Source organism: Alexandromys fortis, unplaced genomic scaffold (assembly GCF_014885135.2).
Source record: "Alexandromys fortis isolate MF-2015 unplaced genomic scaffold, M_Fortis_MF-2015_v1.1 scaffold_138, whole genome shotgun sequence".
In the NCBI taxonomy this organism is placed as follows: Eukaryota; Metazoa; Chordata; class Mammalia; order Rodentia; family Cricetidae; genus Alexandromys; species Alexandromys fortis.
The window spans coordinates 1506096-1576564 of record NW_026068034.1 but is presented as its reverse complement, the minus strand read 5'-3'; the positions used below and the strand labels follow the sequence as shown (position 1 = coordinate 1576564).

Genomic DNA, 70469 nt, shown 5'->3' with positions numbered 1-70469 from the left:
AGGACATGGATGATGGGCGCTAAGCAAACACACAGGAAGCTACTAATAAATCACGCTGTGCTGAAAAGGGAAATGCAGACTGCCTCAGATGCAGCTCAGCAGGCTCAAAAGGCTCCTTTGAAGAAATGTCACCTAAGGAAGCCCCGAAGGATGAGCAGTAGTCAGGCTGAGGGTGGATGAAGGCTAACCTACACATGGCAGCAGCATGAACCAAGGTCTGGGAGGAGCAACCCCAGAAGCAGCTGGCAGGGATGTAGCATGGGGAGTTGGGGATGGGGGTGGCCAGGCAGACAGGCAGTCAAGTGCAGGCCACACAGGGCCTCACAGGTTTGAGCTCTTCAGGCAAAGGTAAGTCAGCAATGGGTTTCAGCAGGGAAATGACAAGATTCCTTCTCAGCTTTTTACTTTTTATTGTGTGTGAGTGTCTTGGCCTGTATGCATGTATGTCTGTATACCACCTGTGTGCTTGGAAGTCACACAGACCAAAAGAGGGTGTGGTGTCAGATCCCCTGGAACTGGAGGTCTAGATGATTGTGAGTTACCACAGGGGTGCTGGGAACTGAACACAGTTCTTCTGTAATAGCAATAAAATGTTCTTAACACTGAACCATCTCTCTGACCCCTCCTTCTCACCTGTTAAAGACCACTCCACCACCTGTAAGAATGGGCTGATGCAACACCTGGAGAGCAGGCCCTGCCCCTCACCAGGAAAGCATAATGGAGTCAGCCCTGTTAATGCAGACTGTAAGCACAGGAGAGCTGTCTGCACTTCACACCTGGTGGACCAACCCTATAGCTGCCCAGGCACAGACCCAAGGACATGACTTGGTCCGCCCCATCATCCCCCCAATCTGTAATCTGCTGGAGCACAAGAAAGGATCTGACCTATAGACCCAAAGCTGAGGATCCCCACGACACAGGGCAACAACAGGGTATCCAAGAGGAGCCCTAGAGAGGGCCCAGTATCGATAGTGTAGTAGAAACCAGAGGCTTTCATTGAATCAGACCAATGACTCTTTGAAATGAACACTTGCAAATAAAGATACATGGACAAAGGGGTTCACAGCGAGACTCACTGTGTCACACTGCAGCTTCCATGATGAGATTAAGTTCTCCCCTTTTCTTAAATTTTGTTTTATTTGGGGGGATTAGTTGGTATTGATGGAGATAATGGGGAAATAAATAGGATCAAGATACATGATGTAAAAGACACATAGAATAAACAAAGAATAAAGATTTGTAACATAAAAAGAAGACTGAGCGAAAGCAGAAGTCATTAGAACAGTGAATTGTGGCTTGATTGGGGTGATGGCAAGGAGGTGGAACCAACCTAGTCCCACAAGACCCTACTGATTTCCATTTACACCTACATCTAGCACACCTCTGTCCTGAATTCCGGGTGGACAGAACCTTCTGGACATCCCAGGCACAGCTCAAAGTCAGGGTATTCCCCAAATAAACTCATCCTCCACTCACCATGTGGAGCTCCCCCACCCTCCAGACCTAGAGCAAGGTAAAACCCGCTGCTGTAAGGACGGCCTCTGCCAGACCTCCAGAGGCCCCAAGGCCATTTGCCTGTATCTCTTAACTTCTCCTTGTTTGTTCCTCTTCTGTTTGCACCTCCATAACAGGAGCAGTATGGTCCCCTGCCTCTCTCACTCTAGCTGTTCTCTCTGCAACTGAACCTCCACACCACAGCTGTGTTGCATGTGAAGTACATCTTAAAATGCTGCCAGGACTGGGCGTGGTGGGGTACCCTGTACAATCAGAAATGCTGGGGCAGGAAGTTCATGAGTCTAGGTCAGTTGGGGTTAGACAGTGCGTATGAGGCCAGCCAGGATACATAATGAGACACTGTCTCAATACCAAAATCCTATTGCTTTCATCAACAACAATATATACATATACATACATGCATATCTCCACTCATCACCTGGGGTGAGGTGGCGTGCCATGACATGCATAGGGAGGTGAGAAGACAAATTGTGGGAGTTGGATCTCTTCATGTGGGTCCTGGGGACCAAACTCGGGTCATCAGCCTTGACGGAAAACATCTTTGCTTCCTAAGCCATCTCACCAGCCTTTGTTTTTTCTAAAAGTACACTCATTTATTTTTATGTACAATGGTGGGTGTGTGGAGGTCAGAGAACAGCTTATGAGAGTTTAGTTCTCTACTTCCACATGGGTCCTAGAGTTGAGCTCAGGTGGTCAGGGCTGAGCCATCTTGCTGGCCCTATTGCCTTCCTCTAAGCGGGGTCTGGATACAACAGGTCCCTCCCTACCCTTTTATGCCTCAGCTTTCCAGCTGGCCCCAGCACCTTGCGCCCCTACTCATACCATGCTCTCTCCTGAAAGCAGACTGCACTGCTCTCACGTCTGCTGGAACATGCCCTTTCCATTCCTGGTCAATTCCTACCCAGCCGTCAAGGGTTTTCTCAGACGGCCCTCAGGTGCCAAGTCTCAGCGGACGCTGACACCTCTACACTGGGCTGGCTAATCCTTTCCGAGTGGCATGGTGTTCTAGATGTGACTCCATTATTACAATGACAACTGTTTCTCCAGGTGGAGGATGGGGCTTTGCTAGGACTGAAAACCAAAACTAGCCCCACATTCTGCCTCCACAAACAAAATATTAATTTCAGTTCCCTTCAAAAAGGACCAGTCTGAAATGTGGTAGCTCCCACCTCCAATCCCAGCACCTGGGAGGCAGAGGCAGGCAGAGCTCTTTGAGTTTGAGGCCACCTGGTCTACATATTGAGTTCTAGGCAAGACAAAACTATGTAATAAGACCTTCTCTTTAGGAAAAAAAGGCAGAAAAAGCCTTCAGAAGAGCCCTGAATCTCAATCTCTGTTATTAGAAGTGGTCTTTCTCTGGGACGCCAAATGGAACCAAGAAAGAGAGAGAGGGAGAGGGAGGGAGAGGAGAGAGTGAGTGTGTGACTGATCAGAAGTGCCTTGTCTCAGCAGGGAGCCCACACATCAATCTGTGGCATTCGTCACAGCACCCCACTCCTCTGAGAACACAGGAGGAGTACAAACAGTTTTGCAGTCACGCTCTTCTCTGTCCCACCTCCATCCAACTTTGCCTGTTCCTCTTGCTCTGCCTCTGCTCTTCCCACACAGAGGTGAGTAAAACTCTTTCCCTTCCCTCGCAGCTCCAGGCCAGCAGCTTAATCCTTCCTCTTCCAAGCCCAACGTCTCACCTCTAATCACAGTGACTTCTCTAGTGAGCTCCCAAGTCCTGCTACGTTGGAGAGTTACCAACAGGCTGAGGTGCTGCCTGTACTGAGTGGATATCAGCTTAAAATATGTGGCCTAGGTAGCTAATATTTAGAGTGTAGGTTGTTCAGTAAGTCTTAAAGATGGTCCTTATATTTAGGCTGAAAAGTTATTTAGACATTTAAAATGATATTTACCTGTGTGTCATGACATGTGCAGAGGACAGAGGACAACTTGCAGGAGTGGTTTCTCTCCTTACACCATCTGAGGCCCTGGGGACTGAATTCAGGTCCGTGGATTTGGCAGCAAGTGCCTTTACCCACTGTGCCATCTTGCCAGCTCCTGAGAACTACTTAACGTAATATGAAAAAAACTAGGCATTGTGGCTTGTGCCCATAAGCTCTGCAACTGGGAGGCCAAGAATAGAGGAAAACTACTGCAAGTTGGAGGCCAGCCTGGGCTACAGAGCATATTCCAGGCCAGCCTCAGCTAAGAAGTGAGACCGTCTCAAATCAAACAAATAAAAAGTTAAAAAATAAGACAAAAAGATGAAGGCAGCTGCTCTGCTGATTAGAACTGAATGATCATTAGCTCTGCTTGCATCTTTGAAAGGGAAAGATGGGAAGCCTCTGCAGGCTAGGGAGCACCAGCTGCCTACCTGAGATCAGATGGTGCCAATTCATGACAGGGCAGTCAGAACTCTGAGACTTCGAGTCATGCCAGTTAAATACTCAAAACCTGGAAAGTCAACAAATACAATGGGAAACCTACAGTTCCAATTACTGGAACAATCACTTCTGACGTTCAGGGCACCCTGTTCACAGCTCCCACCAACTCCAAGCCTTCTAGAAAGCCGGCTTAGTAACCAGAAGCCAACAGCATCATAGAAAGACAGTAAACAGTGAGGGAAGGTTCCGAGAACTGGGAAAGCCTGGGTAACTCACTATGGGGTATAGCATTTACTGAATGAATACCACTGGAACTAAGCTGTGCCAGGCAGTGGTGGCGCACACCTTTAATCCCAGCACTTGGGAGGCAGAGGCAGGTGGATCTCTGTGAGTTCGAGGCCAGCCTGGTCTACAGAGAGAGTTCCAGAACAGGCTGCAAAAAACTACAGAAAACCCTGTCTCAAAAAACCAAAAGAAAAAAAAAAAAAAAAAGAACTGAGCTGTGCCCAGGCACCATCCACACTTGTGGAATTATCACTTCAAAAATCAAGGTATTTAAATAAAGTCTGGAGATGGTGTAACCTTCCAGTGTTGTCATCGCTACTATTCTTCCAGAGGACCTTAGTTCGATTCTTAGCATCCACATCGGACAACTCACTATAACTCCGGTCCAGGGGATCCAATGCCCTCTTTTGTCCTCAACAGGTATTGCATGCAGGCTCTGCATACACATAATTAGACAATAAAATAAAATCTTTAAAGACAAATGTATAAAAGGGTTCTCAGAGGTTTCACAGTGGGTGTGGCTCATCACTACCACAGAGGCTTGCTACTGACAATACCATGACTACTGCTAGCCTCTCTTTAGATAATTTTTTTTAGTCTTGGAGTTAGCATAACTCAGAGCCCCCTGCTACTGCTATTGGTCTCACTGTGTCCCACCTCTCGGTCTCCCTTTAGAGACTAAGCTGTTGGTAAACTCCATGTTGATTATACAGGAAGTTCTTTCCTATTGCTGCACCATGTGAGGTTTTTACCTTTAAGATGGTCCTGCCTCAAACCAGACAGTTCTGCTGTGACTGCTCATCTTTTCCCAAATCATGGCCTTTTCTTCCCACAAACGGTTCTATAACTGCATGCGTGTTACAGTTAATTATGCTACAATATGATAGAGACAGAAGCTGACCTAATGCCCCAGATGCCGTATTTTCTATATTCTAAATTTACTATTCCAGAATCTCATGGGGACTTTCAAAATACACTATCACCTCTGGTCATTTTCTCTTTTGGGGGGAGTTCAAGACAGGGTTTCTCTGTGTAGCCCTGGCTGTCCTAGGACTAGCTCTGTAGATCAGGCTGGCCTCAAACTCAAAGATCCACTTGCTTGTGCCTCCCTAGTGCTGGAATTAAAGGTGTGCAACACCATACCTGGCATTTTCTTTTCCTCAATAAGACGGAAAACATGAGGGAAAAAATTCAAAAGCCTTTACTAAAGTCAGAGGGCAGTAAAGATAAATAAGACGTCCAGCATATCGAAAACTTTCTTCCCAAGAAAATGTAGTCTTAGCTGGGAGGTGGTGGTAACGCACACCTTTAATCCCAGCACTTGGGAGGCAGAGGCAGGCAGGTCTCTGTGAGTTTGAGGCCAGCCTGGCCTGATCTACAAGAGCTAGTTCCATGACAGCCACCAAAGCTACAGAGAAATCTTGTCTGGAAAAAAAGAAAGAAAGAAAGAAAGAAAGAAAGAAAGGAAGGAAGGAAGGAAGGAAGGAAGGAAGGAAGGAAGAAAGAAAGGAAGAAAGAAAGGGGAGGCGGCGGTGGGGAAGAGACAGAAATCTTTAATAAATAAATAAATTAAAATAAAAAAGAAAGAAAGAAAGAGAAAGAAAGAAAGAAAGAAAGAAAGAAAGAGAAAGAAAGAAAGAAAGAAAGAAAGAAAGAAAGAAAGAAAGAAAGAAAGAAAGAAGAGAAAATGTAGTCTTTATGTCAGGAACTGCATCTGCCGCTGTGTGTACTCACCCACAGAAGCTCTCAGAGCACCTTAGCTCAGCTGAAGCTAAGCTCTGCCCTCACAGTCCTTCCTCTTCTCCAACCTTGACACTAAGCCCAGGACCATAAAAGTTCTAATCCTAAAACCATTCTGGGAAAACTTAGTCAACAAGTATTAAAGACACTTAATAAGTTTATTTGGTTTCTTTCCTTCTTTTTCTTTCTTCTCACGGGAAACTATTTATAAGGGGAAAAAAAGGTTTTTCCTAGCTCAGAACACGATGAGAACTAGCCTTGCTGCAGGCGAGAGCTGACTGTCGGAGCTCTCCTTCGCCACCGTGCCTTGACTCAGCCTTCCACTGTCGCTTCCTCTGAAGCCTCCTTGAACTCTCTCCAGGGCCACTCCATCTCCAGGCAGAATTAATCACTGCCTGCTCTAGTTCACCAAGGCATTAGACTGTAATTATTTGTTCATTCTTGCCCTCTCACCAGCCAGGCTGGGAGCTCACTTCATGAAGACAGACTCCTTTCCCATGCTGGGTGCCCGGCCAGGTACTAAGAATAGGAATGGGGGGATATGAATGCGGTGACTCAGAGACAAGAGAATCCAGTATTAGAAAGAGGTAGGTTCTTCCTCACAAGGATTCTTTGCTCATTTTTAAAATTTGATACAAGTAAAAGACACACCAATATGCATAAGATATCTTTTTGAATGCAGGAAAAACATGAATTTAGCAAAGTCCTCTACTGCCTTACACACAAGTCTCCAAACTGGAGGATTTTACTGTCTCCTCTTCTCACATTAGGTCTCTGACAGTGAAAAAATCAGAATGGACTCAGATGGCCCACAGATATTATCTCATATGGCAACTTGTACTTCAAATGGGGTTTGTAGTCACACAACAATGGACTTCAGGAGACAGTGGGAGACACAGATCCAGGATGAACAGAACTAGATCAGCTAGGGATTTTACTGTTGGGACTTCAGGAGTTCTAGGTGCCAAACTTTCACCTGCAGCAAACACCCGTGCCTGGCTTCAGGATCACACCCGAAGCCATCCCTTTTCCTCTGTGTACCAATGACTAACCCACATGGATGAGCTGGGACAGGACTCTGGCAATCACTGACTGAGAGCAAAGGCAGGACAACACAAAGCTAAACAGGGCACTGGTGACTCCGACCCAGGGAAGGTACTGAACGTGCCATCTCAACAGCACGTAGGTGCACACAGTCAGGGTAGGAAGTTCTGCCAGCCCACACAGGATGAGTAACTCTGTGTGGGACATGTCATCCGAGTGTGTGGTGATGGGAGCCGTTGGTGACTAAAGCCAAGTCAGACGAGTCTTCCAGGTCACTCTGCTGCACCTACTCCTACCTGTCCCCAGCTCCATGCCTGGCATCTTAGCACCATTACCAGTCTCTCTGCACTTTGGGTACACAGTCAATCTGCTCAGATCTCCTCAGTGTGTCTCACAGACTCCTCAGCCAAAATGTATCACTTGTATCTCTTCAGAACATCTCTTCCTTTAATCCATCCTCTGCGTCCTGAGTCACAATCCAAACCATAAACCCGAGCACCCTCCTCCTCTACCAACCTCTAAGAAGCCACTACATCCTGGCAATCTCAACTTGAGACAATCCTTTGAAGTGCCATTTCTTTCTCTCTCCATTCAAGCCCGTGTCGTCTTTCCTCCTTCAACTACAGCAAAGAAACTTGTGCATTAGGCAAACTGGAAAAAGACTATGGGTCCCCCAACAACCCTGACACGGAAAGTGTCCACTCTATGAAGCGTCTGTTTATTCATTTACTGTAGCCTGATCTTTCTAGAAAGTAATCTGGTTATGGCACACTGACTTCAACTTTACAGTAGCCCAGACGGCCGCCTGCTGCCAACAGGATAAACTAGCATGTACGGGTTCACCAACATCGGGCCAGTCATCCTCTGTGAACCTCTTGTTCTGCCACTACCTTATTTTTCTTGTTACTATGGCAAACTACCTGACAAAACAATTGAAGGAAGGAAAGGCTTATTTCACAGTTTGAGTCTGTCATGGGAGGAAGTCATGGCATCAGGAGGGTAAGGCAGTTTTGCATCCAAAAACAGGAAGACAGAAAGATGAATGCTGTTACTCTGACCTCCACACGGGAGCCATGACACAAACACACAACCACAGTAGATAAATGCAATAAAAAATGTAAAAAAAAAATGCATTCTAGCAACTAGACCATTTTTTTTAAATAAACTAACATGTTTTACTCTTTCACAAAAAGAAAAATTGCTGGGCAGTGGTGGCTTGCACCTTTAATTCCAGCACTCACGAGGCAGAGGCAGGTGGATCTCTGAGTCCAAAGCCAGCCTGGTCTACATAGAGAAACCCTGTCTCAAAAACAAAACCCCCCTCCAAAAAAAAAAAAAGTGCAAACCCTCTTCCACTTGCAGCTATCAACCCATGGCATGCTCGTCTAGGGAACATGTCAGCTATTAACCTACCCTCTGCAATTCTTCACCCCCATTCTCCTGGAATCTGGGATGAGCAGGCTTTCAAGTCTCCTCCTGAAACTGTTCAAGATCACCCAAATCTCCACTCAAACAGTATTATTCAATCCACATCCCCTCCCTTTAACTGCTCTGCTCGGTTTCCAGGATGTCACTGTCTTTCTTCCTCCTCCTCCCTCTGCGGCTTCTCTGCCCAGGACTCCTCATCTTCCTGACCTATTGAGGTCCTCAGGCCATAGGACTTCCCTTCACTACAGTCTTCTGGCTTAAATACCACCTATATGTCTAGCACTGCACTTCCACTCACAACTCAACTTCTACTTGGTTATCCAATAGCCACACAGCAAACCCAAAACATCCTTAAGACTCTTGAAAGCCAGGCGGTGGTGGTGCACATTTTTAATCCCAGCACTCAGGAAGCAGAGACAGGCGGATCTCTGTGAGTTTGAGGCCAGCCTGGTCTACAAGAGCAGTTCCAGGAAAAAACCCAACTCTTGAAACCACTAACACAATCTGTTCTTCCCAGACTTCTAAGACAAACTGAGCTGGGTGTGTTATTGCGTGACTGTAAATCCAGGTACTAGAAGGTCAGCTTGAGCTCCACAGGAGTTCAAGGCCTGCCTGAACTACAGAAGCAAGATTCTGATGGGGGAGAGGCGCACAACACAAAAACAAAACACACGGTCTGGGCTAGAGAAATGGCTTAGCAGTTAAGAGTACCTCCCAGAGGACCTGAATTTGGTTCCCACAACCCATGCAGGTGGCTCACACCTGTAACTCTCCAGCCTATGAGGGAACCTGCACATGCTCACACACAGAACAAAACTAAAAACAAAATAATCTTTAAAACATTTTTTTAAAAGGCTTGGATGGACTTCAGTGGCACAAAAAAAATAAGTATGCAAGCAAACACACATTTAAAAGAAAAATCCAAACTAAGTCTTCCAGGCTGTCCAAGTGAAAACGACTGAGGTCACCACTGACCTGCCCAACACTACACGGCTCAGCTATCACCAGGTCCAGCTGGCCTTACCTTAAAATGTAACCTTCACCTGGGCCCAACTTATCCTGTCACCATTGCAATGGCTTCCCGAACGACGTCTTCCACTTTCAATGCATTGGACAGGTGATGCCGTTGTCCCTCAACTCCTCAAACCACTGAACGACTTCCTGTCTCAGGGTAAAACCCACGATGGCTTCTGGGATCTACATACCCTGGTCATCCTTCATCTACGAACCCTCATCTCCCTCCACCGCTTTCCTCCGCCATCCCACTCCGGCCGAGATGGATTCCCTCCTCTTCTCCGCACACACCTTTCGATCCCCAGGTTTTCCTACTTGCGCTGCCTGGACTGAGGCTCCTTAACTACTCACACGGTTCTCTGTCTCACATCATCAATTACCAGCTGTAGAAAATAATCACCCTCAATCTCTCATCCTTGATCTTTCTTCATCTTCCTCATCACTACCTTCACTGTTCACCTTGCTCACTCTATAGTTCAATAGGGACCGACCCCTGTATCCCTCCCTCTTCAAATCCCACGAGTGGAGAATTTTTACATGCTCTGTTCATGGCTGTGTCCTCGGGCCAAGAACGGTGCGGGCACAGGGAAGATGGAAACAGGGTGGTTTGACGTATGGACAAAATGAGAAACACTATCTGCTGCAGGACTGTCTTCAGCACTCCATCCCTGCTGACTCCCATTACGGACCAGGTCTCTGTGCAGAGGCCAGCGCTCTCAGAATTCAGCAACATTAACTTGAACCATTTGGCTTCAATTTTTTTTTCTTTTTAATTTAAGATGCCGGACTACTTGTAACCAAAAATGTTATACATACTTCTAAGTTTAAAAAATGAGATCTTTCCAAAAGAAGCAAGCAAATGTCTGGGAGTTCGAGACCACCTTGGTTTAAATAGCAAGTTCCAAGCCAGCTAGGGCTACATAGTGACCGCCTCAAAATAAAATAAAACGACACCGTAATAATTCACAGCGCAGCTAACACGGGGGTACGGCAAAATAGTGAAGACGGGATCTGTTAAGAACTGAGTCTAAATAAACAATGGGTCATTTTGAAGTGTATGTCCCGAATACTGCGTGTGGCATACTAAAATTACCTTTAATTCTATGTAAACTGGGCATTTATTTTTATTCTTGCTAAATCTGGCAATCCTATTTTGGGAAAACAAATGGCACACTGTAGCGTCTATTTCTAGCGAAAGAAACACGCCAGTAAACCCGTACCATTCTGGGGCTATCTGCAGCTTGCGTGGCTTTTACGTCCCCATGGGTGAGTAGGTGGCCGGGTTCTGAGGCCCAATGTCCCCAAAATCAAAACCCACGGTGCACTGTGGGAGAAAAACCCTGACAAGCAGAAACAGCAGGTCGGGTGGTGGCAGCAGAAGGGGGTGAGTGGGCCGGACTGGGGCAGGATCTGAGCCCAGTTTCCTTTCCCAGCCTGCCAGTCACCTACTCGGCGGAGGCCAAGGCTCGAAAGCCACTTTCTGGCCCTTACCGATGTTGCCTTCGATGGCGAGCCTTCGGGGGCCGCCCCCGTCGTGCACGGCCCTGGCGCGTGGCGCGTCCATGAACGCGTTCAGAGCCAGGGAGCGGAAGGGCGCTCGGAGTCGACGCAGAAGGAAGCGACCTGCATCCATCCTAACCAAGCTCTGCGAGGCGGGCACTTCCGCCAAGGGCACTTCCTCCTGCCGTACCGCGCCTCTGACGTCAGAGGGCCGCCAGGCAGGAAGTGGCTGTTTTTAGCTTTTTGCTCTCTAAGAGGAGGGGCGTGGGTGGGTGGGGTGCGGAGAGGCCTACTGGGCCCGCTCTGATCACGTTGTTTGTGGGGACCCTGTGGCGCTGTCGCGGCCTTTCGGTGTAGCAGGGTTTGCTGACTGGTGGAGTTAAGGCGTTTATAGCCCTTTCGTCGTTGTTGTTTTAATTACATTGATGTTTGTATGCATGCATACACACACTCACATATATGTTTATTTGTTTCCTTGTTTGTAGTGTGTGCGGAGTTCAGAGGACAATTTGCAGGATTGATTCTCTGTTTTGTGGGTTCCTGGAATCGAACTAGGCTGTTAGGCTTGGTGTCAAGTGCCTTCGGAACCTTGGAATTTTAATAGACGAATCAAAATACATGGAGGGTTTGGGATATAGCTTAATTGTAAAGTATGTGCCTACCATGCACAAAGCCCTGGGTCAGATCCTCAACATCATAAAAACTGTAACAAAATCTTAAGTTACACTTATTTATTTTGATATTTTGAGACACGGTCTCATGTTGTGTAATTTGGTCTGATCCTCCCGCCACCCCCTCCCAAGTGGAGGGATTACATGTGTGCTCCACCATGCCAGCTTTGTATTATTTTGTTTATGTGGTGAGGGTACACGTGTGAGGGTTAGGACAACTTCTAGGAGCCTGTTCTTTCCTTCCACCATGCGTGGTTCTGAGGGTCAAACTCAGATTGTCAGTCTTTGCAGCTAGTGTTTTTACCCACTGAGCCATCTTACTGGCCCTAAGTGACTCCTTCCCCCAGAATTTGGGAAATTATTGCCTGAAGGAAGAAACTGGACATTTATGGAGGCTAACACCATCCAGTAACTTACACAAGTAATGCTTCTCATTCCATGTAATTGCAACATGACGTTGGGCCATTATTTTTACATTGATGATTCAGCTTTTATTCATTTCTTATTTTGACTTTGAAATAAGTAAAATGTTCACTCAAATCACTGAAGAATCTCATCAGGATAAAGTGTCGAATCTGTGATAGGCTTGGCTCCAAGGGAATGAACTATGGCATGGAGGAGAGAGGTGCAAAGGATTCAGAATATGATGTGCAGTGGGAAGAGAGGAGGCACTGGAGAGACAGACATTCTGGAACATAAAACCTCCAGTCCTACAGTGGGAAGAGAGCTGTGACCTGCAGAGAGCCAGGGAGAGATCTGAGCTGTGTCGACAGGAAGACTTGACTGACTTGTCCCCTGACTCCATACATATATACAAGTTGGCTAAACTCACATTTGTTTATCTATACTTTTTTTTTTAGTAGATTGAAGGCTGAGGGTGATGGTGGCAAGGTAGCTCAGTTGATACAGCATTTGCCTGGCATACACAAAACCTTGGGTTGGATCTCCAGCTCAAAAAATCCTAGTGTGATGTCATAAACCTGTAATCTTAGAACTTGAGAGGTAGAGGCAGGAGGATCAGAATTTCAAAGTCATTCTTGGCTACACAATTCATTTGAGACCATCTTGGGACACACAAGTCTGTCTCAAAAAGGGAGAGGGAGCTTGCAAGATGACTCACAGGTGCTTGCTACTAAGCTTGTCTGCCTGAGTGCAGTGGTCCTCAGGTCCCACATGGTGAAATGCAAAAACCAACTCCTGAAAGGTGTCCTATGACCTCTACATGTATGCCTCGGCACATGTATGTTCTCCCCACTAAATAAATAAAAACGAAATAAAAATATTAAAAATTTAAGTATGTATAAAATTTAGGATAATCTAGGTAGGGTGCTGATGGAGATTGGAGCTGCTAAATTCCACCCATTCCCACCGCCACACCAGTAGCCATCTCTGTGTGAAAATATCCTTTACATTTCTTTGCTTGAATAAATTCAGAGCTGGGAAATATTTACACACACACACCTCCCAAGTTTGAGAGGCTCTCTTTGTCCTCAGGGTTGTTGTGAAGTTCATTGAGGAACTTGTCTGCAGATATAGGTAAATATAGACATTTAAACTCCTAAAAATTAGAGTGTGTAAGAGTTGGTTTTACAAACTCATAAAAATGTACTTAGGACCAGGTAGTGGTGGCACACACCTTTAATCCCAGCACTCGGGAGGCAGAGGCAGGCGGATCTCTGTGAGTTCGAGGCCAGCCTGGTCTACAAAAGCGAGTTCCAGGACAGGCTGCAAAGCTACAGAGAAACCCTGTCTTGAAAAAACAAACAAACAAAAATGTACTGTGCGAAGACAGATATTATAGCTCATGTCTGTGATCCTAGTACTTGGGAGGAGAGTTGCAATTCAAGCCCTTCAATGTGAGGCCGAGGCCTTGCTCTAAAGAAATAAAGGGTTATTAAGATGCATCATCTTGGGATTGGAGAGATGGCTTAACAGGTTAAGAGTACTTGCTGTTCTTGCAGAGGACCTGGATTTGGTTCCCAGCAAACATGTTCTTTTTTTAAAGATTGAGTCTCACTATGTAGTTCAGGCTGTCCTTGAACTCAAGTGTTTCTCAGCCTTCTCAGTGTTTGGATTGTAGACATATGTTATCACGTCTTCTTTTTTATTTTGGATTTGTTATGTGAATTAATGAACAAAACCATTGTTTACCTAGTTGTCTTCCAGATATCCTGATGCCATTATTAGTAATATTTCTATCCTTTTTTATTATATGTATGCCATTCATAAAGTTAATCATGCTAGTTATGGTAACAGTAACAACCACAGTACCCTTGGAGGGAGAAGCGGGATAATCAGGAACTCGGGGTGTTTTCAGCTACAGAAGGAATTTGAGGTCAACCCTGGGCTACAGAAAACCTGGTATAATCTTTTTCTTTTTCAGTATCTCTTTGGTTCCAATTCTAAATTCCTAAGAGAAAGAACCTGTGGCCCAGGATCTCATGGAATGATATGGGAACTGAATACAATTACTTTTCTTATTGCTGTAGCGAGACACCCGACAGAAGCTCGCTAGAAACGAAAGGTTTGTTTTGGCTCTTGGTCGGGAGGATTTCAGTCCCCTAGAGTGGGGAGGAATGGCAGGAGCAAGTGGTTTAGACGGCAGGAGCTTTATAGTGGACGAGGAGGCAGAGAGCACAGGCAGAGCTGGGGGTAAAGCCAGGAGGGGGTCTAACCTTTAAAGGCCCACTCCTCCAGACAGGCCCTAGTTCAAAGGCCTGCAAAATAGTGTCCTAGGTTGGGGACAGATTAAAATCATTAGCCTGCGAGTGATTTTAGATTCTAGCCTCTACAAGGGGTGTGTGCCCTCTCTATGCCTAAGGAAGGGCAACTAGGGTCAATTAAACTAGTTTCTCCCCAGAGTGATTAGTTCCTACTGACTGATATCAATAGGGTCTTTTCATCCAGCTCAGGTGGATGAGGAAAGTTGAGGCTGTTGTCTAATGGCATTCGCTTCTGTTGACTTTGGAGAATGAACTCCTTCCTGCTCCTGGCTGTTGTGAGACAGGAGTTAATGCCTAGGGGCTGAGGCTGCCTGGCCAGAACTCTAACCAGGCAGCTTCCCTTCCCTCATTCCACTCTGCTAAGCATCTGTTGTATGTCAGGTTCCCTGCTTAGCTCTCTGAGTGCAGCTCCGAAGGATGGATTAGTTTTCAAGTGCTTACAAATGCTGCTGTCATAAATAAAGCTGACAGCACATTAAAGACCATACCATCATTCAAACGTGTGAGACAAATGTTCAAAAGGTGGCTTTCTTAGGCATCTATTTATTTAGCATGCAAGGGGTGTTTGCAGATTCATGTGCATACAGATATGTGTCCATGTGTGAGTGCACCTATAGAAGTCAGAGGACAACCTTGGGCATGTGTTCTTGCCTTCTGCCTCTTTCAAGGCAGGATTTCTTGTCGTTTACCACTGTGTGTGCCAGGATGTCTGGCCCAGGGGCTTCTGCGTATTTTAATGTCTCTTCTTCCATCTCACTGTAGGAGCACTGGGTTTACAGATGGGTGCTACTGCGTCCGGCTTTGTGTGCATTCTGGGGGTCCCCGCTCAGGTCCTTAGACATGCACAGCAAGCGCTTTGACCACCGAACCATCATCTCTTTTTGGGTATTTTCTTCTTATTTTCAAATCACAGTACCTCTCTTTGTCAGCAGATAACCTGGCATCAGCTAAAGAATCTAGAACAAGAGACTGCAGGGCTATTAAGATCACTTGTTCCATTGTGAACATTGGAGTTCAGGTTCCAGTATTTATGTCCCTTGCTAAATGTGTAGGCATTCCCACAAACGTCTGTAACCATAGCACTAAGGTGGGCAAAAACACAAGGATTGCTGGGATTTTCTGGTCTCTAGCCTAGCTTAGAAAGCACAAGCCCCAGATTCAAGGAGGGATCCTGCCTCAAAGGAACAGGCAGAGAATGACAGAGGACGACACTGGATGCCCTCTCTGGCCTCTGTGCACAAGCACACCCCCACATGCATATACTCACACAGATACATGTTAATTCATTAAAAGTTTAACAGCCCTAAGAGAGTGTTTTTGTGTTGGTTTTAAAGTGAAGAAATAGTGGTGTAGAGGTAAGATGGGAGATGCAGAAGTCAGATGGGTATGGAGGATGGGGAGGGTGGACTAGTCAGTCTGCCCACTGTCTCACCAGGTGGACAGGTGGAGATTCCAGAGCATTCTTTTAGAGTAAGTTGATCTCTACCTGTCCTTGGGTCCTCTCTGTGTCTGTATTGCTTATCTGTGTATTGTGTGTATAGTTTGTGCATTGTGTGTGTTGTATATGTGTGTCCCTCAGCTTGGCCTTCAAGAGCCAGTCTCTTGGAGAAGCGCCCGAGGAAGCACACATAGAAGGTCAAAGAGCTCTTGTGTTCCCAGGGTGCACCCTCACCAGTCCCTGGCAGGCTGGGACTGTGGATTCTGGCTTTCTGCTTCTAACTTGGCTTAGATTCAAGAGCAATGTGTGTGGGTTAGATGCAACAAACCCTCCAAAGAGCTTTTGCTGACCAAGGCTCTTCTGCCTCTTCCAAGTAGCCTACTGGGTTCTCCCCAGAGACTTCTGTAGGAAGTCACACACAAATCCCTAATCCAGGATCTGCTTCTGGAAAATAGATCCTAAGATTGCATTCCTCCAAGGAGTCTTGGAGACATGCTCTCCCCCCCCCCACCGCTCCCAAAATTCAAGTGTGGGCTACTGCCCAAGAATTTGAGGTCTCTGTACTTGGTTGCTGGGCCCCACTATCTCTACGTGTGTATGTTTGCAATGGCTTGGGGCCAGGCTATACTTTCAGGATCACGGAGGCCAGGACTAGGCAGATGAAGAAAAGGACATCAGGCAGAAATGAGGGCCTCCTTCTGATCCTAACTAACAGGGTAACCTAGTCACCAGCAGCATAGCTACATGACAGGGAATGGTACATAAATGGACGTTCAGAAGAGTTAAGGTCTTGGTGAAGACTCCTTAGAACCACGTGAACGCAAGTGTATTTGACACTAAAACCAGTATTCTTTCTTCAGTGCCATTTTTCTTCATTCCTTGAACATTGATAAGAACAAGAACAACATATTTGGCGAGGTGGGAGTAAGAACTCGACTTTTAGAGATATGAGCCCTTATCAGTGATGTGGGGATGTTTACAGCACTCACTTCAGGAGCAGTGTGGGGATTAGAACTGTGTGAGGGATTCGAGAGATGCTCAGGGAGTAAGAGCTCTTGCTCCTCTTATAGAGAACCTGACTTTGGTGCCTAGCACCCTTTTTGGGTGACTCACAGTTGCCTGTAACTCCAGCTCCAGGGGATCCTGTGATCTTTTCAGGCACATGCACATAAAACCACAAAAAAACCCACATTATTTTTAAAAAAAAGAATAATGAAAAAGATGGCTGGAGAGATGGCTCACTGGTTAAGAGCACTGGTTGCTCTTACAGAGGACCCAGATTCAATTCCTAGCACCTGCAAGACAGCTCACAACCATCTGTAACTCCAGTTCCAGGGGATGCATTGCCCTCTCCTGTCTTTCCTGGGTACTGCACACAGGTGGTTCACAGAAATACAGGCAAAACACCCATACACATAGATATATCTAACAAGGAGCAGGAGGAGGAATAACACCTGAAAATCCCTTAGCATTGCCTCTGAGACACACAGATAGACACATCCAGGAACAAAAGAACCTCACGCAGGTAAGGCTTGAAGGTTTTAATGTTTTGTGGTTGTTAATAGCAATCTTGAGGGGGTTCTCAGAGAAGCCCCTCTGACTTTAGAAGCATTTCCTGTGGACAATAGAAGGTCCAGCCTCGTCATACTCTGGCTTGCTGATCCACATCTGCTGGAAGGTGGAGAGAGAGGCCAGGATGGAGCCTCCAATCCAGACTGAGTACTTCCGCTCGGGAGGAGCAATGATCTGCAAAGAGAAAATGTGGCAAATTATGACCAGCCCCCAGTGGGAGAGAAGTGGGGTATGGTGTTGCATGTTGTGGTCTCAGATACTGTGGTGCTTCAAAACCAGGTGCTCACACGAGCCTAAGATTCTAAACCATCCAAATCAGTACAAAATCCCATCTCAATAATAAAAAATACAAAATTAAAATAAGCAAGGAGGGCCGAGCGATGGTGGCACACGCCTTTAATCCCAGCACTCGGAGGCAGAGGCAGGCGGATCTCTGTGAGTTCGAGACCAGCCTGGTCTACAGAGCTAGTGCCAGGTCAGGCTCCAAAGCCACAGAGAAACCCTGTCTCGAAAAACCAAAAAAAAAAAAAAAAAAAAAAAAAAAAGCAAGGAGGATAAGAAATGAGAAAATTTCTCAACCCACTCCAGAAAAGGATAGCCTCCATGGACAGGCTAGGGACTGGAGAGGTGGTTCAGTGGCTAAGAGCACTTGTTGCTCCTGCAGAGGACCTGAATTCTATTCCCAGCACCCACATAGCAGCTCACAAATATATGTAACTGTAGTTCCAGGGGCATCTGAAGCCTCTGGCCTCCACACGGTGCACAGACACACATGCAGACAAAATAAATAAATCTACAACTAAATAAGATATAAATTGTAAATAATTAGATTGTTGGCCAAATTGCTCCCTGCCCTGCCACTCCCCATCTCCTCCATAGAAAGAGCGGGTTCCTCTATTCTGCAACTTTGGGCTGGGCTTCCTGTCACCTTGTCCAGTGGATGCTAGCAACCACAACACAAACAGGAATTGAAATGTTCTTGCCTAGTTGGCCATACTCCCTGTGCCTCTTCCCTCTTCATGAGAAGAACTCTATGGGAGCTGCTGGTCCTTCATCATTAGTCTTGAAGTCTGAGACTCAGGACTCCACCTGAGCTGAGCAGACCCATCGAGTTGCCCAGCCAAAGCTGACCTGAGTTGCAGGATTTGCCCTGAGCTGAGCAGACCCATAGAGGTGCCCAGACAAAGGTGACTCGGATTAACTGACTTGCTGCTGGTCCACAGCTGTGTAAGTAATTGTTATGTGCCACTGAGATTTTGTAGGTGTTTGTTACTCAGCAATAGCTGACCAGTACCAAAATCCAGCCCTTGCCTGAGATGATTCCTTTTGCAACTCTGTGCCAGTCTACTTAAACCCTGCTATGAGCTTCATTTGGCAATGGCCACTTATATCTGGGAGGCTCTCAGTTTTATGCACGCATTGTTAACCCTTTCCACGTGTTGGACAACTTTGAACTCCAACTCATTTTCTAGTTTTTGAAGCATCTGAAGTGTTTTGTTTGTTTGAAATAGGGTCTTACATAGTCTTATTTGGCCTTGAATTCTTTGCATATAAGGATAACCTTGAATTCCCGATCCTGCAGCCTTTTCCTTTCTCGGACTGAAATTACAGGTGTATGCCATCAATCCAGCCCTCAATCTGTCTGCCTGTCGTCTGTCTATCATGGGGGGAGATGTTGTGGTGTAGGTGTACACATGCCATAACACTTCTGTTGAAGTCAGAGGACAGCCTTTCGGGTCAGTTATCGCCTTTCCTCGTGTGTGTCCTGGGGCATGAACTCTGACCTTCAGACCTGGTGGCAGGCACCTTCACTGCAGAGTCATTTCTCCAGACAGGGTTTGTTTCTCTGTGCAGGCTGCCTATCCTGGCTCACTGTGGAGACTAGGCTGGTTTTGAAGAGATCCGCCTGCCTCTGCCTCCTGAGTGCTGGGATTAAAGGCGTGCACCACCACTGCCTGGAAAGCCCTCAATTTGTTAAAAAATCAATTGACAGAAATCCTTGAGAATGGTATGATTGTTTGGAGACCAGAAGCCAGGGATGCCACCAGACAAATGGGACTCCTTTCTGTCAAGACTCCTGAGATTGGACACCATCATAAGAAGTCATGTTCAGTAGATCAGAGAAGCCTAGTCAAGGTCTAGAACGTCTCTGGGAATTTGAAGTGACAGCCAGTCCCGTGGCTACACATTCCCTTTCTAGAACTTTGTATCTCTTGTTCAAGTTGTATTGTGTTGTTGTATACACGTATACATGTATGTTTGCATGTATGTGCTTTTTTGCCAAAGGTTAACATCTGGTATCTTCCTCAATCTTCTTCCACCTTATTTTCTGAGACACAAGGTCTTTCGCTGAACCTAGAGTTTGCTGATTCTGTTAGGTTGGCCAGCCTTCAATCTTTGGGATCTGCCTGTCTCTGCCACACACACACACACACACACACACCCCACCCCACCCCCGCCCTAGTGCTTGGATTACAGATGTGCTTCATCTGCTTCTGTATGTGGGTTCCAGGGACTCAGGCTCATAGCAGTACCCCGCTGCCTGAGCCATTTCCAAATCCCTCTTCAAACCATTTTTAAATTTTAATGATACTTTAGTATTGACACTTTCTTTTCTTAAGTTTTTAATGAACTGGACATGGTTGTACTCAATTCTAATTCTAGCTCTCAAGTGGCAGAGTCAGGCAGATCTTTATAAGTTTAAGGCCAGTCTCATCTACATAGGGAATTCCAGATCAGCAAGGGCTAAATAGTAATGCCTATCAAAAATAAAAGAGAGGGGCTGGTGAGATGGCTCAGTGGTTAAGAGCACTGACTGCTCCTCCAGTGGACCCGGGTTCAATTCCCAGCACCCACATGGCAGCTCAGAGCTGTCTGTAGCTCCAGTTCAAGAGAATCTGACATCATTATACCAATGCGCATGAAATAAAGTTAAATAAAGTTTAAAAAAAACCCATCACCATTGATGGGGGAGAGTCTTCTGTTAAAAAAATAATAATAATAAAAGAAAAGAAACGAAAGAGAACTCCCCCCCCCGTGTGTGTGTGTGTGTGTGTGTGTGTGTGTTTGTGTGTGCATGTGCACATGCAAGTATCCAGAAGAGCATTAGCTCTTATAAGCTGTAAATCATAAGTCCTGGGTACTAAACTTGGGTCTCTGGAAGAGCAGCAAGCATCTTTTTGTTTTGTGAGTCTCGCTGTGTATCTCCATCTGGTCTGGAACACAGCATGTAGACCAGGAACTCAAGAGATCCACCTGCCTCTGCCCACAAATCCTGGGACCAAAGGTGTACCCCACCATGCCTGACCCAGCAGCAGGTGCTCTTAATGGCAGAGCCATCTCTCTGACCTCAGTCATTCTCACTCTCTCATTCTATTTCCTTCCTCCTCCTGATTTCCCCACAAAGTCTCTCAATATGGTCATCACCTCAAATTCTTTCAATATTATCTTCTCATATGATGTCCATGTGGTTATGGATTGAGCCATGCTAAGTATGTCTTTATCATTGCCCCAAGGAATATAATCCTCCACGATGCGGTTGATTGCAGAACGGGAAGATAATGATGAAACCAGGAGACCACCACACTCCAAGGCCCAGAAACATCTCCCGTATAGGCAGGTGTTTGTAAATAGACCAGCAAAAAGGAAGTAAGGCAAGACCTGACCCACCTTGATCTTCATTGTGCTGGGAGCCAGGGCTGTGATCTCCTTCTGCATCCTGTCAGCAATGCCGGGATACATGGTCGTGCCCCCAGAGAGGACATTGTTGGCATACAAATCTTTGCGGATGTCAATGTCACACTTCATGATAGAATTGTATGTTGTCTCATGAATTCCAGCGGACTCCATGCCTGGGGAAGGGGACAGTTTTTTAATCAACACCCATGCCTTCAGCAATGTAGCTCATATCAGGCTCACGCTTGTAATCTCAGGCACTTGGGAGGCTGAAGTAGGAGGGTTGATGAATTCAAGGCTAGCCTGGGTTACAGGGTGAGACACTGTTTCCACATCAGACAAGAACACCAGAAGGAATGTAACTACAGCTCTTTAAAGGACCCCCCCCACACACACACACCCTTGACCAGCTGTCACCTGCACACACCTCAGATCCCCCTACTGCTCATGACCCTGGCTCTAGTTTCTTTATGCCTCAGCTGACCTTTCTCTGTTACCCAGGGCACATTTCTGAAGCAACACACTTCTTTCCCCAGCTTTAAGGAGATGTAATTCATCTACTAAAAGTTAACCCTTTTAAAGTGTACAGTTTAGTAGTTGTTAGTATATCCACAGAGCTGGGCAACTGTCACCACAATGACAATTTTTAAAGACAAGCTGACTTTCAATTCACTGTGCAGCTGAGGATGACCTTGAACTCCTGATCTTCCTGTTTCCACACCCCAATCACTGAGATTCCCCGGGGGCTGTACTACCACCTCCAGCTCTAGAGCATTTTAATGACTCCAGAGAAACTCAACAGCTATGAGTAGCCACTCCCCTTTTCCCTAAACACTCTCCAAGAAAGTGCTTTCCTTTACTAAGTATTATCTCTTAGTCCTTGTCTAGTACTATCTGGTAAGTACTTGTCACTGCTTCCATTTTTTTTAAAGTTTATTATTAACCCTATTGTTTTATTTATGTGTTTGAATATGGGTTTGTGCTCATGAATACAGTGCCCATGGAGGTCAGAAGAGAGTGTCAGATTCTCTGAAACTAGAATTATAGGCTGTTAGGAGCTGCCATGAGGGTGCTGAGAATTGAATCTCTAGAAGGATCAGCTTGTGCCCGTAAATGGTGAAGCATCGCTCCAGAACGCCCCATTATTTCCAGTTCTATACACGGGAAAGCCACAGATGGAAGGAGATGGCACGTCAGTGTGACAGTGCTCGGAGGTAGAGAGCTTCAGGATCAGCACTAAGTCAACTCCAGTCCCAGGTTCACTCTCTGCACCACTGTCGAGTCACAGGCCTCTGCACCTAAATGCTAAGTGATGCAGAAGCGGTCTGGATCGACCTTTGCCCTCGTCATTACTTTGTTATTATCATACTATCTCACCTGTCTTGCTTTTCCTTTTAAAAATATTTAATTGATCTCTGTGAGTTCGAGACCAGCCTGGTCTACAGAGCTAGTTCCAGGACAGGCTCCTAAGCCACAGAGAAACCCTGTCTCGAAAAACAAACAAACAAAAAAAACAAACAAACAAAAAATTAATTGTATATGTGTGTGCCTACATGAATTTATGTGCACCATGTTCATGCAAGTGCCCATGAAGGCCAGAAGAGGGTACTGGATGCCCAGGACTTGGAGTTACAATCAGTTGTGAGCCAGCATGTGGGTGCTGGGAACTGAACCTTAGGTCCTCTGGAAGAATGGTAAATGCTCTTAATCTCTAAGCCTTGGCTCCAACTCCATCCCGTTTCTTCCTCCATCTTGGTTTCTTTAGTCTTCTATTCAAAATATGTACTTATTTGCTTGTTTATGCAACACTGTCCCTTCTTGGGAAAACTTAGGGCAGGTAAAAGTAACAAACAAAGTTCCTGTGACTCTCTTTCCTCATCTCATCCAGTCCTCTGCCCTGCATCCTCCCACTCTGTCTCCTCCACCCTGCACCCTGCACCCTGTCTTAAAACCCTTTGTCTTGACTCCTTCCCCCTGTATTGTTGGAACTTCTTTTCCTGAAAATATCTCTTACCTTTATAAAGTGATCTTTGGCCAGACCTTGCAATCACTTTACTCATATGCATTGAAGTCATTTAAAACTATGTATTCAGTCTGCTGTCCTGAAGTTTACTCAGCCTATTTAACTTGCCTTTAAGAAAACAATGTAACCAACCTTACTGTACTTTGAACTTCCTATATAATCTCATTTTACAATCTAAGCTAACTGCATAGCTTTAATCTTAAACCATGTATGATTGCATGTCCCAGATGCAGAAGTGTGTGTGTGTGTGTGTGTGTGTGTGTGTGTGTGTGTTGTGGTAACCATTTGCTGAAAGCAGTCAACAGGTTGAAAGCAACCTTAAAGACAATAAACTTGGGGGCTGGAGAGTTGGCTCAGAGGTTAAGAGCATTGCCTGCTCTTCCAAAGATCCTGAGTTCCAAAGATCCTGAGTTCTTCCAAAGGTCCTGAGTTCAATTCCCAGCAACCACATGGTGGCTCACAACCATCTGTAATGGGGTCTGGTGCCCTCTTCTGGCCTGCAGTCATACACACTGACAGAATATTGTATACATAATAAATAAATATTTAAAAGAAAATAAACTTCCCACAAACCTTGGAAGCAGCATGAGGATATGTAAATTGATAACATCTGTGTATAGTTAAGTGCTATTCTGGTTATTTGGGGTCAGTAAAATGTCTTTACTCCCTTATAAGACTCTGTTAAGGATTTCTGTAAAGAATTCTTCATTCCTTTCCCACATTACGTGTTCTGTGCTGTTCAGTGAATACAGAGCAAAGCTTTTTGCTAGGCACTGGCACCAGACAGGCACCAGCCACATACAACAGGAAGATGACAAACTGAACACAGGTTATAGTCACTAGGCAGGCAGAAGAGATAAGCAGAATTCAAATTTAGGCCCGCTTTTGGTCTAAACTTCTCCCAGAGGAAGATTCTTTTCATCCGAATCATTATGCCCCTCTACTCCGCACCCTCTACTCTGCACCCTCACCCTGCACCCTCTATCCTGTACGCCTCCAGCATTTTATTCTCTATCCTGCCTCTGAGTGACGAGCAGGGCCCATGGGCAGCACCTCACCAATGAAGGAAGGCTGGAACAGGGTCTCTGGGCAGCGGAAGCGCTCGTTGCCAATAGTGATGACCTGCCCTTCAGGCAACTCGTAGCTCTTCTCCAGGGAGGAAGACGAGGCCGCCGTGGCCATCTCATTCTCAAAATCCAAGGCCACATAGCACAGCTTCTCCTTGATGTCTCGCACAATTTCTCTCTCAGCTGGAGGGTGTACAAATGACAAAGTGGTTACTGGGCTCTGCACGAGCGGTTGTATCAGGTGCTCTCCAGGAAACTCTTAGTATACTTTGAACCCAGCCTTAGGAAGAGGACAGAACTGCCGAAAAGAGAGTCCAGGCTCTTCTTCATGCTGGGTTACATGTCCCATCCCTCAAAAAGGCTTGATTCTCAAGCAGGAGCCCGAGGGGTATTCTTCTTGCTCTGCCACTGTCTCAACAATTCCGCCGTTGCTCCTGGGGTCTTACAGGGCACATTATGGGGTAGACTTGAACTTGCCCTGGAGACTTGGCAGAATCTAAAAAAATTACTATCAAAATCCCTCTTACCCAGGTAGAGTTTATGACCCCCTCTCCTCTCAAATAGTTTTATTTTGTTTTCTTTTGTTTATGTATGCAATATTCTGCCTGTATGTCTGCCTACAGGCCAGAAGAGGATACCAGATCTCGTTAGAGATGGTTGTTAAGTCTCCATGTGGTTATTGGGAATTGAACTCAGACCCTCTGGAAGAGCAACCAGTGCTTTTAACTGCTGAGCTATTTCTCTAGCCCTCAGGTTTTTTAAAAAATATTATTTATTCTTATAGAAACTATAGACACCTCCAAGGAGAAAAAAAATTATCACCAGCTCTCCAGTAGAGAGTTAAACCTTGTTAAAACCACAGGGCCTGAGGTGACAGGAACTTCAGCAGTGGGTGCTGGGGGACAGCAATGCCGAGAAGGCTCCATTGATGGTTTGGCAGAGCTCAGCAGAAGGAAGCTAGCTCTCTGCCTTGTCTTCTTCCCCAGAGCACCTCCATGGGGACCTTCATCCTCCAATGAGAGTGTCTTAACACTGCAGGGCTCCCAGTCCACCCTGAGACAGCCTGAGGCCAGAGCCACAGAATTCCCATCATTCCCCAGAACTTCTGGGACTAGATGAGACTGGATCTGAGCTCAAGTATGAATGAGAAAAGGGGCGGGTACCTGTGGTCACAAAGGAATAGCCTCTTTCTGTGAGAATCTTCATGAGGTAGTCCGTGAGGTCCCGTCCAGCCAGGTCAAGACGCATGATAGCATGGGGCAGCGCGTAGCCCTCATAGATGGGGACATTGTGGGTCACACCATCCCCTGAATCCAGAACGATGCCTGTGGACAGGAAAGACAAACCTCACTTTCCTCTTTCACAGACCTGTTTCTGGAGTCGGGTACTGAATGATCTTCCATTATCATATCTTCCTTTAGTAGTTGAGAAAATTCACCCACCATGCGAATTCCCAGTCATTGAGTATGTGTGTGTGTGTGTGTGTGTGTGTGTGTGTGTGTGTGTCCTTCTCCAAAATGAGAAGATTGGGTTGTAGAAGGCAGGTGCTCTGTCTCAATTTCTTGGATTCCTTGAACTGCATACATGATAATGGACACTTGTCAATTTACCCTAAGTCTGATCCACACATTCTGTTATCTGTTACTTTAGACTACACACTTTCTATGAGGGTGTCAGGTATCCTGGAGTTGGAGCTTCCTAATGCGAATGCTGGGCCTGAAGTCAGGTCCTCTACAAAAGCAGTGTGTGCTCCTAACTGCTGAGCCACCTCCCCAGCCAGGTACACTATTGTTTGATACGGACTTTGTGAAAAGCCTTGGAAGGCGGAATGCGCAGGTAAGCAGCGAACATCTAAAAGAATACATTTTAAAAAGCATTTATGCTAGTGCTCACGTCCCTGTTGAGGACCACAGATGCTCTGCTTCCTGGGCATCCTTCTATACCGAGGCCACATTTGTGTGCACAAAGTCGTTGTGGTGAGGGTGTGGGGATACGTGCCTGGCATGACCGTGACAAGGAAACAACCTTGCTCACATATCAATTCACGTATTAACTATACCCTGGTTATGTAAATTCTTTCCAACTACACAAGCAGGCTCACACCCAGCATGCTTTAGGGGCCTTCTCATTTGTTGTTTCCCTGGACACTGGATGTTCCTTTTGTTCTAAGCAGGAGCCTCTGTAGGGGTCCCACTTGACCCGGCTTCCCCTGCTCTAGTGCACGTTAGATTGGTATTGTCACGTGCTGTTTGAGCTCACTGGGAAGCCGGCTCTGGGAATGGAGCTGTCCCTGCCTCCATTTCAGATCCAAGTATGTTTGCAAGGCCCTAGCAGTGGATGGGCTGCCTGCCCCCCTCTCCTCCCCCGTGGTGGGGAGGGAAGAGAACAGAAGAGTACAGTGCCGTGCCCTTGTGAACAGAGAGAAGCGAAGCCATCTCCAGCAAAGGTTACCACTGCTTATCCCATGGTTTATAAAAAGTGCCTGAAATGGGAAAGGGAAGCCCGGAGTTCAGCCACGGAGAGAAACTGTCAGTCAGGGACTGCAGCTGACTGCCAGTCAGTCTCTGTGGGATGTCTCTAAGCCCCCAGTTTGATGATGTCACCTACTGTTACTTGTTCTTTTACCCGGAGGGGACACTGCCCCGCCCAGGTGACCGCCTCAGTGGGGTTTCTACCGCCTGTTTTGAGGAGCCAATCTGATGATGTTCTGCTAGCATATTTGTCTCTTGCTGTTCACTCTTTTCCTTTGGGTTGCTATAAACTTGCTACAGACTGTCATTCAAAACCAAAAGTACAACCACCACAGATCATCTTCAGGACTGCGAAGAAAACCTGGAGCCGGGAAAGGAAAGGTTCAGTGCTACTCACCGGTGGTGCGGCCAGACGCGTAGAGGGAGAGCACAGCTTGAATGGCGACGTACATGGCAGGGACATTGAAGGTTTCGAACATGATCTGGAAGGACATCGAGGAGAAAGGACTGTCTCACAAACATCACAGCATCTCCTGGCCTACAGAATGCTCCGAAATTTTCTCAAGGGCAAGAACTATTCCAGCTCAGTGGTCCTCCTCATCCCACGTCCACCTATCCCGGGATCTGCCCTGGTGGCCCATGCATACAGCAGGTCTGTAAAGACATTTTGCTGCATTGGTGCGTGATGGGGAAGAAGTGCCTGGCCAGGCTGCTTACCTGGGTCATTTTCTCCCTGTTAGCCTTGGGGTTTAGGGGGGCCTCCGTGAGCAGGGTCGGGTGCTCTTCCGGTGCTACTCGCAGCTCATTGTAGAAGGAATGGTGCCAGATCTAGTGGGGGACAAAAGCCAGAGAAGCCCAGAGACTCTTTGGGGTCTGGAAAAGATCTAGTGGGGACAAAGCCAGAGAAGCCCAGCAGACTCCTTGGGGTCTGGAAAAGATCCGGCTGGCCTGTGAATACTGGAGAAGGGCAACCGAGTGCTACACAGGACAGGGTGGATCCCGAGAGGCTGGTCATCCTGGGGATTCTCCGCTCCCCGCTCCCCAAGCATGCCATTGTATGTGCTGATGTCTACCATTTGACCCTTCTTCTTCCCTCCTCTCTCTTTTTCCTGTTGTTTTGTATGTTCTAGGAGGCGGGATGCACTCAGTGCTTGTTGTTTTCAGGCTTCTGGTTGTGTTTAGTTGTTGAATACACGGGCAGGAGGCTAGCCAGTCGGGGGAGAGAAAAGCCAGGACGTTTCTCTCAGCTGTGGTGTGGCCCACCATAGACACACCTTCACTGGAACCAGGCCCTGCTGGGTTCCAAGACACTGCCTACCCCCTGAAATCCCTGCAGGGGACTCTGGAGAGCAGAGGAGCTCGAGTGGTAACTAGTACTCGTCTCTCTCTGGCTGCCGTCATCTTGCTCACACCCCAACAAGCGTTCACGTTGTCAGCCTCATCTCTTGCTGTGATCCTGGCCCATGCGTGGGCCCAGTTCTCACTTATCACTGATGACCAGGCTGGTGCTTGGAGCAGGGGCTTTGCACGGCAGCACACAGTCATCTTAGATTGGCTCAGTCAATGTTTTGTGGGACAGACCTGTGTGTCATGGGAGGTTTAGTGGCACTCCTAGTCTTATTGGAGAGCATCTATTATGCTAGCACAAAATTTGGTTATATTTCCAGACATTCCAGACATTACCATATTTCTGTGTGTGCGTGCACATGCACACACATGCATGCGTCTGTGTGCACACATATGACCACATATGCATACCTATCCTAGACAAGAATCCCTGCCCTGCCTAGGAGCAGCTGGCTTAGCTCCACCCAGACGTGCCAATCGGTATTGTTAAGAGGGGGCCAAGCACTGTGCTTCATTTTAGTTTTTCAAAGCACCATTGAGTTTAGGAATGGGGACAAATCAAAAAATCTGGAGAATATCTTACATCCCATCTGTTGTTATAGTTAACATTTGACATCTTTACCTTGTGACTCTTGTATTTCTGTTATTTGTAATTTATTATTTCCTTTCCTTATTGTTCTTGGGTTTTTGAGACAGGGTTTCTCTGTGTAATAACCCTGACTGTCCTGGAACTTGCTCTGTATCACAGGCTGGCCTTAAACTCACAGATATTTTTGCCTGCCTCTTCCTCCTGAGTGCTGGGATTAAAGGTGTGTGCCACCACCACCTGGCTATTATTTCTTATTCACTTCTTATCCATTATCATCATCATCATCATCATGGTTACATGTTGAAATTTGATTTTAATTAATTGATTAAATATTTTTGAGACACGGTTTCTCTGTGTAGCCCTGGCTTGCCGGGAACTTTGATGTAGATCAGGCTGGCCTCAAACTCTCTGACTTGCCTGCCTCTACCTCCCCAGGGCTGGGATTAAAGGCATGTGCCACTACATCTGGTTTTTTTTTTTTCATTTATTTGAGGTGTGAATCTTTTTTTTAAAGAGAGTAATTTTCTTAAAAGGGGGATTTTTAAAATTATGTGTATTTATGTGTATGTGTGTGTGTCTGTGTGTATAGGTGTCCTCAGAGTATTTGAGTATAAGTGTCCTCAGAGGCCAGAAGATGACATTGGATTTCCTGGTGCTGGAATTATAGGTGGTTGTGAGGCACCTGATGTGCCAAACTCAGGTCCCTTTGCAAGAGCAGCCTGTACTCTTAACAGCTGAGCTGTCTCGCAGCCCAGCTGAGATATTCAGCATTTTAAACACGGGTCCACGTCTGGCCAGACAGAGTAATGCAGGAGAGGCGGAGGCTGGAAGTTAGGTATGACTGGATCCTCAAAGGGTGCTACAAAGAGTTGGGAATATAGAAAATTGTATGGATGCCAAGGACAAGGGAAACTGTGGGAAGCCATTGCCATGGTCCAGGGAGAGAGGGTGGGGGCTGAGGCTGGAAATTATCTGGGGAGTGGAAAGGGAAGGAGGAAGGCTATGGGAAGCATTCCCAAGGAAGATTGATAGGGCTCAGAGACTGTAGGAGAGGACAGTCAAGATGAGATATCACCATTAGAACAACCACACTGGGGGCTTCAGATACCTTTTCCATGTCGTCCCAGTTGGTGATGATGCCGTGTTCAATGGGGTACTTGAGGGTTAGGATCCCACGCTTGCTCTGAGCCTCGTCCCCCACATAGCTGTCTTTCTGGCCCATTCCCACCATTACACCCTGTGACACGAAAGAAAAGGAGAGAAAAGTGAATTGGCTCAGGGGTCCATGCACAGGGATTCAGTCATTGTAATGGTCCCTGGAAAGGAGACAGATGAGCAAAGGAAGCAGGAAATGAAGGTGGGCAGAGCCAGGAAGAGGAGGTTAGGATTTCTCATGGGCTGATCCCTTTTCTCTCATAGAAGAGATATGGTTTTCTGAAGAACAAAGCCCACAGATATAAGTATTCCCTAATCCCGTGTTATACTCTCTGCGTAGAAAGCGATAGAGACACAGAGAGAGTAAGAACACTCAATATAGTTCTTTCAATGCAGGTCCTATATGGCTCCCTGCCGGTGGCTCACAATCTTGGATCCAGAGGGAACACACCTGATGGCGAGGACGGCCCACAATGGAGGGGAAGACAGCCCTGGGGGCATCATCTCCTGCAAAGCCTGCTTTGCACAGGCCAGAGCCATTGTCACACACAAGGGCGGTGGTCTCCTCTTCACACATGGCGGGTGTGGCTGCGTGAGCTGGGGGCTGGAGCACCTTGGGGTTGGAAGAGAAGAGAACAGTTAGCCACTTATCAGGTAACAGGGGGAGACAGTCTTCGTGGCTCTGGGGTTTCGTTCTAGAAGGGACAGACACAGGTTTGGCTTCCTTGTTTCTGGAAGCTGCATCTCATGCCTTGCTTCAGTTGCTAAGCACGAAATTCTGTTGCCACAGACACATGTATGGAATGTACATCAGTGTCCTCACACCTGATAATGTGACTGGCTTTAGAGACAGTTCTTTACAGAGGTCAATTGAGTTTAGAATGAGGTTATAAATCCAGTATGATTGGTCTCCAATATGGTTGTATTTATTATCTGTGTAAGAAAAGAAAATCAGAATACTGATATAGGGCGAGAGTGGACATGTGAAGACATGACCAGAAGGCAGCTGTCTATAAGCCAGGGGAGGTCCTGAGGAAGAAGGCAGCCATCTATAAGCCAGGGGAGGTCCTGAGGAGAAAGCAACACTGATGGCATCTTGACCCTCAGACTCCTAGCGTCCAGGATTGTTAGAAAACAAATTTCTGTCCTTAGAGGCCCTTGTCTGTGGTACTGTGTTATGGCAATCAACCAATTAATACATTTTATTTTTATTTAATTTTAGTTTTTGAGACAGGGTCTCACTATATGCACCACGTGTGTGTCTGTGGAGGCAAGAAGAAGGTTTCAGATCCCCGACAACTGGAGTTCAGAATGGTTCTAAGCTGTCATGTGGGTGCTGGGAACTGAACTTGAGTCCTCTGCAAAAGCAGCAAAGTCCTCTCAATCACTGAGCCATCTCTCCATCCCTGGGGTCTTCCCATACAGCCTTGACTGGCCTGGAACTCACTATGTAGACCAAGGTGGTCTCAAACTCAGAGATCTGTTTGCCTCTGCTGCTGAGCGCTGGACCGAAGGTGTGCGCCCCAGTGCCCGGTTTATTACGCGTGATTTTAAAAGATGAAATCGCTACAAAGCTTTCATTCAGTGGAGAGAATCGTGAGAGCACTTAACAGCTGTTAAACGAGCTGAGAAGTTTTACACTAAATCTGAGACAGGACTGGTGATTACAAGAAGAAAGAACTCTTACAAACCGATAAGTAGACAGCCCAAAAGAAAAAGAAAGACGTAAGACGGCAAATAAGGAAAGTAAAACCCTCCCAATGAAAGACTCCCATTTCCCTGACAAATGAAATAAAACCACCTTCCACCTAGCACATATATTTTTAGTATGTTTGTATATGTGTGTATGTGTGCAGAACTGTGTCCATGTATGTGCATGTGTGTGCAGGTCAGGAAACAACCCACTGAGCCTCCCTCTCCCTCCTTCCTTCTCTCTCACTCTTAAAGATCTATCTATCTATCTATCTATCTATCTATCTATCTATCTATCATCTATCTATCTATCTATCAATCATCTATCTATCTATCTATCTATCTATCTATCTATCTATCTATCTATCTATCATCTGTCTGTCTATAATTTCTTTCAAGAAGGAGAGAAGCTGTCTGGGAAGGAAGGGCTCTAATGTGCCCCTTGGCAGGTGTGACAGGGCTGGCAGTGTTGTGGCTGGAGGAGGAGAGTGCTACAGGCAGCAGCGACTGATCCCAAACAGCCTTCTGGGCAGTGAGAAGTATGAGCATGGGATTTTGATCAGGAGGTAATGAAGGGTAGACGGGGTCAGGGCAGAAATTTATTAGCATAGGGGCTGGAAGGATGGCTCTTGCCGAGGACCTGGGTTCGATTCCCAGCACCTACATGGTGGCTCACAATCAACTGTAACTCTAGTTCCAGGGGATCTGATGCCCTCTTCTGGCCTCCTGAGAACCAGGTACGAATGTGGTACACAGACAGATGTGCAGGCAGAATACCCACACACATTATAAAATAACAATTAGAAAATGCATTATTGTATGTGTGTATGGGGGGGGTGGAGCTCAGAGAGCTGTGGTTGGTTCTTCCCTTCCACCTTTACCTGGATTCTGAGGACTGAACTCGGGCCATCAGGATCGGACAGCAAATGCTTTGTCCAGTGAGCCACTCTGTGGACTTAGCTTTGTTTAAAACAATGAGAATTGAGGGGCTGGAGAGGTGACTCAGCAGCTAAGAGCACTGTCTGTAGTTCTAGAGGACCTGGGTTCTATTTCCAGCACCTATATGGTAGCTCAAGACTATAACTCCAGTTCCAGGGGTTCCATCACCCTCACACAGGCATGCATGCAGAGAAAACACCAATGCAACAGAGTAAGATAAGTAAATTAAAAACAATCAGAATTGAAAACCATCTTAATAGTGCAGTTATTGAATATGTTTGTTGGCTATGAATTGCTAGAAACCTCCACCCAACCACCCAATGGATAAAGCAAAGAGGCTAATATAACAAAGTATCTAATGTAACAAGAAAAGCGCCAAGTTACTTCCATCACACTGTGCTCAGTGCTTCCAAGTTTGATGACATATCATGTATTTTATATACTATGTGTATATACATACACACATATATATACGTATATAGCTAGATATACATACATATACATATATTTATTTCTTGAGGCAGCTTAGCTCTATGTAGCCCATGCTGGCTCAAACTTAGGGCAAATCTCTTGCCTCTATTTCCCAAGTCTGAGGTTATAGGCATAAGCCACCACGTCTGGCAAAATGCATTTTTAATTTTAAAAAAGATTTTGGGGCTGGAGAGGTGGCTCAGTGGTTAAGAGCACTTACTGCTCTTACAAAGGACTCGGGTTCAGGTCTCTGCATCTACAACCACTCATAACTTTAGTTCCAGGGGATCTAATCCCCTCTTCTGAGCTCCTGGAGGAATTTATGCACATGGTGCAAGAGGCATGCATGCAAGCAAAACACCCACATGCATAAAATAAAAATAAATATTTTTAAAAATTTACCTCAACTTTACAATTTATAGTATCTGGTTATACCTCAAAATAGTTCCGAGGCAATATGTTTTTAATTCCATTCTATTCATTTGTAGATCAAGATTCAGAAAATTTTAAAGAACTCAGTCAGTGACCTCAGCCAGAACAAGGTGAGCAGACAGGCCAGGCACTGATGCAGGACAGGTGTGGAGCCTGAACTTGTGTTGTGTTGTCCTTGCTATGACCGAGAGATGGTCATAACTTCTCCTTGTATGGCATTTTCCTTTTGCCTGCTTTTCAGGAGCACACAAAGGGGCCTCTGTTTCTTCTCCCTGGGCGTCCTCTGAGCTCTTTCTGTACCAGGACCAGGTTTACCCTGGTACACAGGAGGTGCTCAGTAATAAATGTTGACGTAGTGGGTCCCTTCCCAGACCTGTCTGCTCTGCTCCGGGATCCTCAAGCACTTGCCTTTCTCTCCCCAAGCGAGGCATCAGCTGCACTGACATAGTGACTATTCTCCCGAGGGGAAGCCCGCCCAAAGAGCCCGGGAGAGGCCAGGAAGAAGGAAGCCATACTTCTGTGGCTGTCTCCTTTAAGGTCCCCTCAGCACTGTCTCTTGGTGTGATTTATTCACACTTCAAGTGTCCATGGCTTTTTTTCCCTTTCTAATTTTGTTTTAGTTTTTTTTTCGTGTGTGTGTGTATGTGTGTGTGTATGTGTGTGTGTGTGTGTGTGTGTTGTTTTGAGTCAGATTTCTTTGTCTACAGTTACTTCAGGTAACCTCTTTTAACTCACAGCAGTCCTCCTGTCTTAGTTTCCCAAATGCTGAGTTTATAGGTGTTTTGCTTCAAGTCTAGTTTCTCTTTGGAGCTTCTCCCAACTCCCTCCTTTTGACCTTGATTTCTGATCCTCCTGCCAGCTAGTCCTGGATTAGAGGTCCTCAGTACCTACACTTATGCAATGCTGGGGCTCGAACCAGGGACTTTGTGCATGTTTGGGCAAACTGCCAACTGAGCCACATCCCCAGCTACTCCCGTTTAGCTTTGCAATGGCTCTTTCATCTCCTCTCTGGTTTCCCTGTGCCCTACCCCCGCCTCCCCCACTCAGACCCCTGAGAACCACAGGCTTGCCCTTGTTTCCCACATTGTACAGCCACAAAGCATCCCCTGAGCAACTTGTCGGCAATGCTCGCCACAGTATTTCAGGGCCTTAGAATCACTTTTCTTTTTAAAAGTTTTCTTCAGATTTATTTATGTTTGTGTGTGTGTGCGTGTGTGTGCCACATGTGGACAGTGCCTGCTGAGGTCAGAAAAAGACACCAGATCTCCTGGAACTGTAGTGACAGATGGTTGTGAGTTACCATGTGGGTACTGGCAACTGAACCTGGATCCTCTGTGAGAACAGAAAGTGTTTGCCATCGCTGAGCCATCTCTTCAACCCAAGAACCGTTTTTCTGTGGCAGAGCCAGAGATGAGATAGGACACTGAAGGCCAGTGAGAGAGCTAGAGACCCAAAGGGGTGTGGACCATCTCCTGCTGTGTCTCTAGGCAGAAATTCCTGCCCCTTCTAGTTACCTGTGACTGACCTAGAGTCACTGTAACTGTGGTCTGATGGGGTCACAACTGTTTGCATTCGTAGGAAGCTGAACAAACGTTGTGGCTATTTTAGCATATACCCTATCCCGACTTCACTGAGAGAATCTCACACAGTTAGAAACATAGCCTTTGAGTTTTATCCTTTCTGCAAGGCAGAAAACTAGACAGGATGAGTACAAACAACTGGCACCCTCACTGATCTCCCTCGGAGGTGTGAAAACCCATCCTTGAGTACGAAGGTGTCTCACCTCTCCTTAAGTGCCCCTTGTTCTCCCTGGGACCATCTTCCCACAGCCCTTCCCCGTTTCCTTCTCCAGTCCCAGTTTCTTCCACTATAAAAGAGAAATGAGAACGTCTATCTCATGAGAAAAGGATTAGGGGCCGGAGAGATGGTCCAGTGGTAAAGAGCACTTGCTGTTCTTATGAAGGACCTGGGTTCAGTTCCCAGTCCCCACACACTGGCTCACAATCATCTATAACTCCAGTTCCAGAGGATCTAATGCCTTCTTCTGACCTTTGAGAACATCGGACACACACATGGTGCACATACATACATGCAGGCAACATTCACATGCATAAAATAAAATAAAATAAACCTAAAAATCCCTAAAAAATACTTTGGGGGAAAAAAGATGGATCAGACAAACACAAGTATATGAAAAGGTTGCACAGACTTTAACCTAGGATAGGCAAACTCTGATCTACTTTCTTATAGAGTGAATGTTAATAGTGTTTGTTTTTTTACACTTTATAGATGGCCAAAGATAGGCTCGGTAGGTAGCTTGGTGGGCAAAGCACTTGCTGTGCATGTGTGAGGACCTGGGTTCAGATCCCTGCCCCACAGAAAAGCCAGGGGTCACTGCTAGCTCCTCTGCATCCCAGTTCTGGGCAGAGGGAGATAGGAAAGCCACCAAAGCAGAGCTTACTGGCCAGTAGGCAAGCCAGTGGAGTCAGGGAACTCCAGGGCCAACGAGAATCCACTGCAAAAATATATGGAGAGAAATAGAGAAGGACGCCCAGGGTCAACTGATAGCTACCACAGACACGTGTGAGCAAGGGCACATGCATACACACCTACACACACATTCATAACACATACACACACACAAAGTTAAAAAGAAAAAGAAGCATATTTAGCTGGTGTGGTGGCTCCCAGCACTCATGAGGCAGAGGTAGGTGAATTTCTGTGACTTTGAGGCCAGCCTGGTCTACAGAGCAAGTTCCAGGACAGCCAGGGCTGTTACACAGAGAAACCCTGTCTCAAAAAGAAAAAAAAAAAAAAAAGGAAAAGAAAGGCATATTTTTCTTTTAAAAATGGTAGAAGACTAATAGTTCATGACCTATGAAAATTGCATAAGATTCAGTTTTTATGAATGTATTTATTTTATTCTGAGATCACTATGTAGCTGAGGACAGCCTTGAATTCCTGCTCCTCCTGCCTCCACCTCTGAGAGCTGAAATCACAGGCTGCTGCGGAATGCTAACTGGCCTCTGCAAACGGTCTTTATTAGGACCCAGGCACTCCCACTGATGCCCACATTGTCTGTCATTGCTTTTGTTATAGCTGCGGAGTTGAAGGTGGTTATGATAGACCTTCTGTTCTGAAAGCCTAAACAACCCGCTCTTGATTCTCCTTCCTCACTCCCCAGTGTTGGGACTCCAGGCATGCAACCACATGTAAGGTCCCATTTTATCGGATCCCCACGAATCTGCACATGTCACCTACTCTTCTGGTCTAGACCCACCCTCCCATCCAGCATCCCAGTTCAGTTCTTGGCCAGACCCTTCCCCTGCGCTCCACACCTGCCGAGCCAGCTGTATGAGGTATATCCAGTTCCACCAGGCTGACTGACAACCTGGCTTACAGTTGGAGCTATGCTCAGAGAGGCATGCCACCCATGTCAGAACCTGGAGCCAGCACTGCGCATGCTCCTCTTCCCTCCTAATCAATCGCAGCCCTTTTTGATTCTGCCATCTCACATGGTAGCGGCTCTTCTGCCCTGTGCCCAGTCCTCTCATCCTCTGGAGCAGTCCTTCCACAGGATAAATCTCTTGCTGTTATCCTTTAGGCTTAACTCCTTCCATGCAACCCTACTGCTCTATTCTTTAATGTAGCATCTAGAAACCAAAGGACTGACCTCTCTCTAAAGTGACTGGGCCTGCTTCTTGCCTTGAAATCTAAATGGAGAGGAGCTGAGTTTCTCTCTGTCCCAAAACCGCAATTCAATTCTTCTTCTTCTTCTTCTCCTCCTCCTCCTCCTCCTCCTCTTCTTCCTTCTTCTTCTTCTTCTTCTTCTTCTTCTTCTTCTTCTTCTTCTTCTTCTTCTTCTTCTTCTTCTTCTTCTTCTTCTTCTTCTTCTTCTTCTTCTTCTTCTCCTCCCCTTCCTCCTCTTCCTCTTCCTCCTTCTCCTTCTTCTTTCGCCAGGACTGCCCTTCTCTGGGGTTCAGTTCAGGTATCCTGCCCCCAGGAAGCTGTCCCTGCTTACAGCCTAACCAGGAGTTTCTGCTGGGCTTCCCCCTTTCATACACTTAATATTCTATTGCAATTCTATTTGCAATCTCACTTTATTCTAAAACAGTGTTTAATAAAGCCCAAGCTACCCTTAAACTTATTCTATAGACAAAGATGACCTTGAACTTCCAACCCTTTTGCCTCCCAAGCACGAGGAATATAGGCTTGCACCACTACAGTCTCCATAGTAATTCTTAAACTTGAGAGTGCCACGCTAGATAGACGCTAGTCACACTAGGCTGGGCGGCTATACTATACACATTTACTCCTCACTCTGGGGCATGTTCTGGGTGCCCATGTTATGGGTGAGGAAATGAAGGCCACTCAGTAACTGGGCACCAGCATCCTGATCCGAGCCTGCTCCACTTGGATACAGCTCACAAAGGTGGTAGAGGCTGTGTGTGTGTGTGTGTGTGTGTGTGTGTTTATGTGTGTGTGATGCAGAGATTGTGGCCTTGGCATGTTACTTCACAGATGGTGTGAGACAGTTTGTTTCGTCTCATACAGAGTCTCACACTGAGGCCCAGGTTGGCCTGGAACTCACTATGTACCCCAGGCTGGCCTTGAGCTTTGGGCAGTCCACTTGCCCTAGGCTCCCAAGTACTTAGAAGACAAGCATGAGCCACCATGACCGGCGAGGGTGCATCTTCTGGAAAAGTTGCCTAATTGCCCTGGGCCTCATTGACTTCTCAGAAGAGAGCAAGTTAGCTGCCTTCACACCCCAAACATCATGGAGCCATGAGACATTCCTTCTTCCCTCACGTCTCACAGTCCTTGTCCCACAGTGAACTTATAGCCTTCTGATACTGTGAAAATTCTCCATTCACCTAAGCCAAACTCAAATCAGAGGACAGAGAGACCAGCCAAGGCCACCTGAAGGCGGTACCTTTTTATTCTAATACAGGTAGCTCATGGGTACCAGGACCACCGTTGGCTAGGACTCACATACCCAAGCGGAAGCTGCTTTCCTGCAGTGACACAGTGACCCATGGCAAGGAGAACAGGACAGAAGTTGTATCCTGGGGGTCTCTAAACTGTCCTGTCCTCAGGATGCCTTTTCCCAGCAGGCAGCAATGTATTCCAGGCACCCCTGACACCAAAGGCCTTGGCGTGTGACCCGGACCACAAAAAACAAACAAATCTGGAGTTGCACAGATACACAGGAGGCCTGGCAGCCCCAGAAAGGAAGAGGCTGCAGAAGTCGGGCAGTACTCACCGAGGGTGTGAGAAGTCCTTCTGCTAGGGACTGAGGGCCGTGGAGTCTTTGGCAGAAACACTAGAGCAATATAAAACCCCTGAGGCGGATCTTCTTTAAACAGAGTCCCTAAAAAGGCCAGCTGACGGTGTGGTAACAGTATTACCATATAAGGTGGTTTTTTTTCAATAAACCAGCCTTGGGGGGCGTGGATGGAGGGTGGGTAGAGTGAATTATCATTTGAAAAATGTATGCAAAAGGATTCGAATGGTTACAGTCTCTGGGCCATGGATTTGTTCCTTTTAGGCTATACTTGCATAAACAAAAATCACACCAGGCCTTATAAGCTGCCCAGAGTGAGGCCTGATAGGGCTGTGCTCCTGGAGACAGAACCATACCAAGAATGGCAGTGGCCTCCTCTGTCCCGCCTCCTTCCTCAGGCCTCTGCCCGCTGCCCCATGGTCTGCTTGGGACATCCATGCCGTAGCCACAGAATGAGTGCCATTGTGCTTTGTCGGGTGCAAGCCCAGGACAGCTGAAGGCTGAAGGGAAATTCCATCTGCACTTGGCAAAAAAAAAAAAATCCCATGTGCCCCACCGTTTCACTGCCCTGGAATCTCCAGTTGCCTTAAACTTCCTCTGTAACTCCAAACTCTCCAGTCCTCCTTCCTGGAGTTGCTCCGCCAGTCCCCCAGTACTGGGAAATGCAGAATGAAGGGCCAGCCTCAAGACTGAGCACACCTAGCAAGACCCACGGGCAGGCACAAGTTTCCAGAGTCCTGTGCTGGTGGATTTTCTTACCTAGCACATTCTCTCCCTGGGCACCGTTCCATGTCCCACGGTGCCCACCACCAACTCTGTGACAGTTCACACTTCACCTCACTTAACACATGATCCACAAAATGTTCAGATGTGAACTGGAGAGCTGCATCCAGGTAACTGTGGCCTCTTCAAGCTCAGCATCCAAAACCTCTCTCCCTCCTGCTCCCAAACCGCCACACCCCGATTCTCTCCCTCAGAGTCTTTCTTCCCACTCTGTCGTTTAGGAAAGCCAGTCCATATAGAAGCTTCTCTCTCTATCTCTAGGTACCTGGGCGCAGTTCCATGAGTTCTAGACCAGCTTAGGCATAATACTTTTAAGGTAGGAAGCAGTTATAAAAATAGAGACATTTTATAAAAAGTCAGAGGGGTACACAGGAAAGATTGGACATAGGCAAGGGAAATGATGTAATTATATCTTAATTAAAGAAATATAAACACGCACTCAGGTGCACGCGCGCGTGTACACACATACGTCAAAGAAAGTTAAGGCCTCACTATGTAGCCTCAGGTGGCCTTCTGAGTACTGGGATTATAAAGAGGCACCTGTGTCACTACAGCCTGCTTCATACTCAGAGGTTTTTTTTTTTTTTTTTATAACAACTTTTCAGTAATGGATAGAACAAGGGGAAGAGAGAAAAAGAAAGGCTACAGAGTGTTTAAACAACAGGATTAACTCTTAGATAGCACAGTGTCAGATGTCAAATTGTCAGTACCACCCCCCCCCCCAGCTGTAAATAACAGGCTCTAGATGGCCCTGAATAGAATAGAACTCCTCCCTGCTCTGAGGTTACTTCCCCTCCTCCGACTTACTTACTTCCTGCGGTCCCCCAGGCTGTGGAGAAAGATGGACAGGGTGTGAACAAAGAGACTGTTTCTGTTAATGTGGGAAGGGGAGTAAGGAGCAAACTGTCCCAAGAGGACAGTTTGGGAGACTTTGTTCCTGGATGCTGCTCAGGCCCAGCTGCACTGATGTGCCCTGGGCTCACCTGTGTGGAGAGAAGAGCGTGTGGGCACCAACCGGGCTACCAGCTTTGTCAGACGGGCGCAGGACAGGTGGTAGGGTTGAAGGCTTCTTACCAGCCCCCAGTCCAGGGGACAACCAGTCCACCTAGGACTCCGTCGATAAAAGGCTGTGGGACCCCCGGGAAGGGGGTGGGGTGGCAGAGGGAAGCCTTTGGACTAGACTGATTTCTCTACCAAAGACTGTGACCAGCCAGCACTCACTTCTAGGAATTCCCCATGTGAACACTGGCTCGGAGCCACCGTTTGGACGTCAGTACTAAAGGGGAAAGTCTAACAACCAGACGTCCAAAGGGAAAAACTTGAAACCTGCATATCAGCTACGTGAAAAGACGTTTGCTTCTCCTGTCATCCCATGAGGTGGGAACCCAGAAGAGCCGGAAACAGATTACTTTCCAAGAGTTCTAAGACTTGGGCTGGGCTGGGAGTTGCCTCGGGACCTGGGTCTCCATTACCCTGTTTCCCCCCTCTCCCATTAGCAGATGACTTTGTCATTCCTGCACCCACATTCATCCTCCGGCAAGCCACTGGGGTACCCTATCCTCAGCCTAGAAGTAAGTAAAACTATTAATTCCAGTACCCAGGAGGATCATAAAGTCAAGACTATCCTGAGCTACAAAAAAACCAAACAAACTCTTCCCACGAAACCCAGGCCTGTCACACCAGAAAGGTGGCTTTATGTGGAAGCAGGACCCTCCCTTGAGTTTTCGGTCAATACTGTGGTTTCCTTAGGAAGAACAGGGAACCTATAAGGACTGAACAATATCTGAGCTGTTAGGACTCTCAGGCCACCTAGTGAGGCAAGACCAAAATGTTCTAGAATACCAGCGTCTCCAGGAGTGATTTTGAACAAGTGGCTGACACAGGTCTTACTATTAATACTTTCCTTTTTTTTTTTTTTTTTTTTTTGAGACAGGGTTTCTCTGTAGCTTTGGAACCTGTCCTGGAACTCACTCTGCAGACCATGCTGGCCTCAAACTCACAGAGATCCGCCTGCCTCTGCCTCCTGAGTGCTGGGATTAAAGGTGTGCGCCACCACCGCCCGACAATACTTTGTTGTTATTGGAGCTGCCATTGATTGGTGTCTACATGCTATATGTTGTACATAGCCCTCTATACAATCATATATTTAAATCTATTATTGTGTGCATATGAATGTGTGTGTAGGATGCACATGGACAGGTTCGTGTGCCGTAGTGCACAGATGGAGATCACAGGACATCTTCGGGTTCATTCTCTTTCCATGGGTTCAATTGAACTCAGGTCACGGGCTTGCTGCACAAAGCTCCTTTGCTCACTGAGCCATCTTGCTGACCCCTGTGTAATCATTTCTTGGAATTACTGATTTAAAAAAAAAAGAGTTGAAGACTTTGAGGCCAAGGGAGATGAAGTCTCTACGGAAACCTGTCTTGGGTTAGTCTAGCACCAAATCTTGCCTTTGAAACTGAGTGTGATTTCTCTCCTGGTGTTGAGAGAGCCTGGTATTTGCCAAGAACTTTTGGAGTGGTTACTTGTGATACGGCAAGGATGAGATTCTCACAACATAATGCAAATGATTTCGAGTCATTTTCGACTTAGTTACTTTTCTGTTGCTGTAACTGAATATCATGACTAAAGTAACAGAGAATGAAGGGGTTATTTGGGCTTGTCATGGCAGGCAAGCTCTCAGCTTCAATCACAGGCACCAAGCAGAGAGCAAACAGGAAGCTGGGAAAGACTAAGAACAGCCAAAGCTGCCTCAGATGATATACTTCCTCCAACGAGGCTCCACCCTCTACACGGTCCATGACTTTCCCAAACGGTGCCACCAACGGGGACCAAGTATTCAAATGCCCAAGACTATGGGCAAATATTTTCATTCAAACCACACATTTTTGAAAACATACCTAAGGAGTTCTGATTTTATTAATTTTAGTTAAAAATTTTAAACACGCATACATATACACACACACACATGTAGATCTAAAGACAGAACATACAGTTAATGTGGGGCATGGTGGTATGCATCTGTAAACCCAGCACCAAGGAGGTGGAGGCAGAAGGACAGGTTAAAGTCCACCCTTGACTGCACAGTTAATGAGGCCAACCTGGGACCTGATACCCCTGTAAGAAATCACCACCACTATCGTCAACATGGTGACCCCGCTACTATGCCACCCCAAAAAGAAAATTCCAAGTGGTACATCAGAGCTCCCAGGCACAACAGAGTTTACCTCTATATTAAGCCAGTCACAGAATCCAGGTGTCTCGGCTGGAAGCTACAGGGCCCGTCCAGGCACCAGCAGAATTATTCTTCTCTATGTGCTCTGGTGAGATGTCATGATAGAGGAAGACAGACCCTGTCTACCACTGGGAGCTGAGTTCATTATACAGATGTTTATGACATACTTCGGCCATTGTAGAAAGGTGGTTGTGGCTTCCACTTAAATTTGTGTAGAGTGTTTGCTTGTATGCATGTGGTTGGTGTCTGCAGAGGCTAGGAGAGGGTGCTGGGTCCCCAGGATCGGCAGTTACTGGCTATAAGCTTCCACGTTGGAGCTGGGAACCAAACGAGGGTTCTCTGCAGGAGTAGCCAGCGGTCTCAAGCACTGAGCCATCTCTCCACCTCTGGTTTGTTATGCTTTAAAAAATGTAATTACTGGGGGCTGGAGAGATGGCTCAGAGGTTAAGAACACTGACTGTTCTTCCAGAGGTCCTGAGTTCAATTCCCAGCAACCACATGGTGGCTCACAGCCATCTTTAATGAGATCTGGTGCCCTATTCTGTCCTGTAGGCAGACATGGAAACTAACACTCTATACTAAATAAATAAATATTTAAAAAAAAAAAACAAAAAAAAATGTAATTACTGAATCCACTTGTCTGTGCGCTTGATTTCTCCATCTCCTTCCCTCCATATTTAACCAGATTCTTCGCAATGATTGATATAGCCCAGGTCTGTGTGGAATCTTCCCTGGAAGCTCTCCAGAGCCTGCCTCTATCAAATCCTGTGGGACCTGGGGTTTAGTGGGTTAGGTTATATATTTGCTGAATAAATGGAAAGTGGAACATAATAATTAGTTATTATACATATATATGCTTCTCTCTTTAGGGTCTCCCAGTCACTGCCAATCATGAGGAAACTGGTCTTGTCCTATCACAGGAGTGTGGCTCCTTAATCCTTCTGCTTCTGAAGGCCGGAGGGCACAGCATTTTTTTTTTTTTCATGTTTTAAACAGTGCTCCTCACACAGTAGGCACTCTAGAGTGAGTCATGGTTTGGACATATGACTCATGTTTTGGGGAGTGAGTCAGTACTCCCCCTGTCCAGCAGCTACTCCCCAAGCCCCACAGAGCTTATTGTTACAATTTAATCTACTTAGTTCACACTATTGGGACCACTGCCATTGGCAGACTTAGACTCTCATCCTTGGCATCTATTATAGATATCTGCTGCCTCCTCTTGTTCAGCATCCATTTCTGCTTCTAAGGCTGCCATGACATTCTTTGAAAAAGAATGCTCCTTGATCTCAGACCATGCAGCTCAGATGGGATTATAGGCTTTCAGTGCAGGCCTGACCAATCAGAACTTTCCATCCTTCTGGCCACAGTGTTTGGTCCCAAGATGAGTTGTGGCCAAAGCTATGACCCAACAACTCAATTAGGAGTTGTGTTGAAACCCAGAAGTTCATTTTCAGCTAGATTTATCAGGATAATATATAGGCTATTAAATTACAGCTGTCTACATTACTTTAATAGAATAACTTAATATAACCCTGAACCAAGGGAATCGTGGTCACAGTGGACACTGGATCCAGCTATGTCTGGTCATCAGTTGGATTTTCTGTCAGCGCAATGGAAAGAATTTTAACTTTTTTCTGTGGTCTCTTTGTGGGCCAGCTAAAGCTTCAAGTGCCACAGTTATTAGAGATGGTATGCTTTCAAAGCCATGATGCCACTGGGAATGAAGACACTTGTGTGACCATATCCTGGGTTTGCCATGAATCAACTCAAGACAATTCTAAGCCCCCAAGTCTCAGGAATGGGGTAGAAGCGCTTGACTGGTCAGAGAAGCTCTGGACACAGAGGTCTAGTGTGCAACAGGGACTAAGGCTGTTCAAGGTGGCAGCATGGCCAGCGCTTAGCACGGACGGCACGGTGGGAGGAGACTTTGCTTTGGCGCCACGCCATTAATAGTTTTACAAAGGTTTCACTGTGCGGTTCAGGCTAAGCCTCCTGCCTCAGCCTCCACAGTGCTGGGATTACAGGCATGTGTCATCACACCCAGAATCATTAACTTTTTTAAAGGCAAAATGAGGTGAACATAGGATTGCTGGGGGCGGCAAAGCTCATGGCAGGGAACAGGCAGAGGAGTAGCTAAGAATGGCCTCGCTTCCTTTTGTGTAGGAGAGGGCTCCACTTCCGTCACCCACCAGTAACCATTGTAATGTTCCATTTAAGCAACAGCCTGCGTTCTTGCCGAGCTCGGAAGTGAGAAACAATGGTAGGCCCTTGCAGCAGCTGCTCTCAGGAGGAGAGTGACATGAAAAGCAGGTCCTCCTCGGGGGACTGAGCCCGGAAGCACAGTCAGGACTTCAGGCATAACACCAGCGACTCCCTCCTTACGAACTTTCAGCTAGCTCTCCCTTCACCAGGCTCTGACCAAAGATCTCTGCTTGCTCTTGAAGGCAAAGTTTATGTTGAATAGGTTCCAGCAGTGAGGTCAGCCTCATGGAAGGTTTCCATATATGACATCGCTGCTGCTTGGCCTAAGTGTTACCAAGGCCCCCTCACTGAGGCTGTTCAGGGAGCAGGTCTTGGCTGGGTTCCCACATTAAGGGGCAGTGGAGTTCTGGCTTCTGGAAAACATGAGGTATCATTCTTTTTTGTCCAGTTAGAAGCAGAATACACTCTTTCTAGTTGGGAAACATTTAAAAAGGCTGGTGGGAAAAAATAAAGACACCCATCTCATAATTCTACCCCTTGATATGAATCCATCCTTTTCTAAATGCACATGTTCCTGTGTATTTGGGGAAGTCAGCATTGTGGTATGGTCGAGAGTTTCATTTGAGGGCTAGAGAGATGGCTCAGCAGTTAAAAGCACTTTCTGCTTCTGCAGAGGGTCTGGGTTCTCTTCCCAGCACCCTTAGTGGCTGCTCACAACTGCCTGTAACTCCAGTTCTAGAGAAGCCAAAGGCCCGTTTTGGCTTTGCAGGCACCTGTATGCACCTGGTGCACACACACCACACACATACACACACATATACACGTTAAAAAATTAATTTTACTATCAACATATTTACTCTTCTCTCATGTTGGTGTCAGATTTCTAGGCTACCTTTAAGCACCAGCTCAGTTCATGAAGAAAAGTGAGGTGTCACCTACGGTCTCATACACCATCCTAGACATTTCCGAAGAAGACAAAGCCAGCACAGTGGACTTAGCAGGGTGAGTGCTGGACAGCTGCACCGTTGGCTGGGACTCTGTAAGGCTCAGTGCCTTGGCTGAGGCTTAAGGAGAAAGTGGGAAGACCCACTTGAGGCAACACCAGAACAAGAGACGACTTCCTGCCCGTGGAGGGAGACTGGGCAGGCAGGCCACATTGACTGATTACAAGTGAACGGCAACACAGTTCACTGTGGGACACACCATCCCATTTGGCCGCAATCAGACATTCCGTTTAAAATGTTTACATGATGCCCGTGCTCAGACAGATCACTCTAGAGCACAACACAGTGAGCTGTTTTATTACAGAAGAAAATAACATCCTAACCTTTTAAATTAAATAATAGACTTCTTTTTTAAAAACAAAATCAATTTATGGGGGGCTGGGAGCTCCTCATGCACTACCCACCAGAGTGATAAGCTCCCTCAGTAATGCCACAAACAAGAAAAAGCCAAATCCTTCAAAATGGCTTTCACAGTTTTGCAGAGACGCCCTTATTTAGTCCAAAGGTAGAGATGAACCAGTTGGAAGATAAGTCGCAACAGGGCCCAAAGGCCAGTGCTCGGGTCTGAAGAGGGCAGAGAGGTACTTTCTCTCGCATCCTAATTTTTGAGTTAGTTGTTTGGTGTGATTTGCTCATTTTCAGATTTGCCTTAAAAAAATAAAATGACTTATTTTCAAATAATAAATTAAAAAAAGACCAACAGTTTCCCATTGGTGTTGACCCTTTCCTATTCTGTCTTAAAAGTTTAATTCCATGGGGGTGAGGACAGTAAACTGATCAGGGCATGTAGCTCAGGAGGAGGGTAAGACTTTGTAAATTACATCTATTTATTTAGTGTGTGTGTGTGTGTATGTGTGTATGTGTGTATGTGTGTGTGTGTGTGCGTGCGCACATACCACAGTGCACAAGTTGAGGTCAAAGGACAACTTGGGGGAAGTTGCTCTCCTTCCATCATGTGTGAAGTCCAAGGAAATGAACTTGGGCTGCTGGGTTTGGAGGCAAGTGTCTTTATCCAAGGAGCCATCTCCCTGGGTGGTGACTGAGATTTATCGAAGGTCCGTGATGGTCACAATCCTGTCCTTGACAGTGACGTGGCTGCAGTCCTGAAACAGGAAAAGGAGGAACAATAAATGTGTGCAAAGTCCTTTATAGTCGTTAAAAAACTCAAACATTTCTGTTTTATTTGAGCCTGGGTTGAATGAATGGCTTCAAACTCCCTAGGTAGCCTAGGATGTCCTCCTGTGGCTGCCTCAGAGTTGATATTACAGGCATAACTCCTCCGCTCGGTTCATTAGTACTGCGGATTGGACCCAGGTCTGAGGCTTGTGAAGTGCCCCACCACCTGAGCTCCATCCCCAGCCCTAAACCACTTAAAATGCCTGCTCAAGCAGTAACCCAGATCCAGAAAGACAAACGCCAAAACTCTCTCTTATTCATGGATCTAGCTCTGAACATCTGAGCGTATACCCTAATGTGTCAGAAGAAGCCAGGAAAGCAGATAGGGATCATGGCAGGGAGGGTGGACAAGAAGCTCTAAAGAGGGGAGCAGGAGGAGGCAAGAGCTACAAAGGAGTTTAAGAAAATAATGGGGGAATTTACCTGGGGAGGGGGAGGAAGGATAATACAGGGAGAGAGGGAAGAAGGAATATGTTACACTAAGGTTGCCTGAAAACCTAGGGGAACCGATTATTTTATAAATTTATTTTAAAAATACATACTATATGCTAGGTATGTGGCATACATGCTTCATTCAAGCACTTGGGAGGCAGGAGGCAAAGTGAATCTCTGAGTCTGAGGCTGCCTGGTCTACAGGGTGAGCACTAGGCTACTGAGGCCCTCTCCCCCCATAGAGACTGTTAGTTGTTCACTGGAGGAATACATGAGCTATTGTCATTGACCTTGCTGACCCAGAACTCAAAGGGAAGACACTATTGCTGAAGACAGCACTCTTGGACACAGTACTTGGAGGAGTTAGCCCCCTCGCTGAGGTCTGGCTCTCACAGTACTCAAAGGCACTATGCAAGCTGCGCAGGAAAAGGGGCAACTGGATGTCCTACCCAGCTGTAAAGGCTGTGACTCACAATAATGACCAGAGTTAAGACAGCCACAGTGGTGCATCAGTGGCATTTTGTCCTCAGGGTGACCAACAGCCTTCTAATTGGACGTAAGGCCTTCTCAATGGGAGAGAATTCATACTTCAGACTGTGAACCTAGCCAGGGCTGGGTAAGTCACAGACCCGAGAGAAGAACCCACTACTGCCATTTCTGTGAACCAACAGCTTCTGAGTGTACTCTAAACACCGACAGCTACATGTAGCTCTCACCTTTCGGCACTAAAGTTTCCTTTGCAACAGATGGAGACTGTTAGAGAGCTACAGCGGATCCAGAGACAAGCCAGAAGGTGACAAATCTGCAGTGCAACCAGGAGACCCACGGCTGAGGGGAGCAGAGTGTGTGGGCGGAGGCCCAGGATGCCTGCTGTTAGACAGTGACCCAAGACTCGACAGGGAAAATAATTCCAGTAATAACAATACAATATGGTGGTATAAACAAGACAGAATCTTTGGCATCAGTTTGCCCTGCCAACATGGACGGGGGAAATTTCACACAGCCCCATCACTAGGGGAAAGCTACAGATTCTTTTTTGCTGAGAGGGAGACTCAGTTTCCTTAAGGGATGAGCTCCTACATACATTGTCATGTGTGTGAGTATGTGTGTGTGTATGTGTGAGTGTGTATGTGAGTGTGTGTATGTGTGAATATGTATGTGTGAGTGTATGTGTGTATGTGTGTGTGAGTGTGTATGTGTGAATGTGTGTGTATGGGTGAGTGTGTATGTGTGTGTATGTGTGAATGTGTGTGTATGTGTGAGTGTATGTGTGTATATATGTGTGTGTATGTGTGAGTATGTGTGAATGTGTGTGTGAGTGTATGTGTATATGTGTGTGTACGTGTGAGTGTATGCGAGAGTGTGTGTATGTGCGAGTGTGTATGTGTGAATGTGTGTGTATGTGAGTGTGTGTGAATGTGTGTGTATGTGAGTGTGTGTATGTGTGAGTGTATGTGTGTATGTGTGAGTGTATGTGTGAGTATGTGTGTATGTGTGTGTATGTGTGAGTATGTGTGAGTATGTGTGAGTATGTGTGTATGTGTGAGTGTGTGTGTATGTGTAATAATTAAAAAAGAATCATGAATTTGGGAGGGAGAAGAAACTGGAGGGGAAAGGAGCTGGCATGATGTAGACGCAGCACTTGTGAAATTCTAAAAAATAAGTGAGCAAGTAAATAACTCAAATGCCGGCTCAAGGTCAGTGATTCCTAGTCTGGAAGCCAGACCACGATGTCAGTGGCAATTACAGTAACGAACCCAGGAATCATCCCTCCACTCACAGTCTGAATCAGCATCTTCCCATACATTTTCTGGAGTCACTTGTTAAATATTCCTTTACTCAGAAGAATTAGTAGGTTTATTGCAGTGTTTGGTGGGGGGAATTATATTATTCAGATAATAAGATTCACCTACCACCACAATTGGGGGGCAGGTTCTCACTCTGGCATAAAAAGGCTTGCTTGTTTATTGATTGATTGATTAGAGTTGACAGGGTCTGGCTATGCAGCTCAGGCTGGCCTCGAACTGGCCACCCTCCCATGGCAGCCTCCCGAGTGCGGGCATTACAGGTGTGTGGTACCATGACCAACTCCAGGAAGAATCTTTATAACTAGACCTGGGCACTGGTGTCCCAGGCCTCTTTGATGGTACAATCTTTATTTTAACATTCTCACATCTAAACATTATTATATCTCAAGATAGACCAATGTATATACTTTTTGAGAAAGAGTCTGTCTATGTGGCCCTGGCTTGCCTAGAACACATTGTGTAGATCAGGCTGGCCTCAAACCTACAGAGATTCCCTTGTCTCTGCTTCCCGGCGTGCTAGGATTAAAGGTATGTGCCAACATTCCTGGTTCTAGTTATTTATTTTTTAATGTTTATTTTCTTCCTCACTTTCAACTGAAACCTATTATCTGAGTTTGATCCACAAGACTGAAAATAAAGTTCAGGGGCTGAGAGATGGCTCAGAAGTTAAGAGCACTGACTGTTCTTCCAGAGGTTCTGAGTTCAATTCCCAGCAACCACATGGAGGCTCACAACCATCTATGATGAGATCAGGGATACATGCAGGCAGATGCTGTATACATAATTAATAAATAAATTTTAAAAGAAAGAAAATAAAGTTCAATTAAAAAATAAACATAAAAGTGATAAATCAACAATGCATATACATTTTTAGAAGCTATTATTCTATAAGGCTTAAATTTTTGTGCTTGGAAAAGTATGAAGTACACCAACACACACATATACATACATGTGTGTCTGTGTGTGTGGTATGTATGTTATGACTGTTTTATCATGCAAAATCAGCTCATGGACCCCATGATCCTAGCTAGCCTCCTGTGGTTCTCTTTGGCACATTCCCTGCTCTTTCACGCTTTATGGCACAGGACTCTGGTTCCTTCCTCTGTGTTGCTTGCTTTTCTCTGGATACCTCCCACCCCAGCCACTACCCTCTTCACCCCCCCTGGTGTGAAGCGAGCACCAGAATCTCATTGATCTGAGCTGATTTGAAGCACTGAGATCTGAGCAGCTAAACCTGTTGTCGTGGACACAAGCTGGGAGAGGAAACCACTTCCTAGGGCAGTGAGAACCCTAGTTTTGGGCAAAATTCCAGAATGAAATACGTTTAGTTTTCCTAGCTTGCACGGCTTTTCCCTTTGCATTCAGACTGCTGGCTGAAACTTAGTGACTGACATGGAACAAAGTAATATTTAGTAAGCAGATAATGCATTAGGTATTTTCTGTTATTACTTCTTTTCCATTGATACTGGGGATTGGGCCCAGAGCCTCACACATGCTGCACACATTCTATCTGGCTACACCCTCCTTCCACTTATTTCATCCTCTCCAGGTCCCTGCAAAGTACTATTATTAATAAAGTATTATTATTATCCCACATATCAGATGAGAGGCCCAGGAATGGTCAAAGCCTCACAGACAGGAAGTAACGGGGTGACAGGGCTGAGATCCAAACCTATCTCCAAAGTACACAGTTCCATCGCTGACTGTGGAACTCTGGGAAGGTGAGTGCCGGGGCTGAGCTCAGGTGGGTCAGAAGGACCATGCACCTCCCAGGTTTTATGTGCTTGCTGACTTGTACATGGGTATGATAGATACGTACGCAGAACAGAGGGGGGTCTCTGCCATGAGGGTGAAAGCCTTTCTGCCGGCAGGTGGAAATCTCTTGGAGGCCATAATCAGTTAACTTAAAGAATCCAGTTCTGAAATTAGAAAGGGCAGGCTCAGAGTCGAGGCATCGCTCCAGAGGCTTCCCCCACTCCCAACACTCCCCCGTCTTCGCCTGTCCCCCGTGTGTGCCCCGGTTCATGCTCACACATTCCAGGCTCTCACACTGACTCACAGGGCAGAGGAATTTTAGACAGCTTTCACAGTGTACTGACTTACAGCTCTCTTCTCTGGGGAATGGGTTACAGTTAAAGAATAAATTATCTGCTGATTATAAACAGGAATCAAATAGGAATTTTTTTAGACTTAATTACTCTATTTTATGAGTGCTTGGCCTACGTGACTGGTACACAGTGAGGTCAGTGAGGTCAGAAGAGCCTTGGAGGTACAGGTGACTGTGAACCACCGTGTGGGTGCTGGGGATTGAACCCATGTCCTCTGCACAAAGCAGCAAGTGCTCTAACCTGCTGAGCCATCTTTCCAGCCTCCAAAGAGGAATTTTCTAGTTGGAAATTAAAACTTAAAGTGAGAAATTCCTTTGAGCAAGTCAACAACAGATTTAAGTAGGACTAAACACGGAAATGCAGATTCTTGGGTCAACTGAGATTCTTCAGTCTGAGGAACAGAGGGGGAATGGCAGGAACAGAGGCTCAGAGCCCTGCAGGACAGCACCAGCTGCATAAAAGTGAAACTTGAAAACAGTGGAAAACAAAAAGGCTAGTTCATCACTGGCTCCATTATTAGCTCTGCTGGAGAATTCAGAGTAAAGGGGACATTTGGAATGAAAAGAATTAACACTGGCAGATAACATAGGGTCCAATGTGGGATTTTTTTTAACCTTTAACCTCAGGCTCTGATATCCTATCCCTTTAAGTCAAATAGTTCAGATTTTAGTTTTTCTTAGAAAACCAACATTAATAATATATCTTAGAAAAAGCAGGTTGTGTTTATCAGAATATGAAGCTTGAAGGAAGTCTTTTAGAGCAGCCAGTGAATGCCATTTATGAATTTTGGTTTTTAAAAGGTCTAGGGGCGGGGACGATGGCTCAGTTGGTAAAATGTTTGACACAGAAACAGGAGAACCCGAGACTGTATCCCCAACATCTACAAAGAACCTGATATGATGGTATACGTCTAAAATCCAAGCTAGGAGACAGAGAGAGGTGCCTCCAGACTAACCAGTGATCTCTAGGTTCAGCCAGAGACCTTGCATCAAAAACAATGAGGTAGAAAAGCAACAGAGAAAGATATCCCATGTCAACCTCTGGTCTCCACACATATGTGAACACTTATGCACAGGCACCCTCCTAAGCGCAAGTACACACATAAACACACACACACACACACACACACACACACACACACACACACACACACACACGGTTGGTTTCAATAATAGAGAACTTCTTTTCCTTCTAAGACCCAGAACCCAGAACAGCATCCTTGGTACTCACTCCTGGAACTTGGGGGAGCAGACAATTGCTATAGACTCTGGCAACATCATTTGATAGGAGCAGTGGGTATGCAGATCCACACTGGACAGGAAGGCCGTCTGGGTTGGGTGAGTCTGAAAAGATGAAACAGGTCAGAGAATTTCCAGTGGCCCAGCTGCCATGGTTGACCCACTTAGGAAGGCAGGTCCCAGGTGCTCCCAACAGCGGGACCCAACCCCTTCTCTGCAGCCATGAGGAACACACAAGACCCGCATGGTGAGTTCCCTCCCAACACTGTAAACAAGTGGAGTCTAACACCAGTGTGTGGAAACTCTACCTGTCCTTGAAAGGCCTGTGGAGTTCAAGACTGTGTGCTGTATACTTGAAAATGGCGAAGACACATTTTTATGTATTTAGATATAGGGTCGAACTCTGTAGCTCAGACTACCCTGGAACTCACTATGTAACCCTGGCAGGTCTCAAACATACCTTCTGCCTCAGCCTCCCAAGTCCCGCGACACAGAAGTGAGCTACCAGGCCCAGTGTGAGCACAGATGTTTAAGAGTTTTTCTCATACACAGACCATAGTCAACTCAGCGTTCACAATGTACACACATCTCAAAACATGTTATGCATCATATACAGGTTTGTATGAATTGTCAGTTTTATGCCTTGTCTTCAAGTCATACAATCGGCTTTTAAAAGCTCTGAGAAACAAGAAGTTGAGCACAGAGCTGTCTGAGGCCAAGTCAGGGGATGGGAAATAGATGGAGCTCCGAGGAGCGAAACTGGCCTGTGTATTTTCTCTTGTGATGTAAAGATCTGAGAAGACCCATAGCCTGTTGTTTTCATTTTCTAAAACTTACACTTATATATGCATGTGCAACCCTGAGAATGTGTGTCTGCCTGCCCATGGTGTGGGGGGGGGGCACGCGTGCGCACGTGCACGCAGGTCAGAGGGCAACTTGTGGGAGTCAGTTTTCTCCTTCCCCCAAGTGGGTCAAGAAAACTGAACTCAGCTAAGAGTGGGCAGCAAAAGCCTTTTACACACGGAACCATCTGGAAAGTCCTTTCTTGTTGTTTTCAACCCCAAATTATGAAGAAATGATGCAGAAATGTCATAGAAGTAACATAAACTAAACTTCTCTCCATGAGTTCCTAGCTGGGCCCTTACTAGACTGGGAGCCTTCACCCATCCATGCCTAGTTCTGCCTGGAGTCTAAGCAGTAACTACTTGGAGTCCACCCTCTCCTTTAGTTTCATTTCTTTTTCATTTTTAAAAAATGTTTACTTAAAAATTGTTTTACTTATGTTCATGTGCACACATGTCTGTGTGACTACAGGCCACATGTGTGCAGGTGTCCTGGGTAGGCCAGAAGTTGGTGTCAGATCCTTTGGAGCTGGAGACTGTGAGCTGCCTGGAGGAGTTCTGGAGACCAAACTCAGATGCTCTAGAAGAGCAGCAGGAGCTCTTAACCACCAGCCTCCTCCAGCTCTAACCTCCTCCGCCTCCCCCCACCCGGCTAGCAGATCCTCACTCCACCCTCATCAAGGCAAAGGCTGACTGACAAGGGTGTCCATGACTACGTCACACAGAAGCTCAACCCTCTGCATGTCTTCAGCTCTCTGACTCTGAGGGCTGTGTGCTTTCTCCTTGTGCACTTCTGATACGTTACTGTCCTGACTGCCCCGCCTGCCGCCTGCCTTTCCCCCTCTCCTCCACTGCTCACCAGATGTAAACACTCCCCCCCCCCCCCCCCCCCCCCCCCCCCCCCCCCCCCCCCCCCCCCCCCCCCCCCCCCCCCCCCCCGCAAACCCCCCCCCCCCCCCCCCCCCGCCCAGACAGCTGCACGCTAGAGTGTGGATAAATCCTGAAGGGGATTAAGCAGAGGAAGCCAGATCTTCCAACTGCAGTTCAAGGTTAGACCCTAGCGGAGCTGAAGTACTCAGGAGCAGGACTTAGGAGGTGAACTCTAAAGAAAGGTAGGACAGGATGATGGGAGCAAGTGGGGGGGGGGTCACTGTTGGAGACAGGAAGTGGGATGGGTGCAGTAGGTTCCTGGCAGGGTGCTGCTAGAGCCCAATGCAGGTGTGCATCCTGAATTCCTTCTTCTGATGTCCCTGCTCTGTGGCTTCTGTGTTTTCTTTACACATTCCTCGGTCTCCTTTTACTGCCCACCGCATTTTCTGCTCCCTCAGTAGCCTGCCCTTCAGGTTGTCGGCAAATAGCTTTTCTTACTGTCTGCTCTCTCCACTGCAAGGCTGCCTGGGCCAGTTTAATACGAAAGCCTCCCAGATCACTCCCCTCTTTTGCCCTTACATCTTTTTCTGACGAAAACCCACAAATTCCAGCCGACAGGACGGCTCACTGATGCAGGAGCACAGTGCACCTATCCAATGCTGACCCCTCCCCCTTGAAACTCTCCCTTGGCCTCTCATTGTAAGTCATCGTAAGTCACCTGAGTGTGGCCCCCCTTGCTCTGAAACCCACAGTGCCCTGTGCACACCTTCTGAGGAATATAATGCATTCTGCCTCATGGGAACAGGTGCTCCTTTCCTGTGTGACCCTCATCTGTGTCCCCAGGCACAACAGGGAGAGTTTCTATCTGCCAGCTGGGATCCTTGCATTAGGCATTAGGCAAACCAGTGAGTATTTACATAATTGAACCAAAAAGGATGGAAGGGCTGGAGAGTTCCCCACATGTCGGCACTGCCCTAGTACGGAGGACAAGTGTGTATGACCCCCTGAACCTAGAAATAAACCATCGGACTGTGGCTTACACCTCTCATACGCCTAGAAAGCAGCTTGTTCAGTGAGCTGGAGGCCTTAAAAAACAAAAACAACAACAAAAAAAAAAAAAAACGAGAGAATCATCCAGATGTACTCTTTAGGAAGGAAACTGTGTTTCCTTGAATGTCATCAGAAGTGTGCCCGGCGTGTGCAAGCACTTGTAAACTGTATTACTACAGCAAGTGCTGTGTCATAGAGACCGCAGCCACCAGAATGCACTCCCTGGCTATTCAAAACAGTTTCACATACACAGCTTTTAGGTACATGGTCTCTAGGCCAGTTTCCCTTCACCAGAGACCCTAGAACATCAAAAAATTATTTTTAGTAAAAGATAAAGTTGAGGAAACTGCAAAAGCTCTCAGCAGTCTTCTGAGGCAACTGACTGGAGCACTGGGAGCCATGTGTGCGGAGAGACAGAATGTTCGGCTAGTTTGACTCTGCTCAGGGAGTGAAGCAGGCTGTGTGCCTCTAACAGAAGAGTAGTCCCCGCCCTCAGGGAAGTCCGATTTTCTTACATGGATCCAGCCAAGCGTGAGGAGTCCAAGATCATCCTGCATAAAGAAAATTTCTTCTTCATTCTCTGTGTGGCAATAATCGGGCCCACCATTTTGTCTGGGGATGAGAACATGTGTGATTGTGAATTCATTTCTCATCTGCAAAGGAGAAAACAACAGGTCACAATTCCCCGGGTCTCTCAACCCACTCCCTCTTAGCAGAGGAAAGAGAAGCCCCTTCTTCTCCCTGAGCTCCTGCTCACTCCTCCTCCCTGATCCCTCACCCCAGGGCTTCACAGCAGAGAGAGAGAATAAAGCCACAGGCACTGAGCCAAACCCCAGATCTCCCTCTAGCACAGTTTGGGCCAATGGTATAGTCCTAGGGGCTTTTCTGTAGCAGCCAACAGGTCTGCTCAGGGTTCCTGGGGTGTTCTGGAAAGAGCCCCACCGCTCTGCTGCCTAAAGCAGCTCCCCTGCTCCAGCCTCCTCATTAAGGCCTTGGTGAGGGTTGCTTCCCATCGCTCAGGGGCTTGTTTAGAAGTGAGGGATGGGTTCAAGGTCTCCCTCAGCGGCCTCGCCTTCCTCACAGTTCCTACATGTCCTAGTGGACACACTGCTCAGCGCTCTCTATCCCAGGGTCCCTTCCATCTCTGCAAAGGACCGCACACCTTATGGACACATATGAAGACCTTAGATGATTTCCATTCCCAGGCCCACTGCTCAGGGGGAGCTCAGAAGAGGAGAAAATACATAAGCCTTCCTGCTCGGTTTAGAATTAAGTCAGCCTTCCTTTCTTCCTTTTTTCCTTCCTTCCTCCCTCCCTCCCTACCTACCTTCCTCTCTTTTCTTCTTTCTTGTCACAAAGTCTTATTCCATAGTCAATACTGGTCAGGACTCACTATGTAGTTCAAGCTGACCTCAAACTCATAGAAAGCCTCCTGTCTCAGATTCCCCAGGGGTAGGATTACAGGCATGAGGTGCCAAACAGCACTACTGACTGGCATCACAGTGTGTGTGTGTGTGTGTGTGTGTGTGTGTGTGTGTGTGTGTGTAGGCTTTGTGGAGGGATTGGTGCAGAGTCAGACCCCAGATATCCAGTCTGAGCGTCACAGGAGGCCACAGAGGAAACAGCCCCAGTTCAGGCGAGCTACACTTCCTTACCAATTTTCCACAGAGGACTCCACAAGTTTCAATGCCTTTGGCAGTATTGGCACTGGCAAGCTGGAGAAATTCCGGGCACAAATTGCGGGGCACCACAATGTGGCGCAGGCCTTCGATGGTGGGAACTGAAATGGACAAGGGGGGGAAAGTCTGAGGCCAGGGGTCAGAGCTGACAGCGTGGAAGAGAAATGCCATGTCACTGGGATTCCCTCCATGAGCCCCTCTCCCCTCAAGGGCACCACAGAGGGTCTTAAGTCTCTTCTCCAACATCTGGCCACAGCTGGCTGCGAGCTGTGACCACATACTTTAGTCTCAGCCTGACCGGAGGAGCATTATTTGTGGATGTGACCATGTATGTGGGCACCCCATGTATGTGGGTGCCTAGGTTCTGTGGGCAAGGTCCACTCTCAACACAAGTGGACAACATGCTGCCAGCCGGGAGCTGCAGGGAACAGAGAAAAGATTTTCTCTGTGTCTCTTCTGGGACGTGCATGCTCTTCCTCTGTTCTTAAGACTCCAGATGTGCTAAGCTTTGGACTCTGGCTTGTGGACTTGTGCTGGGACTTCAGGTCTCTCGTCTCAGACTGAGACTCACACAGGGCTTCCCTGGTCTGTCCTTTTCACACATGGACTGAGCCCAAACTACCAGTATTCTAGAGCGTCCACCTGCAGAAAACCTGTTGTGGGAACACTCAGCCATGTAGGCCACTTCCCTAAGGGCTGTGCTGTGCGACCACGGGAGACCCACTCGTACTTTAAAGGATGTTACAGACTGCCTGTCTCAAGGACAGAGCTCCACAGAGGTTCCCCCTTTAGGGCAGTGCGGTAGGAATGGGGCAGTGTCTTGGGATTCTGAAGCTGTGGGCAACTAGTGCGTACCTCAGCCTGGGAACGCTGCATCCTGAGAGGCCAGCTGTGAGTACAGCTAGTGACTGAGCCCAGCAGAGTCATAATGACTTGATTCTGGATGTAGCTGGCACCAGTTACCCCTCTCCTGCTCTTTTCCCCCTTCTGAACGGTACCGGCTCACTCTTGCCTCTCCGCTGTATTTTGGAAGTGTGGATTCATGGCAGCACAGTCTCACAGCTGGAGAGGGCTGACTGCCTTATCTAGTTCTGATTTTGATGGAACTTTAAGGATATGATGGCACTCTATTGCCATCTCGGCACTTGGAATATTGTGGCAGGAGAATCCCAAGTTTAGTGCTTGTCAGCTACACAGGGCGGCTCAGAAAACAAACCGGCAAAAAGGGACGGTGGAGCTGATGGCTCCATGGGTACAGACTGCTGCACAGGCAGGGGACCAGAGCTCAAATCACCAGAAGCCACATCTACAGGTCCAGGGCTCCTACAGGAAGATGGGAGGCAGGAACAGACTGATCATCAGAAGCTCGCGGAGGACAAGAAAGAGGCCCTGTTTCAAACAAGGTGGAAGCAGAGGACTAACCCTCAAGGGTGTTCGTTGTTGTCTGATCATGTGGTGTGCTGTGGAACACCCGCTAGAAGAAAGTTGAGATGCCAAGCTCCCTGAGAAAAAGCAGCTTGTAAAACTTATCCAGGATGCCAAGAGTGGATCCTTCTGTGAGCTCCAAGAGAAGCTGTGTTATTAAGAGCACAGTAAACAGATGTGCCACATCAGCATTTGGGTCTGCTAGACCTGATCGGCCAGAGGGGTCAGAGCCACTGCAGTGTGACAACTGCATCTGTGGGTGATGTTAAGGCTGGCACAGCCTCCCTCCCCGTCCATTTTCAGAGGCGTGTCTCCACCAACAGGGGACACAAAATGAGAAAGACTCAAGGCCCTGCCTGCAGGAAGTTAGAATCTAGATATTGACAAATGATGGCACTATCAGAAATGATTTCAAATATATTGAGGATAAGAAGATCTCTGGGAGTTTTACGGGGGTTAAATCAATCTGACTGAATGGACAGGAGCTGGAGAAGCCTCAAGGAAAGCAGAAGGCAGACGCTAGGGCTAGATGAAAGCTGACAAAGCTGTGGGTAAGACATTAGAACGTGTTTCCCAGAGCACAGGACAGGCAGGAAGGAGCGGTACAGGGAGAGAGGACTTTAGAGGGAACAGGGAGGAGTCCTGAAGCCTCAGAGCACAGCACAGTTCCTTTCTGGAAGATGGGTCACAAGGTTTTCTGAATGAACCAAGTAGCCCCCTGCAGTGTGTAGCACTCTCACTGGCTAAGCCTCTCACAGATTAGGAGCACCCCAGCGCAGGGAGATTCGGTGGTGGGGTTGCCTGTGGAAGCAAACATTTTAGAACGGCTTCCAGGAAGCACGATCTCTAGTTTACTGAACACTTCACATTTCTGCAGAACCCTTGATGGTTCGTGTCTGTCTTCCAGGAAGGTTTTAGAAAACTGACTCAGATTAACCTAAATTAAAGGCCATTTCTACAAAACAGACAGGGAGCGGGGCAGTGGTGGCACACGCCTTTAATCTCAGTACTCGGGAGTCAGAGGCAGACAGATCTCTGTGAGTTCGAGGCCAGCCTCATCTACAAGAGCTAGTTCCAGGACAGCTAGAATGGTTACACAAGAAGCCCTGTCTCAAAAAACAAAACCAAAAGCAAAACCAAACAAGACAGACAGGGTAGCAGGACAGAAGAAGACAGTAGTCATCCGATGAGGTTCTGCTGACCGAGCCAAGTAAGTGGGTCATGGGAGCAAGAGAGACGGAGAGAGGCATGGGGGGGAGGGGGCTCACCATTTTCTATGACGCTTAGTGATCCAGGCTTCAGGGACCTGTCTACCACGGGTGGCTTAGCTGGTCTCACGGTTCTGTTACAGTCTGAAGTCTGCGTGGGTGATGTGGGGACCACATCTACACAAGGCTTTTCCAGATCAGGTAGCAGAGGCCCACTTGGGCCAGGGTCCACCTTCCGGAACTCTTGGACAATTTTTAGCCGTTCTTTTTCCAGCTCCTGCTTCTGGATCATCTTCTCAAAGGCATGGAACTGTTCCTGCTCTAACTGCTTCTGCTTCTGCTGGGCAACTCTCTGTCTTTCTTTTTCCAACTCTTGCTGGATGGCGATATTCCGGGCAAGTTCCTCCTCTTCCTTTTTCTAGGGGGGAAGAAAGGGTCCTGGTTAACAGTTCAGCTCTCATAAGGAAAGCCTAGTCCGCATAGAGACGTCCAAAGTACAGTTTTTCTCTGGTCCGATTTCCCAATCTAGAATTCATGCTTCGCTAGGTACCTCTAAAGTCATGGAGTACAGTCACCACCCTGCTCTGTCAAGCCACCATATACCTGTTTTCAAGGGCAGCTAGTGCTCCTATCTTCAAGTTAGTGTTCTAGACTCACCCTGAGAACAAGGCTCTGAGCATGTCTGTAGGGGGATCTTGACCCATTTTAATTGTGGATGGGGCCATTCCCTGTGCAGGGGATCCTGGAGTGGATCCCAAAGGGAGCTGAGTACCAGTTTGCAAGTATTCATGCTATTTGCTTTGTTTTTAATTTTTAAAATTACATTTACTTATATGTTTACCAGAGAAGGGACATGTGTCAAGGCTCACATGTGAAGGTCAGAGGACAACTTGTGGGATTTCTAGTGATTATTATTTAAAGAAAATGACATTTAAACTAATAAATATCAAGCAGCGAACCCCTCGAGTGCATTAGAAATGTGTGTCTCAGCACTGTTAATCCCCCTGCTGACTGTTAGAGCCAGTGTGCAGACCAGCGCAGCATGTAGGCAGGTGCCAGTGTGCAGACCAGCGCAGCACGTAGGCAGGTACCTCTCCAGCGTGTGCTCCTGCTCCACAGGGCCCTGACTGTTTCCCCACAAGCTGAAACCATTCTAAACAAGACCCGCTGCACAACTGGGAAAAAATCAATGACTACAGAAAGCTTTTGGGATAAACTTCCCACACTTGAGATCTGAAACACCTATGCTCTAGTGACAATGTTCACCATGGTCAGGTCTCTTGCTGTAGATACGACAGAAAGGTCACAGGTGTCTGTCCTCAAGTCATCCTTGTGGGCACATAGACTGAATCTGCTATAATTCTCCATATCGTCCTTGGTGACTCTTTTGAGTCACTGGTCTTTGTGCCCCCCGCCCCTCCCCCCGACAAACTAGCCCATTAAAAATCACAGACTCATTTGGTTTGGCGTAGCACAGCCTGGACTGTCTGAAAAGCACACACACCGCCCTCCTGTCTCTTTACTGTCACACTGACCTTTTGTTCTTTATACTGCTCATATTCTTTGGTATATCTTTTCAAGAGTTCACTCTTAAGTTCTTCTGCTTTGGGGAAAGCAACATTCTTTAATTTCTGAAATACAAAACCAAACCTGAGAATCACAACCGTCTAACATCAGCCAAGGACGCGAGAAAGAGGACATCAAGAGTGACAGCAGTGTCCTCCCACACATGATCTGAAGCCCTCCACCCTTCCTGCGCCGGAGAGGCAGCCCAGTGAAAACTGGGACCCACCTTGACTGCATCTTTCTTCTCAGGAATGGTAGCTGATTTGTAGTCTCGGTGTTTTGGAAGTTTTTCAATGAAAAGCCTAAAGAAACAGAGCAGAATGGTTAGGGCACACAGGAAATGCCACATGAGACCCTGAGACAATGCAGCCACTACAAAAAAGAGTTTCTAGAATCGCGGAGAGATCGGGCATGGGCATGGCATACAGGGCCTTGGCCCCTACCAGCTTAGTCTCTGCATAGAAGTCCTGATCTCTTCTCCCCAAACAGGGAGTAACAGTAAATACCAGATTCCTACAGCACAAAGGAGAGCCTCAGGTGAGATGGCTCCCCAGGTAAAGGCACTTGCAGCCAAGGCTGGGGACCAGAATTTAACCCTTAGTACTCACATGGTGGAGGAAGAGAACTGATTCACCCAAATAGTTAGCCAGCCTCCATGAAGACCACCTTGCAGGTGCCCTCACCCCAGCAAAAAATAAAGGTAAAATTTGAAAGAAGAATGTAGCATCCATTGACGCTTGCAATTCCAGCCCCCAGGAGCCACTGTGAATTTTAAACCAGACTGAACTACTTAGTGAGAATGTCTTAAAACAGAAGAAAAGGACCCCAAACCCCCAAACCAAACGGAAATAAAAGCCTGTGATATGCTCCAAATAGTAACTCTACAGAAAAAGGTCTCTTCCTGTGATTGACAGAAAGGGCCTCTGACATAAAACATCACTCTGTGCTGGCTAATCTCGGTTGTCTACCTCACACACCCGGGAAAAGGAAACTCAGCTGAGGAACTGCCTCCACCAGTTGGCCTGTGCACATGTCTGTGGGACATTGTGTTGATTAATTGATGATGGAGGGCCCAGTCCACTGTAAGTCGTGCCCTGGGCCTGGGCAGTAGAAAAAAGGCAGATCAACACGAGCCAGGGAGCGAGCCAGTCAGCAGTAGTCCTCTGTTGGTTTCCTCTTCAAATTCCTGCCTTCACTTCCCATAAACTCACAAATTCTTTTCTCCCCAAGGCCTTTGGTCAGAGTGGTTGATCACAGCAACAGAGATGCTAAGCAGGCCATCAGCAGCAGGGGCAGGAGGCGAAGACAAAACCATGGCCATCACTGCTTTCATGACCTTGGCCACCAGAAATGTTTCCTGGGACTCATAATCCTGCAGAGAATATTTTGCACCAAACCAAGTATGGTAACGCTTCCAGCATGTGCCGCCTGTGGTCCACTGGCAGATGCAACTAGGGGTAACTATGAAGGCAGACCAACACAAGTCATAAACTATCTAATTACATGCTGTGCAAGCCTGTCAAGCCAAGCCAGACCATCCAGAAGAAGGTCTTGAAAGTTGTCTTCTGATGCCGGGCAGTGGTGGCTCATGTCTTTAATCCCAGCACTGGGAGGCAGAGGCAGGAGAATCTCTGAGTTTGAGGCCTGCCTGGTCTACAGAGTGAGTTCCAGGACAGGCTCCAAAGCTAAAGAGAAACCCTGTATTGAAAAAAAAAAATACAACAAAAACAAAAAAAAAAGTTGTCCTGACTCCTGTACGTGCACATGGCAACCTATGCATAGACCCCCATACGACCACTACTAATCGTAAATATAAACTAAAGGACTGTGCACATAGCCGATATCATTCATTTATTCAAATATTTATGGTTTACTAGCCATTTCTAGAAGGTGCCAAGCTGGCCTCTGAAGGCTGGGATATATCAGAAATGATCCATTCGAGGTTTCCCCTCATTATGGAGCTTCCATTACAATGGAGACAGACATTTAAAAAAAAAAGTGTGTCAGAGAATCAGTGTTATCAGGGCTGGAGAGATGGATCAAAGGTTAAGAGCACTGGCGGATCTTCCAGAGGACCTGAGATTGATTCCCAGCAACCACATAGAGGTTCACAGCCATCTGTAACTCCAGTCCCATGAGATTTGACACTCTCTTTTGGCCTCCTCTGGCATACATGTGGTTCACAGACATACAAGCAGACAAACCCCCCCCCCCCACACACAACATAAACACATTTAAGAAAAAGGAATCAATGCCAGGAAGATCACTATCAGCAGGAAAGGAGTACAGGCGGTGACTGGAGAACAGGGTTTGAGATGGAGTAGCTCAGAACAGATGGTGTCTGAGGAAGGACTGAAGAGAGCTGGCCTTGAGATCCAGGAAGAATGTTCAGGTAGATGGAGAAGGCCCCACATGGGGCCATGTGGAAACACAGTCTCCCTAAGAGAACGAGCTCAGAACAGAGTACAGACTGCGGTCACATTCATGCTTTAAGGACAAAGGAGCAAGGATCGTGGATGCTTGCATGTGTGTAAATGCTATCTGGTGAGAACAAGTCCATAGGTGGTGGTATATGTGCCAGATGATACATCATCATTGTTGTTGTTGTTGTTGTGTGTGTGTGTGGTTATGCGTGTGTTGTAGTACACATGTGGAAGTCAGAGGATAACCTGTGGAGTTAGTTCTTTCCTCTACCTTTCTTTATGTGGGTTTCAGAGATTGAACACCATTGACCTTCATGGCAAATGCTTTACCCACTAAGACGTGTTACCAGATTGCCATTTAATTTTTGTTTTAACTTGACTTCCTCCCTCCTAATATTAGGGGAAATTATCATGAACAGGTATTTTTGTATGGAAAAAACTCATTCAAAAAGCAGACATTCAATAGAATGCTACTTTAAGGACCATATTTTCCAGTTTCCAAAGTTAACTGCTGGAGTGAACCCAAGCGCAGGAGACCCCTTCTTGGGTCTCTAAGCCCCAGCCCCAGTACATGCCTTTGGCACAGGTTCACGGGAAGAAGGAGGATTTGTGTCAGAGGGGGCTCACACGGTATGACTGGAACTGCTTGCATAGTCTAAGTCCCTTCTGTGCAGCCTCTGATGCCCATAAAAAGCTGCGAAAGAATCCACAGCCTGGCTTATTGTCTGTGCTCATCATGAAAGTATGTACTGATCCCGCATGCTCAAGATCTTTCTTCTATACTGGGGTCTGCAAAAGGCAACGCATTCCTTCAGCAGGAAACTACTACCAAGTGGGGGAGATATGCCTGAGATCGCCAAGATGTCTGAACCTATCTGGGAGGAAGGACAGACATGCCTTTTAAATCCTGAACTAAAGCGTACATGAAAGACGCAGAACAAGATTCTTACGAGTGGGGGAGGCGGAAGGGTGGTGAGGTAGACGTCGGCAATCCTCCCCCCCACCTCCCTGCCCCCCCCTACCCATCCCCTACCCCACCCCGCAGCTGTAGTAACTGGTAGAGTGGATGTAAATGGGCAGGAACACACCAAGTGAAAACCAGTCTCAGAGTCACTGGGCTAGGACTTCTCTGCAGCTGCCGGCTAGTCAGTTCACAGAGTCGGAATCAGGGTCCGGAAAGCAGGTGCCAGAACAATGCAGGCAACTGCATCTATTGCTTCAGACCTCGTCAACCCAGTGCAGTCCCAAATTAAACCCCACTAGTCAACCCATGCAGTCCCAAATCCAACAATCGACCAAGTGAGTGCAAATCCTCATCCAAAATTCTGCCCCAGGCCTGGCTCACGGTGTCCAGGGGCAGACACGTCAGTCTCACCAGTAACACTAATATTTGTCATTCTGAGTAACACTGGGTCACATCAAAAAAGACAAAACCAGTTTCTTAAGGATCCGTTAGTACTGGTGTTGTTGTTACTGGTGCTGGGGACCAAACGCAGGGTCTTCCACATGCTGGACAGCTCTGTACACTGAGGTACATCCACAGCTCTCCGTAGACTTTTAACAGCATTAATACATCTGCTTCTGCTTCTTAGGAGCTTGTTGCTACAGTCAGCACTCTCTCTTGAACCATAGCCTCTCCTTTTTCACAAGATCTTTTCTTTACAGAAAACAACAAACCCACGCTCTAGAACTTCCCATCTTGAAATACAGAGAAGCACATTCACACTTCTCATCTGCATTCAGCTACTTCCTCATCATTCTACTTTGTGTCTTACCCAACTTTCTACAAAGAGCTGCCTAAGCAAGGCATGGCAGTGCACACCTTTAACCCCAGCACTCAGGGGTAGAAGTATCCATGGCTTTAAGGCCAGCCTGGTCTACGTAGTTCCAGGACAACCAGGGATATGTAAGGAGACTCCAAAAAATTAAAATATCAAATAATAACAAACAAATCAAAAATACCAAACACCCCCCTAAACCAAACTCCCCCAAGCCTCCAAGCCAAAACATAAATCAACCTGTCCAGAATTTGGCAAAGTAAAACCAGTGGGCCAAATCCAGCTAGCCATCTCTTCTTGCCAACAAAGAAAAAACAGAAACAAACAGGAAAAATCTAGACACTGGGGTTTGCCAGGAGGAGGGGAGGGGCGCTGCTGGCACCTAGTGGGGTGCTTCCCGCAGGGACGCTGCTAACTTTCAACACTCAGCTCAGTCACAGAACCGAGACATATTCTCTACTGGGTCAGAATGTCGTTAGAGAGGACTGACAGGACACCCAGTGATGACTGACATGTGTCTGTCTGGGAGGACACACGTGGAAGTGGTCAGTAGGTGTCTCATGTAGAGAAGAGTGGAGAGGGAGACTTACTGCCTTCTGTAAGCCTAGATGGAAAACAAAAGAACCTGTGTTCTAGAATGAACCCTGAAATAGGAGGAGCCACTGCAAATGGGAACCCAAGCTCATTCTTAACCCCGAGTGCACTCCGCCGTAGAACAGACCTGGAGGGTGATGTGTCTACTTGGCACCCCCACCCCATGAAGACCCATGAGCGATGCCACAGAAACCCTTCCTGAGCCCGAGGTCCTCTGAGTCACAGCAAACTCTTTAGATCCTGTTGTACTGAAGTTCAGACTAGAAATGACAAGTCAGACTTTTCCCATCATCCCCTTCCTCAACCACACGGTGCCCTTGCCACTGGGGCTTTAGGAGTCATTCCCTGGTGACAGCCTTGAAACCTTATATTTACGCTGCCTATCCAACTATGAGGAACAAACAGCTCAGGAAATGTCTTACTGTTGTAAGTCAGGCGGCAAGTGGTCCATAGTCATCGGTAACTAGGAGACTACACTGACAGATAAGAAAGAAACCTCTTTCCTATACCACATAAGAAGCTACAGGGTGAGTACAGGAATCTGGGCTCTGCCACACACCAGCAATGGTCCTGGGACTGGCTGCCTGAGCAGAGAGAGTACAGCCAAAATACTCACCAATGCAGATACATTCAGCTTACCTGTGGACAGCTGGGGCAGGTGGGACTGAGGACTAAGTCTCCTACCCAGGACATTCCTGAGTCAAATAATACCGCTTTTGGCCCTGTGTCCTTGAATGGCAAGGACAACTCACTTGTGAAAGCTGCCTGCAACCTGGTTAATGATTGACATATCAAGTTCCCTGCTGTTAGCAACTGTGGGGGCCATAGGTGAGCACAGGGGTAGAATACAAGGGGTGTCAGTCACAGAAACGAAGAGGAGAACTGTGGGCATCTTACGTGATGTACTTGTTGTAGAGGATAAAGGCATGTTCAATGTTGCCTTCTTCAGAGTAAATGGATGCCATGCGGATGATCTCAACGCCGGAGCGGTAGTAGCGTCGGGGTGGAATGTCTTCATTTAATTCCACTGCACTTCCAAGTTGGGATAGAATCCTCACCCGGTCTTGGGGTGGGAGGCTCACATCCCCATGGTCAGACATTGGACCAATAATGTCTTTTCTGGGACAAAAGAGAGAAAATGGATAACATCAAAGCCAGGGTCATATCTTCCCAGTGATCTAGCACAAGGTGAGTGTACCACGAATCTCCCAAAATATTAAAGAAAGAGCTGGACGTGGTTGAGCACACCTTTAATCTCAGCAGCTGAGGAACAGATCTCTGAGTTCAAGGCTAATCTAGCCTACACAGAGAGTACCAGGACAATCAAGGCTCCATAGAAAGACCCTGTTTCAAAACCAAACAAAACACACAACAGAGAAACAAAAATTAGAGAAAAGAAAACACTACATGCTGTGGTTCTGATCAATATATTAACCTTCCTACCCACAAGAACACCCAAGTCCTGATTTGAGGACTGACAGGTTAAAAAAAAAAATCAACAGCCTTGTCCCACAATTTGATGCTCCAAGGAATACAGCCACTGTGTGTCTAGTGCCCCTTAATCACTCTTCATCAGCGGAAGGTCTGCCCAGAGCCCCGTAGAGGTAAGGAAGCATCTGCCACTTGCTCTGTTGTTTCTCTAGCCAGATGCCTACTTCCATTTACCCAATACCTGGCAGAGTGTGTTCAGAGGACCTTCCTGAAGACTGCTCTGGTAATTTATTATTCCGTTTCATTTTGCTGGAGAATACCAGACATTTCCCATGATACAATTCCTCAGCTTTGACTACAAAGTCAGTGTGTGTGTGTGTGTGTGTGTGTGTGTGTTTTCTGGGGGGTAAATGCTCACAACTCCACTTGCTATACCACTATTTGATTCAATCTATCACATTTACCATTTTCAGGGAAAGGCAGTTAGCACTCTGAAACAGTGTACACTTGTCTCCACAAGGCAAGTAGGACTTCAACAGCAAAGGGACAGTTACCTCAGATGGGGTGGGCCACTCTAGGAGTTCCCATTCACTGGAATCCAGACTCCAGTGAGTCTACACGATCTCTAGATGTTGCTTCTGTTGGACTCGGGCTCTGGGCTCCATGACACCATCATTACACAAAATCCAGAGAGGAATCGGGGTTGTTCTGTGCATTGGATCACAGCCCAGCCCAGCCAGCCTATTCTAGAATACACTCATCTTGTGACCCAACAGTCTTGTTTCCCCATCTTTGTTCCTTGTTCCTCGGTCAGGATTCCCATCTGCCCGGGAACCGCAGATGACAGTCCCATTTATCCAGCCGTTGTTTATCTGGGTTCCACTCACCTGTTCTCAGAGACTTTTCTCTAAGCCAATTCTACTTTAGCTTTCTTCAACCCTTGAGTGACATTTCTTCCATGAAATTTCCCCACTAAACCTCCTTCCCTCCCAGCAAAAGTTGGGGGCTGTTAGGAATGTGGAGGCACAGCCTAACACGTCCGCTCCTGAGCATAAAACCCGTCCAAGTCCCTAACTGCTGGAACTGGGCATAGCCCAGCAGAGCTCACTGGATGGGATGCTGGCCATCTCGGTACCTCTTGGGGGGAGGCACCTGTGGATAGAGAAGGTACCTTCTTCTGGAAATCATCGGGCGGCTTGGGCCAACATGCGGTTCAGCAATCATGCAAGGGAAAGACAGTGTCCGAAAATAAGGGGGAAGGACCAGGAGGAGCTCCGGAGGAGGCAAAAGGAAGGAGCAGGGGCAGAAGGGCGCGCCCCGGAGAGGGATCCAGCTGTTACAGCTGGCAGAGCCCTTCCACAAGGCGCTCAGTCAGGTTTCGGGAAGATGTAAGGCGTGCTGAGACCGGGCCTGGCTGGTCAGGAGCCAACCCTGGGGACAGGGCCATCCCGGAGCCCGCGCGCGGCGGCCCAGGGCTAGGGACACGGGCACCACACTCATGGCTTCTCCCCGCGGGGTACCACCGCGCCAGAATACCCCGTCCCGCAGCTTCCCCGGGACCCTTCCCACCTTTCGTGAAGGATTACAGTCGGAGCTTCCGGAAACGTCACCTCCGATGACACGCCCACTCTCGCCACTCCTTCAATTACACTCCAAGGATTTCAGACCCGGTCTGGAGAACGGGTGGGTGGAGCTGGAATCTTCAACCAATGAGAACGAACTCTGCTGCAGGCCTCTTGATAAAGGAAAGAACCAGGAAGAAAAGGGAACCTAATGAGTGAGGGAATGGAACTGCCGACCGAGCCAGTATGTTTTAAAAATTATGAAGCAGCAATTTCCTGCCAATGGCCCCTCCGTCGAAATAATAGCAATTTAACATATCATGGGGAATTGCTGTCTAGCTTGACATTCACGGCTCAGATGACAGCACCTTTTCAAACAAAACACTCTCTGTCAGCGGGTCCTGCTTGTTTTTAAACTTATTATTATCGTGTGTGGGGGGGGACATACAGCAAGGGACGGTGATTGTCAGAGGACTATTTGTGGGACAGCTTCTTTCCTACTGTGTGGGTTCTGGGGAGAGAACTCAGGTCAGGAAGCCCGGCAAGTGCCTCTATCCTCTGAGCCATCTCACCAGCCCATGTTGGTTCTGTTGTAATTCTCCACTTTAGGATTCTCCTAAAATTTAATTTCTTGAAAGGGAGATTTTTCTGACTCCTGGCTCCATCCCCCATGCCCACAATGAATGACCTGTGGTTCCAAACTCAATACATATTTTTGGATGTGCAGGTGTTACTGAGATCAAGGGTGTTTCACTGTCCCCAAGATTACAGGGATGGACTAACCAGTTGTGAAAACGGAGATGGCCACGACAGGCTCATCATTATGTTCTTGGGACCAAATATTCTCTACGAAACAATCAGAACTAGGAGCAGAAGGCCGTGGAATGGGGTGTCCTTGCTAATTTTGTAAGTATCTACCATACTAAGTCTGGATGGACGCTTGAGGGACAAGTTCCTGTTGTGAAAGGCTGCCAGGGACCAGGGCTGAGATGCAGCAGAGGGAACCCCACTGGTGTGAGCTGTGAGCTCCCTGCACCACAGCACCGCCCAAGCCTGGCTTGCACTCTGTGAGGAGAATGTTTGTGTGATGCGTTCTACAGACAAACTGGGCACGGTATTGGCCTCTTCGCTGTGAATCTGTCAGGACTGAAAAAGACAAAAAAGTGAGCCCTCAACACTCAGGACGAAAGATGTGGTTTTACAGGTTTAAACACAGGAAAAGGCATCAAGGTGCTGAATTCGTGCATAATTATTGCCGGCAAATTATACACCCGATACTTATCTCCAGCCGTAGAACACACCTCGGTTAGCTGGCTCAGATCTCCCAGTGCAGGACTCCTAGCAAATATTGGAGGATGAACTTGTGGCTCTGAACTCCATTTTGTTTGAAGGCAGGCCTTTCCTGTCACCAAGAACAGATTAGTTAGGGAAATCAAATGCAAGGGAGATTCTTCTGCATCGGTCTCAGAAGTACTAAGATCACAGGTGAGAGCCACCTGCCAAGCTCCAGTCTTTCTTCTGTGGGCGCAGCTGGTATGGCAGTTATAATGGACTTACTTCCGGTTACAAACGGCCAGTATAGAATCTTGACCCTCCAGCATTCTG

The 70469-nt window shown here is 47.0% G+C and overlaps 3 protein-coding genes across 7 annotated transcripts in view; all 3 read right to left on the bottom strand.

Moving 5' to 3' along the window:
- Positions 1 to 11062, bottom strand: part of Dguok (deoxyguanosine kinase) — a 36166-nt gene extending 25104 nt beyond the window's left edge. For 2 of the 3 annotated variants that reach the window (XM_050164877.1, XM_050164878.1), the window contains exon 1: positions 10890 to 11062. In XM_050164877.1, coding sequence (XP_050020834.1) covers positions 10890 to 11031 — 142 coding nt within the window. In that variant the 5' untranslated portion in view covers positions 11032 to 11062. The remainder of the gene's footprint in view (positions 1 to 10889) is intronic. The other variant, XM_050164879.1, reaches the window with a different exon arrangement.
- Positions 11063 to 17256: 6194 nt separating this feature from the next.
- Actg2 (actin gamma 2, smooth muscle) lies at positions 17257 to 38576 on the bottom strand. The gene is made up of 9 exons (XM_050164875.1): positions 38427 to 38576; positions 30081 to 30242; positions 29583 to 29711; positions 27256 to 27366; positions 26936 to 27020; positions 25231 to 25392; positions 24059 to 24250; positions 20972 to 21153; positions 17257 to 17476 (listed from the first exon to the last, which is right to left on the bottom strand). Exons 2-9 carry the CDS (start codon positions 30204 to 30206, stop codon positions 17333 to 17335), a joined length of 1131 nt encoding a protein of 376 aa, XP_050020832.1. The 5' UTR covers positions 30207 to 30242; positions 38427 to 38576; the 3' UTR covers positions 17257 to 17332.
- A 6912-nt stretch (positions 38577 to 45488) lies between these two features.
- Stambp (STAM binding protein) lies at positions 45489 to 68945 on the bottom strand. 3 transcript variants are annotated; one of them, XM_050164872.1, is made up of 11 exons: positions 68872 to 68923; positions 67120 to 67215; positions 66769 to 66990; positions 61303 to 61378; positions 61046 to 61141; positions 59571 to 59928; positions 56854 to 56978; positions 55714 to 55851; positions 52429 to 52541; positions 50910 to 51009; positions 45489 to 46777 (listed from the first exon to the last, which is right to left on the bottom strand). In XM_050164872.1, the coding sequence occupies exons 3-11, from the start codon at positions 66969 to 66971 to the stop codon at positions 46721 to 46723; spliced, it is 1266 nt and encodes a 421-aa protein (XP_050020829.1). In that variant the 5' UTR covers positions 66972 to 66990; positions 67120 to 67215; positions 68872 to 68923; the 3' UTR covers positions 45489 to 46720. The 3 variants fall into 3 exon arrangements, with proteins under 3 accessions (XP_050020829.1, XP_050020830.1, XP_050020831.1); XM_050164873.1 differs by lacking the exon at positions 68872 to 68923 and adding an exon at positions 67857 to 68845; XM_050164874.1 differs by lacking the exon at positions 67120 to 67215 and having other exon boundaries at positions 68872 to 68945.
- Between the last annotated feature and the right edge of the window lie 1524 nt (positions 68946 to 70469).

What these genes read in the sequence shown, in the direction of transcription:
- Actg2 (XM_050164875.1), bottom strand. Translation starts at nt 30,206, where the DNA reads ATGTGTGAAGAGGAGACCACCGCCCTTGTGTGTGACAATGGCTCTGGC. An exon ending in ACTGGGACGACATGGAAAAG is followed by an intron (nt 27,367 to 29,582) that starts GTATCTGAAGCC and finishes GTCCCCCACTAG; the next exon opens with ATCTGGCACCATTCCTTCTA. An exon ending in CCAGCACAATGAAGATCAAG is followed by an intron (nt 17,477 to 20,971) that starts GTGGGTCAGGTC and finishes TTCTCTTTGCAG; the next exon opens with ATCATTGCTCCTCCCGAGCG.
- Stambp (XM_050164874.1), bottom strand. Translation starts at nt 66,971, where the DNA reads ATGTCTGACCATGGGGATGTGAGCCTCCCACCCCAAGACCGGGTGAGG. An exon ending in TCACGCTTGGCTGGATCCAT is followed by an intron (nt 52,542 to 55,713) that starts GTAAGAAAATCG and finishes TCATCTTTTCAG; the next exon opens with ACTCACCCAACCCAGACGGC. An exon ending in GAGACCCCCCTCTGTTCTGC is followed by an intron (nt 46,778 to 50,909) that starts GTACGTATCTAT and finishes TTCCTGTTTCAG; the next exon opens with GACTGCAGCCACGTCACTGT.